The sequence below is a fragment of the Passer montanus genome, unplaced genomic scaffold (genome assembly GCF_014805655.1).
Source record: "Passer montanus isolate IOZ18808 unplaced genomic scaffold, ASM1480565v1 scaffold47, whole genome shotgun sequence".
Taxonomy (NCBI): domain Eukaryota; kingdom Metazoa; phylum Chordata; class Aves; order Passeriformes; family Passeridae; genus Passer; species Passer montanus.
In genome coordinates, this window is record NW_024369596.1 from 6,802,969 (window position 1) to 6,863,916 (window position 60,948).

The 60,948-nt window shown below is 43.1% G+C and overlaps 1 protein-coding gene across 1 annotated transcript; it reads left to right on the forward strand.

Moving 5' to 3' along the window:
• The first annotated feature begins 10,524 nt into the window (after positions 1 to 10,524).
• BARX2 (BARX homeobox 2) lies at positions 10,525 to 43,893 on the forward strand. The gene is made up of 4 exons (XM_039721945.1): positions 10,525 to 11,017; positions 39,061 to 39,358; positions 41,757 to 41,841; positions 42,606 to 43,893. The coding sequence occupies exons 1-4, from the start codon at positions 10,807 to 10,809 to the stop codon at positions 42,858 to 42,860; spliced, it is 849 nt and encodes a 282-aa protein (XP_039577879.1). The 5' UTR covers positions 10,525 to 10,806; the 3' UTR covers positions 42,861 to 43,893.
• Positions 43,894 to 60,948: the final 17,055 nt, after the last annotated feature.

A 60,948-nucleotide genomic window follows, 5' to 3' on the forward strand; every position in this document is an offset into this window, starting at 1 on the left:
CAATTGACAGTGGCCACCAGATAACAGGGTTTAATTAATAAATCTATGTGGCGTCACATACACCACAGGAAGGGATTACAGGGGTTAAAGTGTCTGTCTGGTGGACTTTTATGGAGGAGTTGTGTTGCCTGTCTTTTAACATGAATAACCCATGTCTGTGACCTAACACTTGCAAAGGGAGGGTCAGTTTGTTCTGAGAACACAGCAGCCCCGTCTGAATGCTTGAACATGGCATCTGAAGCACACCAAAGGCACATTTGTTTTCTTGCCTCTCCAGCCAGCATCTGGATTCCTATGCTGCTGTCTATTCTACTGCACACATGGCCCTGAGTTGGACAAACAGGCTTCTTAAACTCAGCAGTTAACGACCGGGTCATTAGTGCCTCAGACAGGCTGTCAGCAGCCACTCCCCTATGGGAGCACGCTCCCAAAATGGGGACTCGATAACTGTATTGATAAGCTAATGAAGCTCTGCTGACCTTCCCCTACTAATACAGGGACTCCTTACCCAGTGGGGAACAAGGCTCTGGAGATCCCACTGCAGTCTGTTAGGGACTATGGATTACTGTCACTCTGACCTGCAAGCTGTTCTCCACGTTTGCTGTGTAATGTGAAAAGGTCACAGGGAGTCTAGGACTCCTGGTCAGTCTGGTTTTTGGTAACACTGGCAGGTTCCATGCCAATGGCAGGGGCTGGAACAAGGTGAGCTTTAAGGTCCCTTCCAACCCAAGCTATTCTGTGAGTCTGTGATTGTCATCGTCTTCTATTTGCATGCTCATTTTAGAGTTGAAAGTGTTTGTTTATGACACACATTCACAACCACCACCAGCCCAGGAACACTCACCTTTACCCACTATGCTCCTGCTTGGATGCACATCACCCCAAGAAATCCCTGCGGAGGGGTCAGAAAGCAGCAGCTGCCCATGTGAACCTTTGCCCAGGAGAGCTGTACCTCCCAATATCGGCTGGCCAAGCCCTGTGGAACCAAACCAGCCCCACTTATCCCAGCCCATGGGCCAGGCAGCACATCTCCTGTTACTCGTGTGTGCAGAATAACAACTGGGCAAGAGGGGAACAAAGGCTCTCTGCCTGAAGTGGTGTCTCAGACCCAGAGAGCCCTTTGGGACATGGCAGAGTTGTTTGTTCTCCTACACACAGGAGCATCTTGGAGAATGTGGCCATACCTGTTCTGCTGAGAACAAATAGGCACAGAAAACTTTTTAACCTGCTCTTTGCCTTCCCAGCAATCAGTTGTGGCTTACCAGTACAACCCCAGTCACCACCCTTTGCCTGAATGAAGACGTCATTGTCATGCCTTTAGTATAGATATATTAAAAATAAATTAAAATCCACACTAGTGGAGCAAAAGTTGAAAGGAGCAACTTTTCTCAAGGATGCAGGTCTTTATTGTTAACCAGTTACTTTTTCAACCAAGAAAACAGTTGGCCCATGGAGACCTAATTAGCTGGTAATTATTCTCAAACTTTGCCTTATCTGGGTCACAAGACAGATCTTTATCCTCTATCAGTAAGATCCCATTGCAGGCAATGGAACAGGAATCATCTGTAAAACTGGATCCTGTTCACAATCCCAATATTCTGGAACAATGGGGGTTTTCACACTCAGGTCTGCAGAAACATCTCACTGCAATTACTTTATTACTATTAATCACTATCAGGCTATGAAGGAGTAGCAATAAGTTGAAAAGAAACATGGCTTACTATGAAAAATTGTGTATTTTGATTTATTCTCTAGCTGCAGCTGAATCATTTCTTTCTGCTCTCTTAGTAGGAGACTTTCCATAAGCCTTGACCTTTGTTCCATGTGTTAATATACATACCTACTGAAATGCTTCTATATTAATATTCTTCTAGACGTAGAGCTACAGCTGTGGTAAACTATGATTTTCTTTAATACACAAAGTACAGAATAGGACACAGAGATGGATTAAGACTAAGGAGTCTCCAAGTGCTCCCCGACCCCTGTAGCTTATAAGGAGATTTCCTGCCTACACCAGGGATCATAGCTGATGAATATAAAATTTTGTGTGAGCTAGAAAGACTTCAGAAACTGTTAGAACATTCTTTTTTCTTTCAGTGCTAAAAATACATTAATGGGAAATTTAGAATTGAGAAAAAAGAGCTCTGTATAATAAAGAATGATCTATAGTAATATGCCCTCACTATAAGAGTTCAGACCTTTTTTTCTTCATGGCATCCATCTAGGCCAACATTGTGCAACTATAACCTATATAAACTTGTTTTACATTAGCCTTGCCTATTTTAACAGTTGAAACACTTTGTTTTCAAGTGCTGAGATTAACATTGAGCTATTAACACAATAAAAGCAGCAACCATAACTATTACAGCTCTCTTAGACTGTCCTGTCCCCTTCTTACAGTGCAGAAGGCACTTAGCACAATGACCCCTTGTTATTGCTTGCAGGTGGAAGTGCAAGGACTTGGACATCTTATGAAAAGGGGAAGATGAACTTTCCTTCTGTTTATTTATCTTTTTTTTTCTTCTCTTCCATATAGCTGGAAGACTTTCACGGCAGAACATGAAGTCCTGACTGGGGAAGGAAGGTGTTACCCCAAAATGAGAGCATAAAATGTAGCTAAGCCATGAAAAATTTAAATGTAAATTATTAGTGCACTTAAGTAGGAGCATCTCTGGAATATGGAGAAATGTTAATGGCAGATTGGTGGCAGACAGGGAGCAGGAACAAGCTTTCAGGCTGAGTCTAGGGACTTTTCTGTCTTAAGGATACTCTGCAGTTGCTGCTGTTTTTTCCTCTAGCAGGAAAGTGGAACTTTATCTACCCTGGGAAATCTTTGAAATGGGTGGAAGGCAAATGAGAACAATTCTGCCTTGCAAGCAGACACGATGAGGATCTGTGCAGTCTGTGTTAAGCCCTGAGTGAAAGACACTGCTCAGTTATCAGCTGAGACAGCCCCGAGGCTCCCAGCAGCTGTAAGATCCATGGCAGTAAGGATTAAAGTCTTTCAGAATGCCATTGGAAAAGGACTGGTGAGAGCAGGCAAGGAAATAGGTAATGGTGAGAAGAAAAACAGCTCAGGATCAAGCATAAAGCTGAGACTATGGGCAGAAAGATGGGACAACTGTGTTAAGGGACTAGGGGGTGCTCCTTAAATAAGGGGATTGGACACACTGGGCACATATACCAGTTGTTTGATGTGCTACTCCCCCCTTGCACTGATAACACATTGAAAGCTCTGGGGCTTAACTATTGGCACCAGGGTCTTAACAGCTACGTGTATTTGAACATCCCAATTACAGGGAATGGCAATGGAATTAGAGCTGATTCCTCCCTGTTCTTCACTGGCTGGTTTGTCTGATCTGGAGGCTGAGGTCAGGGCCTGTCTCTGCATGGAGCTGGGATTACTCAAAAATCTCTGTCTGCGTTGCAGGGAAAGGAAGTGAGGCACAGCCTGGAGCTGAGCAGTGGCAAAACCTGATGGATTGCAGATTCCTGCAGGTGCCTCAGTGCTGTTAAGCAATCTAGAGTGTGACAGATTTGCTTCCAGAGTAGCACTGGTACAGCCAGGTCGTTCTTCAGGCTCAAACCTTTTAGTCCAGGGTTGCTCTGAAGGTTTCAGTGTTCTGAGCTCTTCTGACTGAGGTGGGCCTGAAGAAGCTGAGTGCTCTGCAGGCAGCCCCACTGTCAATGCAGAATGTCCTCTGCAGCATTCCCTAACCCCTGGAGCTGGGTGCTGCCTCCCAGCTGATGTTGAAATACCCAACTGCAGCAACACAGGCAGCAAATCCTTCTGGGAATGGCACAGTTCTCCAGCTCTGGTGATGAAATTGATTCCTGAGCTCTTACACAGCTAAGGATTCTATGACTTTGTGGAAGGTTGAGGAATGACACAGAGCATCACAGGGAGCCAAACTAGGCACTTTAAATAGGAGAGAGACTTCTCCGTGTTTCAAGCCCCAAACCCTGCCTTGGCTGACTTCCACACACACAGTCGGTCTTCTGCCTCCTCCTCAGGAGGGTAAATTTGTTTAGAAGGAATTAATCTATTTATAGGCTCTTCATCTCTGTCCTTCCCTTAGCATTAGGCAATGAAAATCCTGGCCTTACCTGTGGATGCAGGAATGCTACAGTTAATTTTGGTATACTCTGTTATTTATTGAGTCCCAGAGCCCCTGTTTCTCCTTGTTTGTCCTTGTATTAATTAAACACAAGTTTATCTGCAGCAGCACAACACCTGGTAAGTGAAGAGCAAGTCCTGGACTGCTCCAGCATACTGGGATAACTGGGCTTCTGGCTGGCAGCTCCTGGCTCTCTGCAGCCTGTCAGGAGGGGAAACTTGAGCAATTCCTGTAGGACACTCAGCCACTGGGCTCTCTGGAAATGGGGGTCCTGGTTTCTTTTGGATGACTGTACAAAGATCTATCTGCAGGTTTGGATTGGGGAGCCCAAAATGATGAAGGCTGTCTAGAAACCATTAATAAAGATCAGAATGTGATGGCATCAATAACTCCCTTTGGGCTTCCTGCAGTCTGAGATAGTGGCAGATTGTCAAAATTACTTAACGTCCTGGAACACCACCCATTCCAGTATGAATAGGTTTCTTGTGTACAACTCACATGATCCTGTGTTTTCCTGGTGTCTCTATGGAGACTGGAGACATTCTTCTGATCTATTGGTTGGGGATCTTTGCTGCTTTCAGGTAAATTGTGTTTAGAAAAAAAAGAAAGCAGAGATAGTCCTGAATAATGAATAAAGCATCAGTCACAGAACACCAAAACATCGTGGCTGTTTTGTAGAAGGAGTTGCAAATATTTTGATTTTTTCCCTTTTTAACACACTACCAGCTTGGCAGAAATTTAGCAAGACTTGTGCAAAAATAATTGGCCTTAGGCAAAGCTGGATGAAGCATTCACATGTGGATCCTCATCCAAATGAGGCTGGAGCATGGATTAAAGAGTGAAGTAGTGTTAGATTTGGGAAGCCTTCCCTGCCAAAAATTAGGGGTGTTTTTTGAAAGATGTTCCAATTCCAAACACTCTCATTCTCATGAGATTAGATACTTCCCTTCACAATTGGCTCCAGTCCCTCTAGGAAAATGAGTTAAATGAGATTGTTGTTACCTTGGCCATATTAAAATAGTTGTCTCTGTTTTCACTGGCATCTCGGAGAGGACAGCAATGTGGGTAGGAGGAGGATGATGGTTGGGCACTTCCTTGCCTTTAAGGGTAGATTGTCACAGCAGTGTGGAATTCATTGCAGAAAGGGGAAGAACACAGTTTATTGTCCCAGGAATATTTGGGATGACAAGTAGGGGACCAGGTGCTTCTGTCTTGCCCAAACTGGACTCTCACATGGCACAGAATGTTCCTTTGCATTCCTGGTTGCCACTCCTAAGCTTCTTAGCCCTAGTTTATAAGTCCAGAATCTAGCCTCTTAGCTATAGCCTGGAAAAACAAATCCCACTTGCTGAAAGATGGGCTCTGTTCCTTGGCATAGCCTCTGGTGTACGTGGTGTCTGTGCAACTCCCAGAAAATCAGAGCCACCCCATAAATATCTCTCTAGATGCCTTCAGTTCTGCCAGTGGTTCTGTCTCAGGATTCATAGTGACTTATTCCTTCTGGTTTAGTTCCTTGGTGCCCGGTGTAGTGGCACAGCAATGCCCTGGGAGCTCCTGGAAATACTCCAACTCTAGTGCCAGAGTCTGGTTGCAGGGTTTTGGAAGCAACAGGTAGGAAGGGGACGTGGCTCAGGTGTTGTGTGTCCTGTAAAGAAGTAACTTGGAAAAAAATTAACACACTGTCTCACAGCCCCCGGTGTGCTGTAGGGAAAAAATGAGGTCACAGAGGAAAATTCTGGGATTTCAATTCTGCTCTGCCTGGAAAGGACGTGATGGTGAGTGAGATCTGGCTTCTGTCCCAAGCACTACCAGAGGGGAAACTTTGCCTCAGTTTCTCTGCATGTAAATCTGAGGCTATATCTAGGTCTCCTTTTTAAGAGGTTTTGTGAATGTGTAATGAACTTTATGGTTTGTAAGTTCTGAGCCTGCTATCAGCACTGATAAAAATGGTTATTAGCTGTACTATTACTTTAAATCAGAGCATCTTAACTAATTTGGGGACTGGCCAGTGGCTCCAGTCACATGATGAGTACCCTTATACTCTATTTCTAGATGATTCAAAGTTGGCTCTAGGCAAGGGAGATTAGGTTTAAGGCTTGAGGCAGAGCAGGAAATAAAACAAAAGTGTCCCAATTGATAGTTCAGCTTTCAGTATAATTTTATTGAAGAAAGTAACTCAAGCTTTGGTTTATTCTGAGCATGTCAGGGACACCTTTGCAGTGCTGCTGCCCTAAGCCCAGGGCTGTCCATTAATGGACAAAACTGGAGCCAGGAATGGTTTGTAACCACACAAATGCTGCAGCATCACAGTGGGGGGATAGGGACTCGGAGGGGAATCAGCTGGACTCAGAGTGAGGTCTGGTGACACACAAAGAGGTTGCAGACAGATTGAAGGTGACAGGGGAAATAATGTAATTGAGGATTTGAGACAAGCTCCATAGCTTTGGGGACTGAAAAAAGAATTCTAATGAAACTGCTGGACTTGGAGCAGTCATATTCCATAGTCACTTAGGCCAGGAGTGAAATTTGGTTGTAAAGATAAGCTGGGAGCAAAGAGCCCCCCTAAATGTGATGGGAGTGTGTGAGCTTGTACAGTTGCTGCTCTTCAATTTCTGTTTCCTTGGCCACTCAGAGGTATCATCTCATAATCTGCAAAAGGGCCACGGTAAAGTTAGGGTCAACAAAGACTTTAGTTTCTTTTCCATCCTCTGTCTTTACAAGGCTCTCCAGGAGGGCGGGAAGAGACCTTGCTCAGAGGTGTCTTTCTCTCAATGAGCTTTTCTGTCAGGGGAATGCACAGGACTGAGTGGCTCACTTAGCCACCCATCAGGTGGGTTTTCCTTCTATGTGCATGTGTTGGATGTTTTACACTCTCCCTGGCTTAAAAAAAATCTTCCTGGGCAATGCCCTTTACTCTGGCATGGGGCAGATACTAGAAACTCACTTTATTTATGTGAGGCAGATGCTGAGATCTTTTACTCAAAGGGATTTTTATGCACTGAGACCTTTCATGCTGAGAGGACAAAGTGTCTGGATTCCCTGGAGCAAAGCATTGGCCCAAATTGTGCCTTCCTCTTTCTAGCCACACATTTGATTTTTCTATACTGGATCAAGTATCAAGCCCAATATAATGCTGAAAAAGGCATACAGTTGAGATCAGAGTGTTGGTGTTTAGCAGGATTGATTATGTCTGTACAGATCTGTTTTCAAAGGTGGTTGCATTTCACTGGAAAAGGGACTTTTCTAGTGATTAAAAATGGTAATGTCAGGGGCTTGTGAAAGGTATCTTTGCCCTTTCAATATAGAAACAGGAATTCAGACTAAGAGCCAAGGCACTTTCAGACTTTGGCACTTTAATTCATCCTGCCCATTCTGTCAAAATAGGTTTGCATTTTAAATTACTGTGGAAACTGGAAGCTGAAAACCCAACAGACAGAATTCTTCTCTTCAGGCAAACAATTCCAGTGTGCTCGGCAGTGTACAAATGCAGCAGCAAAGTGATCACAACCAGCTGACTCTGTCCTAAGCAGAGCTACTTGGGTTCTACCTAAATCACAAATTTAGTAATACAGCAGCCACTTAATTCCTCTTCCCTTAATCACTGTCTCTCATGGTAATGTTTGTGCTGGGACTAAACAAGTCAACTCGAAGGTTTTTCATTTTCCCAAGGTGTACTGCACATGTGGGGCTCTGGAACTGCACACAAAAGGCCCGGCAGCACAAACTGACTCCAAATTAAAACTAGTTGTCTCCAGAAACCCAAGTTTAGAGAGTGTGCTGCCATATCTCTTCTGATTGAACAGAACTGCCCACCTGGACAATCTATTTCCAGCTCTCTGGTGCTGGGCTGACCTCCTTGCTTTTCCTTAGAAATTACTTGTTACTGACTGACAGACTCACAGCAGTTCTATTTTCCTCAATTCTGATTGCAAAAATGCTTTAGTCAGTAAAAAGGAGGATCGTGTCCCTTGGATTAATTTGCTCTTGGAATAGGGCAGAAATCCTGGTCCCTGGCTGCCTGGCTGCCATTTGTGGCATGCAGGTGCCAGACTGTGTCAAATCTCCTGCCCTCCAAACCTTCCCAAATGCTCCTTTCCCTTCCCAGCCTCCCGGCCGGTCCCAGCTTTCAACCACAAGAGAAACCTCAGGGAGAAGCACTTACCAGCAAGGCTGTCCTACATGGGAAGAGTCCTGGGGCTCCAACAGCTGCTCGGGATTTGAGTCCCCTTGGCAGATGTTCGCTATTCCAGCCACTTCATTAATTTTGGAAACAAAACCCCTGATTATTCCTGACCAAAGCACCCCCTTTTTGATTGACAGCCAGTGTGTGTTTCATCCGACATAACCCACCATATTGCTCTGGCCACTTACTTTAAAAAAACGATTAATAAAAAAGTAAAGTTTCTAGAGCTGTGTTAGTGTGGGCTAATCCCACCTGCCAGTTCATCTGCTTGGGCTCAGGTGAGGGCATCACATTTCTAGAGTGTGGGCAGAAGTGCCAGCCACACACCTCTGGATATTCAGCCCTTCAGATGTGAGAAAGAAACATTTAAAGACAAGCAGAGTCTCTTGTCCCGCGAGTTTGAAAAGTCCACAGTTTGCTTCCCCTCTTGATTTCTGGGCTGTATCTAGTCAAGCTCCTGGAATACTCTTCAGGAAACATTCCTCTGCTGTGTTGTGTCAGGTTTTTCAAAGGCAAGAAAAGCAGGATAAATTTGAAGTGGGGGTAGGGTGGGCTGCGGCTCCTGGCCGGACTCCGAGGAAACATAAGCAGTAAAATGCCATTTGCTGCTGCTTTGGGGCTTAAATCAGTGCCTTGCTCACTGTTGCTTCCAAAATATCCTTTGCAATAATTATCAGCAACTACTAATTGCTGAAGTTAATGTTGCTTTGGTAATTACTTTGTTTCCTAAAAAAAAGAAAAAGATGTGTCTGAAAAAGATGAAGAAAATGTGGTCCTGAAATGGTTTATGTCTGAATGAAGAGGTGAGTACTAATAAAACTACAGTCATAACAAAACAGTCCGTCTGCTTAAATAGCCGTAGTTTGTTTAGGAATTAAAGCAGCAGTTTAAGTAATTTAGAAAGAGTTATCATGTCGTGGAGGTGAGGAGTTCTTGAACTCCTTAGTTGTTATCATTCTAAATTCCTCATAGTAAGATTACTTTAGTTTCTCAAAATAAAAAGAAATAAAACAATTTCTAAACGATTTATTTTATATGAGAATGTCATCCCAATGGCTTAAAATTAGCAAAACACTTTGCTTTACATTTGTTTCATTATAATTTGCTGTGCCATATTTAAAAAAAAAAGTAACGAGGTTTTAAGAAAAAAATTTCGATAGATATATCGAAAGTCTGATATATTCTTGCATCTGCCTTCCAGTTTTGACAGTGTGTGAACAATGCAAGCGTCTCATTTTGATTTTGAGTCTCTATAAATGAACAACTGAATTGCTGAAGTTAAATGAAACTTTGAATTGAAAAAAGAAGTAGTGCTTTTACAAAAGAGGTTAAAAGAGGTTCAAGTGTTTTGAAGGATTTTTAAAAAAAACAGTAGAAAAAATAAAAGTGGTTCAAATCGTTGATGAGAGTTTGAAATGGTTGTTGCCTTTTGCAAAAACAAATTGAATTTTCTGTTATTAAAATAAGTGTTTGCTGTCATTTGGATTGCCAAAGCATGAGAACTGAAGGATGTCTGATAACTTTTTGTAGATTGTATTTAAATCCTTATGTGAAACCTGCAAGTAATATTTTTTGGAGGGTGGTAAATCTCCATAATGAGCCTCTCTTTACCCATTTAAAGTTAGCTGGCTGTGGGTTCTGGAAAACCTGCAGCAACCAGTTAATCCAGAGGATTCCTTCTGATACACCTTTCCATGAGTAGGGTGTCCTGGTGATTCTTGTCGGAGGCCACGGAGATGAGAAATAAAATTCAGCCCACAGCCTGGTAGGAAAACTTCCAGTGAGGAAGCCTCAGCAGAAGGGGCTGAAAACTCAGCTTTGCAAAAATCCAGCTGAACTAAGCAGGGATCCGCCAGAAAATAATCTCAGACGTGGGGTCCAGGAACGTCGCTCCAGAGAAAAATAACTGCTACACAATGTTCCTAGGCAAGGCACCTACAAATATTTTTTTCCCCTCTGCCACTCTCCAGCCCTTTGCGGCTCGGGAATAGGTTTGACGCCGGTCGGGGAAAGCTGTCGGGGCCGGGGAGGCGGCACTCTCCTCCGGCAGCCCGCATTTTAACTTTTTTAGATAATTACAATCTAGAGAAGAGGAGGAAGGGGACAAGAAGGGGGAAAAAAAAAAAAAAAAAAAAAAAAAAAAAGGGGGAAAAAAAAAAAAAAAAAAAAAAGGAAAAAAAAAAAAGCCACACACCCCAGTATCTTAAAATAGCGAGCAGGGAGGGGAGAGGAGCGGCGGATCCTCCCAGCGCGGCGCAGGGTAACAATGGTGCTGGCGGGGAGCAGCGGGCGCCCTGATTGACAGCCCGAGCCTCCTAAAAAGGCCGCGGAGCGATGGGAGAGATGCTTATCGGCGGCTTTATATAGCGGGGAGCCGGCGCCGCGCAGCGCGGCCAGGCTCGGGGACAGCGCGGACACAGCGCGGCCAGGCTCGGGGACAGGCTCGGCGAGCCGGGCGCCCATGCGAGCCGGGCGCGGCTCTGGCCGCCCCGCAGGGGTCCCGCCATGCACGGCCAGCCCCAGCAGCAGCCCGGCCCGCAGCCCCCGGCGCGGCTGCCCGCGCCCGGCCGGCCCAAGGCAGGCAGGAGGCGCTACAAGACCTTCATGATCGACGAGATCCTCTCCAAGGAGACCTGCGACTACTTCGAGAAACTTTCCCTGTACTCCGTGTGCCCGTCGCTCCTGGTCCGGCCCAAGCCGCTGCACTCCTGCGCCGGTAAGCCTGAGCCCAGCCGTGCCCGCGGCGGGGATGCGGCGGGCGCGGGGCCGGGGGTGTCGGGCAGCGCCTCCTGCATCTCCCACTCCCAAACCCGCCTGAACGAAGCCCGGCTTTCGCACTCCATCCCCACTGCCTGGGTTTGCCAGCGCTGGGATCGTTGTTAGTTACTATCAGCACCTAGCAGCTATCAGTTAGTTACTATCACTTTTTAGTTACTATCAGTGTGTAGTGGTGGGGTTCAGTCCAATCCGGGGTGTGCCTTGGAGCCAATATATCAGTGCTAATGATAACGAGTTAAGGAGATCTACAGGAGTCCAGCTCCTGCAGAAATTGTCCTTCATCTTATGCTTTTTGAAACCTTCAGTGTTTTTTTCATATATCTGTGTGACATATGAAAGTGAGTACAAAGAAATTAATAGAAATATTGTGAAAAGGGAAAAAAAAATATCTATAGAGGCACAGCTTTTCTACCCTAAATTCTCTTTTTCTTTGAAAGAACGTAGGTTATTTCTAACAGCAAAGATGGGGAAATACTTGTAAAGATTTTGCAGACACCGCACATAAATGCGCACAAACGGCTCTGCCCTGCACAGGCAACACAATGAGCAATCGGGTCTTGACCATGGGCATTATAAAATTTCACAAGCAGACTGGTCTAATGTGGGCATTTAAAAATCCACATTAAAAGTAAAAATGGTATTCTTAGAATACATTCCAGATTTTAAAAAATATTTTTTAAAATCCCCTTTTCTGGTGAAGCAAACAGTTTTCCAGATTTCTGTTCTTCCCATAAGGCCATACCTCCAATGGTAACACATAATGTGTCAAGAGAAATGAGGTGATGAAACTGCAACTTAAAAATGGATTCTTCAAAAAATCTTATCTATTGAAAAATATTTGTAAAGGACTAATTACCAATAAAAATAATACCTATTTCAAGGTCATAGAATTATATTTTTCCTCTTTCTCTTTGCTGGAAATGTTCATTTTGCCCTTATATTAGGTTGTGTTTAAAACCCCAATGCCTGTCCTTTGGCTTAGGTTTGCTGGTTTAGTTTGAGGTTTTTTATTGCTGCATATAAATAAGAAAGATCTTTTCAGCTCTTAGCAGAGCTGTGCTGATAGAAAACTTGCTGTTAGCGTACCCAAGAGTTTGACAAGTAGAATAAATCCTTGCTCCAAGCATAAATCTTCCTTCAACCTCAATATTTATTTTGTAAATACTAGTTATTAAAGATCCAGGAGGGATTAGGAGGCTGGATCAGAATTAAGACCCATGATGACCAGCTTTTGGGAAGAAGTTGCATGGACAATTTGATCCTCCATCAACATTTATTTCTTCCAGCCGATTTGTGCGTGACGTCCCTTGCCTTCCCTAACTAATTGCTGACATATTTTATATAAGAACTAGTTGTTAATCAAGATACTGCTGACAAGGGAATTTTTGAGAGCTGATCTCTCACTACTGCATAGTGAAATTCAGTGCTTGGGCCAAAACGTCCTGAAGGGGTTTGGTGTGTGGCAGTGACGCACGGAGCGCCTGATTCTGCCTGCAGACCGCAATCCACCAGGGTAAGGATACCAAGCCTCTTGGCTTTTCTCTCTTTCTGTACAGAAAGAGGAAGAATTGAAAAAGCAAGTCCCTTTAGCCTGCGAAAGGAATATTAACCTCGATATCATCAGTGTCCAGAAGCATGTACATCTACCTCAGCATAAAAATTACGGTCTGATAGATCCTCAGGACTTTGGATGGATGAGGTGCTTCCTAGTAGCTGGTTTGATTCCCACCACCCTCCATGAAAAAAAAAGAGGAAATTTTTAAAAATACATAGTTCTGGGTCAAGTATAGCAAGCATTGTCTTTGCAAGAATGATGTATATTCAGTAAATAATCATTAATAATCCTCATATGATTCAGCAGTGGATTGAGAGTGATGCTAGTGAGTCTCTTGTGGTTGCTCTTCAATTAAAGCCTTATTTCTCTTTGTGCCTGGGATCTTTAATGAATTTGCCCTCAAGGTTGTGTTTCTAGCCAAGCTCTGGCCTGTCCCTATGTGAGTCCGCGTTGTGAATATCTGCTTCTAATGGACTAAGCTGTATGGAATTGCAGCATTTGTGAAGTGAAGTACAGAGATTTGCTTGTGGAATTAAAATCACAAGGGAAATTACTATCAATTCCACACTTCCAAATGGTCAGATTCTAAGGTATATAGGCATAATTCAAGTCTTATGTGTATTAGGCAATGGGAATTTTTTTTTTAATGAAAGGAAACTATTGGCTAAGAAATGGACAATACCGCAAGAGGTATCTAAATGTGAAAGAATTTGGAAAATACCCCGTATAAATCTGTAACTGAACTAAAATGAAGTAAAAAACCAAACCCACAAAGACACACACACACACAGTGAAAATAATCTAAACGAAACTCCTCCCAAACTTCTTGGGGGCTAAAGGCTACAGAAATATAGCACTATAGAAATACTATATGGCATTTAATTTACTGCCTGAGTTTCATTTGCCTGCGGAGTTCATCAGGAAGGGAGTGAGCACTTCGTCTCTTCATGATCTAAGAAAACGCGTCTTAACCTAAACCACAGAGATTTGTTACTGTACTATCATAGCTTGGACTTGGGAGCGTTTGAAACAGTGATGAGTAATGAGTTACTCCAGCTGAACATCTCCTCAGTGGCTTTTTCTCAAGGCAGGAATCAGGGTTTGAGACATTTTCATGGGCTAAAGAGTTAATATTTCTTTCATCTTGGGTGAAGTCAGAGAAGGCTGATATGCCTTTATAATTTATTTGGAGCTGAAAGACATAAGATGTTGTACTTGTGCAGCGTGTGTGTTCAACAGCAACCCTGGTTAAGTGAAGAGAGATCAGAAAACTTTGCTAGCCCAGTAGAAAAGAGTTTTTCTTTTGGCTCTGATGAATATTTAACTGAGTGCATCTGAATTGGAACAAAACAGATTTGTCAAGTAGAAGCAGAAGGAGGTGGAAGAAGCATTTGGGACTTTTCTGGTGAATCTTGAGGTCGAAGACTGACATTTTAATTGTGAGGAGCATTTGTCAGGTCTAATGCAGAGCTCACCAATGTTGCCAGGGAGATTCCCATTGAAGAGAGCTTGGAATAAGCCCTAACCCATTTTTTAAAAGTTTTTTTAAAGAAAACTGCAGTTCCCTGTGAAACTGTTCCATCATTATTTTAAAGTTCAGTATATGAACATGTATTTATGTTTATCAAGCCAAAAAAACACGGCTAAAACAGTAACAAATCTATAACAAAATGCTATCTGGGTTCAGAGCCATTATGATTAAAATTTTAAAGACTAGAAATATTTTCAGATGGTGATTAATGCCACTTTGATTTATGAATTTTTGAGCTGTGATGGCTGAGTGAAAATAATATTTATCTTGTTTCATTACAGTTGTATTTTTATTGGCTTTTCATACTATGTTACCATTAATTAATTTGTATAAGTAATGATACACTGTTCATATGCTTGGATTGTTGCAGTGATTGCTGACAGTTGCTTTTCCACTGAGCAGAGTCCTATAGAAATCAATTTTCAAATTGCAATTTAAAATTTAATATTTCAATTAAAAATATTTGTAGGCAAGCCTACTCCAATTCTAATTTGTTTCCTCTATTTTTATTATGTTTGTTTAGTGATAGATTTAGAACCCAGTTGCCTTATTGGTAGTTTTAGGCATGGTAAAAAATCAAAGGACACTGACAGCATGCAGTGTTAAGAGGTTGAATTAGAAAAGTTACTTATTTGTCAAAGGAACTAAAATAGTTTGAAAATTAAAACTAGGCTGAGGTGCGGAGGGGAACAGTGTATGATCCTTGGTCTTACTGGAATTTGTGACATTGTGGGTTGGTAATAAGTAATATTGGTCTTGGATGGCCTTTTTAAGCTCTCCAAATGAATTGAGATGGCTGGATTAGAAAGAATCGCATTGCCTTCAATGGCAGAGTTCAGTTATTTCAGCAAAGTTGGTAATACAAATTGTTAATTGTCTGTGATGTGTATTCATTTGTACCAGGCCCTATTCCAGCTCATTAAAAAACCCTCAAATTTGAATGTATCTTAGTGGTTTACAATTTAAATCCTAATGAGCAGCAGAGTAATTTATGTCTATGCCAAGGTTTTTTACTAGTCCATATCTCAGGTGGGGCTGTGCTGATTTCTCTTTAATTGCTATACCAGAACAACACCTCACAAGGCAAAAATATGCTTTGGATCAGTGTGGCCTTGTTTGTTTTATGAGAAAATTGTCTGCTAAGATATAAAATATGTATCCATATGTTTTAGGGGAGTTGTGCTGAAGAGGATTCTACTGCTACATGTACATTTGAAAGCGCCGTAACTTCAGGAAGTGAATGCAATCTTAAGTTTCTCCGCTTCTTTTTTTGCTTTTTTGAAAATTTACTACTCTTCTTGCTGGTCTGTGCAAAAAGTTTCCTTTAAAGAACATTTATTATTATTATTATTATTATTATTATTATTATTATTATTATTATTTGCTCTCTTGAAATAATTTTTGGGATTTTTAGTTTGGTGATTGGATTTTTTGGTTTGCTTGGGTTTGTTGGGTTTTTTTTTAATTTAAAGCGTTCAGGATTTGTGCGGTTGGGATTTTAATGTAGGCAGGTGTCTAATATAGTTCACATCTTGAATTCTTTTCTTCCAGTTCCATGTCAGTCTTCTGTTGTTTTATCTTAGGATGAACTTGGGAGCTGGTTTTTCCAAAGGGCTCTTTTGAACCATCATTTTCTTTGTATAAATTATATTTTCTGGATTAAACTCAGTGGTACTTCCAGCCACTGGGAAGTGGGGAATTTGGGGAATCATTGCTTGGGAGAAAAACAAGGTTTGGTTCTTCTGGCCCTCACCCAGTCTCCTCAGCCTTTTTAGGAAACCATAGTTAGAAAGTAGATTTATTGTGAAAATAACTCCATTTTTATGTGCAACCTCACAACAAAAGATTCCTTCTGATTATCTTCTAAAAGGCCTTGATATGGGCAAGGATTGATTTTGCTGTGGGACGTTACTTAAAATTGGGGTGGAAGCTATTTCTGTGGCTTAAATACCTGCTGAATCTTTTCCTTTACATTGAACAGATTTTGTTATGGAATTCCCGAGGGAAGGCAAAACACTTGGGAAAGAAAAAGGGATTCCGTGTAGTGTGTGTGTTCCAGCACGGGGAAAAACGAAATGCCATCCATTCATCATGCTTCCAGTCTGGAACATGACAGCTGGTTAAATCCTGTTGAATAAAGCTGATGTGGAGTGGTGGGGGCACCTTCTGCCAGGCTCACTTGGACTCGAGTGCGTCCCGCCTTCCCCGAGCCTGGCATCTGCAGCTGGGGTTGGACTGTCATCCCCCAGGACACTGCCGGCAAGGTTACGGCAACCCAGGCAATAGTGCAAGGTCTCCTGTACTGTGTGAAGTGAGTACTCAGGAGACCTCATGGCTCCTGAGTCCATGAAAAACCTGTGTCCCAAAACACTGAGGGAAGCAGGCCAAAATGAATCTGTGTTTATACAAGAGGTGCCAACCTAAATTGCAAAGATGAAAATGTGTCCGTGTGGAAATCTGCATTGCTGCCAAGGCTGTTTGGGATTTTTGCTGATTATTTGTAAAAACATATGAAGAAAAAAAAAAAAAAAAAGATACTTTGATAACTGCCTGTATTTATTTGGTTTAACTTAAAAAGATCAGTAGAATTCTATAGCTGAGTAGCAAAAAGTAAAGGCAAATTAGAAAGGAGTGCTATTAATCCTGAGAAATACAAAGTGCTTCCTCTGGAGATGTCTTTGATCCAGTATTTCTGAAGCTATTGAGTATTTTTAATTGACATAAGATAGTTCAGAGATGACATTTCTGCCTAGAAATGGCAGAAGGTGCAGTCACAGTTACCCTGCTGTCTCTGAGCATTCCTCTGAAAACCCAGAAAAGTCAGGATTTCCTGTCAGAACTGTGTCCCTGCTCCTGTAGTAGGATTTATTCAGCTGCAACATTGGGAAAATCTGAGTTTTCTCAAACTCTCCAAAATTCCCTGTCTATTTTAGCCCTACAAGGGAAAGCCTGTCTGTGGATGAGGAGCACTTCATCAACTGAGGTAAACAAAACAAACTTATGAACTGAAAGTAGATTCCTCTCTCAGTGCTGTAGACTGGGCACAACAGTTAATTTTAAGAAGCCTAGTGCTTTTCAGGGTGGCCATCTTGAGTTTTAAGTGTTTGATGTCTTTAGCAGAAAATTTAGTTCAGAAATGCCCAAAAGTGGCATATGGGGCAAAATAATAATGGGCTGGGTGATGATAAATGGATACTTGGAGAAATGCCTGTTAATTTTTTTCTGTTGGATAATATACAGTACTAGATGTGGCATTTCAGAAGGAAACCCAGATTCAAATCTGGATTTGAAAGCAGATCTCAGGACTGAGCAGAGAAATCTGTATCTAAAGAAATTCCAGAGCTAGATATTAAAATATCTGTAACAAAGACTGACTTTGCTGTCTTATCTCAGTACTGTTAATAGCAAATGAAAGGATTTAATGAATGGCAAAACTACGGTGAACAAACCAGAAGATCACACCCCAGTGATTGCAATAAAACCTATTGTGGCAAGTAATCAGCATTGTGGTTGTGGTTGGGCATGAATAAGCATTTGTGGAGGAATGCTATAATAGGAGGCATTAATGAATCTGGGATTCCACTGGGAAAATTACACCTACGCCTCATTTTCTAAAGCCTCATAGCTGGCACTGAAGCACAATTTAAATTCATCTGCACAGTGAGTTGAGTTTAAACGTAGCACTTGCGTTAAGTGTCCTCAATTTGGCCACTGCTCATGGAGACTGTGCACTGCAGACTGAATGCCATTATTATTTTGAGGACTTTTGTTTAACTTTCCTCTGTAGAATGCAGGAAAAGACCGTCTCATCCTGTAGAATCAATGACGCTCAGCATTGGTGCCTTCAGGACAAGCTGGGCATGAACAGGGGCAAAAATCCCTGCTGGGGAAGGTGAGGAAAGGAATCGAGACTGTTTGGAGCTGATGTGTTGTGTGGAGCTCCTGTCTCTCCACCAGGCTTGGGGAGCAGAGCAGGGCAGTAACTAAGGAGACTTTGCATTTTCTTCTGTTGTGTTGAGGAGTACATTTCTTTGCCATCTGGGTGCGGTGACAGATAGCTCCCTGGATCACAGCTCTGGCAATGTATGGATCAGGGCGTTGATCCATGTCCAGGATGGATTTTCTGCTGATAGGAGTGTTGTGAGCAGGTTTGAGTAATGGAACAAAATCTGTGCCTTTCCAGCTCAAAGTCACTTCCATGCCCTCGGTGCAGGCCTGTGGGGAAGGCACATTTGCATGGAATGCACACAACGGATAGCAGAGCTGGAACTGATCGTCAGGTCGGGAACTGAGCTCTGGAGGCACTTTCTCAATGCAGTGGCTTAACTTTTTTCTTTAAAAAATGTTGGGCTGGAGAAAGGTTCTGCTGTGGTTGCTCAGAGGATTTAATTGCTTGATTCTGTTGATCTGTTTCTTCTGCTCAGCCCTTGATAAGTTGTCCAGTGTCAGAAGTGACTGCAGCCCTGCTTGGAGCCACTGGAAACCTGGCTTTGCATTTGCAGGCCATGTACAAAATCTCATCATGTACAAGTGAAAATAGAAGTCAGAAAAATTGATCTTTTGGATTGTTGGTAGATTGAAGAAATAATCATTATGTGTCCTTTTCAATTCAGAGCAAAGAAAATGCTATAAATTTATCTTGACAATGGAGAGGTTTTAAAAGTGTGTGTATGTGTAAAATCAGATAAAATACGCCATCAGGAATAAAATACTGAAAACTTATCTTCTAATAGCTGAAGCAAAACTTTATAGCACTTTCGTTTTTATGAGACATTCGGCAAAGCAATGGAGTTACTTTCAGTATTGCAAAATTTTATTTATTTTCTTTTTCAAGGAGAGAAAGTTACAACCAAACATTTTCAGTCTTTCCTATTTAAGAATTGCTCCAGCTAGATTGCAGAATCCAGAATATGTTCAAGAGCTTCACTTGCTAGGAAGTAACAGTTCCTTGGAAAATTTGGGACCTATTTTGTGATCTCACTTGTATTTGTGTAAAGTTTGTAATAGAATAGGATCACAAGGACAATCTAATGGGAGCTGAGCAGTAGAAGTCTGGTGTTATCCATTATTTCTTGGGTTCCCAGGATTGTGGGAGAATTTAGCTGAGAGATTTCTAGCCTAGAATTCCCAAAGCTACATTTTAATGGCATCTTAAAAAATATAGAGATTTGGTATTAGGACCTGGATAAGAAAGTAATATATAATATTTTCCATTTTCCAGTATTTTCCCTTTTCCTCTCATGCACCTTTACGTTTTCACCCATTTTTGGCCAGAACACAGCTCAGAACAACACCCAGATAACAGCTGCAGGTATTTCAGGTATTTGGGAACAGCTGAGATCCATTTAAGTAAGTAAAGAGATGGGTGAAGAACAGTCTTAAAAAAAAAAACAAACATCTTCCTGAATATGGACCACTGTACTCATATCCAAAATCTTTGGACTGCAGGTAGCACATCCAGAATATTTAAGCTCTGTCTAAAACACAGAACCTGAAAGAACCTTAAGAGATAAAGCTGCTTTGTTTTTCATTAAAAAAAAAACAAAAACAAAAACAAAAAAAAAACCACAGTTTTTTTTTTCCTTTTTATTAATTTTTTAATTTTTTTTAATGAAAGGGAAAAAAACAGTTTTCCAGAACTTCCCATGCAACACAATTGCAATTCCCTTTGGAGATATGATAATAGAAAATTTGCAAATATATGGTCTTTTTCTCCTAGCAGCAACCTTTCAGTGACCTTAATGTGTTTGGATGTGTATGTTCAGGTCTTGTAAATTTTTTGACATGCCAGTGGTTTCTACTCCTGTAGTTCATTGTCTGTCTCCAACAGGACTACTTGCAGAGAAGAGGTTGAATTGGAAGTATTTATATTTGTCTTGTTTTTTGGATTTTCATCAGAATAAGAGAATTTTCCATGTAATCACTTAGTCATCTTTAAATATTTGGCGACCATTTGCCTTTGGATATTTCTTTTAATGATTATTTTGCAAGTCACAGAACAGTTAATGGCTATGTTTCCTGCCACTGAGTTGTTTGGTTTTTTTTCCAAACTGGGATTTATTTCAGCTCACAGGGATTGGATTTCATCTGAATTTAATTTTAATAGACATCTTGAGAATTAATGTTGAAGCAACAAGTTCCTATACCTTTGAGTGTGCAGGTGACTATTGCCACATCCAACGTGGAGCTGCCTACGTTGATCCCTTAAAAAACAGAGCTCTGTTGTGTAAGCACAGAAGGGTTGAAGCCTTAATAAAAACATGTCCTTTTCTTTTAGAAGATAGAGAAATGTGCATGATATGTTTCTGGTTACTTAAACAGGGTATTCTATGACAGATTAACCTGTCATCTTTGAAATGAGATTAGCAGTAGTGGTACTTTATTATGCATGTTGCACATAACATGATATGCCTTATGGAAGGCCTAGTGCTCTGGATGGTGTTTCATCCTGTGACTCAAAGAGGAAAAATATGAAAAGAAATAGAAAACAATAATGTAATCATGGATAGAATAAAATGGTGTGAAGACTGAAGCAAATGGGATTTTTTTGGCCAAAAAAAAATTGTGAGTGCTTGTGAACGCATTTTGCTTCACCCTTCTGCCTGTTTTGTTCCAAGCCTCCTCTTGACAGCTTTGCTAACAGTTCATTTTGTTCCTGTGGTGACTAAGCGATGGAGGAGCTGATATATGGAGATTTCTGTGGATAGTACCAGGAGGTTTGGGGCTCAGCTGTATTGTGCTCTTTTGGCTTTCCTCGAACAGGTCTGGTTTAGGTGGCTGCATATGGTGAAATTCTTCACCGAGGGTCAGGAAGCTGTGCCAGAAGTTAAAAGGGTTGGTTTCACCTTGTTGCAATAAATTACGGAGCAATCATAAATGATAGGAAGGAGTTTGATGAAGTGGGTGAGGAACAATTGATGGATTACTTTAGTTAAAATTACTTAGAGCCCAGTCCAACTCCCACTGAAGTCAATTAAATCGTAGCTGGATCAGGGCCAGAATGAGTCAAATTCAATTATGCCTTAACTGTAAACATTTTAAAGCACATTACTGTAAGGTAGTTCAGCACTTAAATTGCATTAAAACAAAAGCATTTATGAAATCCCGACTGATTTTATTTTATTTGTACAGCACTATTAAAAGCCTTTTTCTTGTGGCTGCGACAGAGACCTCTTTGGCTGGTGCCCAATCCCCAGAGCACCTGTCTGTTGTGAAGAGATGCCACAGCCATTGGAACTGTAGATGAATTTGTCCATCACGGACGTGCTGCTGAAGTGATTGCAGCAGAAGAGGCAGCAAAGATGACTGAAAGGAGATTGAAGAAATCCCACTGCTGTTTCATCTAATTGTCAAGATTTAGAGAGCTTACTTGTTTAAGTATCAGCTCATAAATTAATGAAACTTTTACATGAGCTAATCCCAAATTCCAAAGCTGGAATGGTTATGAGTGCTCATCTGTTTCTCAGCTGAACAAAGTACAGCATCCAATTATTATTTAAAAACAAATAATCTACATGGTAAAATGGTGGATTTAGAAATGAGTTCAAGTATGGCAGTGTTTTCACAAAATTGGGCAGATTATATTTTAAATAATTATTATTATTTAAATTGCAATTCACATGGTTCCTTTAAGACAATTTATGTATTTTTAATACATTCAGGATTAATTCTTTTCATTTATCATCAGAAATTTCCCTCCCTATCCATTTTCCAGCAGAGCCAGGGAGCAGCTCTGAGCTGCAGATGTAGGGTTTCCTGGCTTGCATTTGTCTGACTGTCTTGGGAAGCCAGAGCTCCACATCCCAAGTGCCATCCCATCAAAACCTTGGGTTATGGCAAGCTGTGCAGACAGCAGGGAATGTCTGTGCACTGGGATCATTCCCATCTCTGGGTGAGCTAAATTCATCTCTGCACAGACAATTTCCCAGCCCATGCCAAGTCTGCAGGTGTGGGATAGATCTGGCTTGGTCTCTGTCTTTGTCGCAGTTGTGCTAAAATGAAAGATAGGGCCTGATCCTGGTTTTCATGGCATGACATCACTTTGGGTCTGTGAGAGGTTCTTTGTGGAGGATGGAGGTGCTGGCCATGTGTGGAAATGGAAAAGATGGATTTGACTGCATGCCCAGCTGGCATGGGGGAGTGCTGGAGTGTCTTATTGCTGTGTACTTGGCTCCATGAATTGGGCTTTGGTCTGGAAATCTCAGTTTGGCAAATCATTTCCTTTTCTTTTGTGCTGTCACAGTTTTTGTAATTGTTTTGTCCTTTCTGTTTTCCTTGTTTTCTATTAATAGCAGGATCAATTAATAGCTTCCACTGTCACATTCTACTGAGTTGGCAACTATGAAATAGAAATTTGGCCTTCAGAGAAGGGGAAAAATACACATCCAGGAGCTTTTATCAGGAAAAAGGGACAGCACTGTGATAAACCTTAGCACAGGACTTCTGCGGCACATACTCAACCATGGGAAAATACTGTCCTTTTTCTTCCCTGTCACGGAGCAAAACCACTGCCAGGAGAGCAACAAGGCACCTTGATGGCAACTGGTGACTCTGTGGCTTTAATATGTTTGAAAAAGTTGATTTCTGTGATCCAGGCCTTATTTCTCCCTTTTCAGTATTAGCACAATTAATCATGATACAACTCGTAAAAATGCATTAAAATCAGTTGGCAGCTTTTTAAAACGCGAGCATTGCTGTTCCCTCCTCACAGACCGTGCTCAGCACAGCCTTGGCTCACCACCAAGCTCAGCTTTGGGGGTTCCTTTGGAAAAGCAAACCCCTCAATAAAGCTCTCACCTGCTTGTGGTTTTTATCTCTGACCTTCCACCCACAAAACAAAAGTGGTGCTTTCCTGTAGTAGATTACAGGATAGAAAATTCTTTTGGCAGTGAAGGATACTGAGAAGCTTTTCATTCATCACAGTGTCTTGGTGGTGACTTCAGTTGAAGAAAACAAAACCTTTCCTTTAGAAGAAATACCTTGGGAAAACTCCTGATAGTGCTTCTACTTCTAGGAAGTAGAGCTAATGCTGAATTTCTGAGTACTTCAGGTGTGATTTTGTCCTGTGCAGGGCTGGGAGTTGAACTTGATCCTTGTGAGTCTCTTTAACTCAAGATATTTTTTGATTTTAACTCCTTGCTGACGATTTGCTGGGACATATCCCACTCTACTCTGAACCAGTCATGCCTATGGAGCATTCACTGAGTATTTCTTATATATGGAGTAAATGATAATGGAATTACTGCCACCACCCATTGCTGCAATGTTAATTAATTGAGAAATCCACCCAGAAGAAAGTTGTGTTCATTTCCGGTACCTGGTGTGTAGCTTTAGTGTAATTTAAAATATGGGACTATTAATTTGTCTTCTCAAAATGTTTTTCCCCAAAGCCAATCATGAGTCATTTGCCTCCAGTAATTGATACCAACACTGGAAATATTTGTCCAGTTGATGACAACCTTAAGTGTTTGACAAATTATCAACTCTGGTTAACCTGGGGCCGGTTTACACCTCAGGAGAAAATTCAAATACACACCTCATCTAGTTTTTCTCCACAAGAATTTTCTTCATTGGGGTGTTTCACTTGTTACAACTATCAGTAAATAGTGGGACTTAGGTACTTTTGCATGCTGCATGAATGTCCAAATACTGCTTTTCTCAGGACCTCTGGATTTTCCTTGTGTCCCCACTTATTTTCTCCTTGAAGTCAATAGAAGTTTTTGGGTGTGTAGAAAAAGAAAAGGAATTGCATCAGACTGCAAATAAATGTGCATTTTCTGAGCATTCATTTATCTGGCAGCTTGGGACAGGCTGTGTTGGGAGCAGGGATAACTGAGTGGAGCTGGGTTTTGCAGAGCCAGAGAAGAGCTGAGAGCTTTGCAGGCAGCGCTTTGTGCTTGGGCCATCCGTGCTTGGCTTTGTCCTTGAATTCATATGTGACATGGAGCCAGATGAATTCTTCATCCTTCCCATTTTTTAAAGAAAAATGGTGGTTCTTTACACATTAGCATTTTAAATTCCTTTACTAGGAAATGTAAGAGAAGCCTAAAGTCATATGATCAGTGGGGACTGTGTATGTTTAAGTGCGTTCTTCATGAGTATTAATTAAGTACCAGTAAAATTCTGGGTTTTTTTCCCAGCAGAGGGAATTCTGTAGGAAGGAAGAGACTTCCCCACAAATCACTTTAAGATAGGTGTTAAGACAGAACCATATTTATTACTTTGCAAAAGTTTCAACTCTTTCATCACCATTTTTTATCCATTCTTTGTGTCATACTGGGTTTTTACATTCAGTCCATGCCCTGTAGGGTTCTTCAATTTGCTCTTTTGCTGTCTTCCTTCCCTTATCTCCCCTTGAGCTCTTTGTTCCCTCAGCACAAACTGCACCTGAGAATGTTCGAGTTCAAGTCGAACTTTTGAACCCATGATGTCAGGTTGGTTTGGAATTAGGCAAAACCAGTTTGCCTATCCCTCACTGCAAAAGGGTTAATCCTCTAAACTATTGAGAGACAAGGGCAGGGAATTGTGAAAGGAGCCCCTGTTTTATAAGCATTTGTATTGCCAGTGCTTGAATGCCCGTAATAAGCAGGTTGTGCTGTGATTAATGACTGTGTTTTACATGCTGACGATGGATGATGTGTCTCATTGGAAAAGCCATTTATTTTTATTCAGGCTCCTCACCCCAGCAGCACTGAAAATGAGATGTTAACATCCTGGTGGGAGTGTGTTGCATTCTCAGCAATTCAATGAAAGGTGACCCACCGAGAGGAAAAAATAATTTAAATTTGCCTTTCCCTTGCCTCCTTTTAATGTGTGAGAAGACAACTCATAAAATTATTTTTTCATACGGGATTTTTCTTTTTCTTTCAAGATTCTTCATTTGTTCCCTCCAAATTGGAAACAAGTAGGAATGTGTTGTCTTTTCTGAAACTTTATGTATTTGGAAGGGACAAGCTATTCAAATGCCTTAAACTTTGTTTTCTTAAATTTATTTTTAATAAAGGAGTAAACCAATTTGAAATCTTTAGGTATTTGAGCCAATTTTTGTATCAGATTATAAGTTTCTGATTTTGCTGCAGTTTCAATTGCACTTTTCCCTCTACTTTGTCATTTTGTATGTGTAAAGGATGTGGTGGTAGAGTGTTTGTGGTGGTTGGAATACACAGAGTATACACAGAACTCACCTTTTAATTAACCAACTATATATTTATATCCATATGGATTCACCATTGCATCCATCTAATGTCAAGTCTTTTAACTTCTGTAGAATGGCTTTAAGTAAGGAGGAAAAAGACTTTTAAAAGTACTTTTTCATTAATTGGAGAAAATCTGTTTCAAGGCGGTGAAATGGGATGCAGTGTCTGAGCAAATCTTTTGAAATCTCTACATAAAATTAAAGCCCTTGGATCGCCTTCCCATCAGATCTCCTGGAATGGAAACAGGGACAGCTGTGGGCAACGCATCAATACTTCAATAGACAGGAAAAATTAGTAGAATTAAAAAAAAAAAGATTAAAATTGAAACAGTTTTTCATATGAGGTTCACCAAATGTGAATTAAAGGCTCTTTTGTGTCTCAGAATTTAAAAGCTCCCTCAGAACTATCACGCCATTGCTGAGCAGAGCATACCAATTCCCATGATGGGTCAGCAGTGTTGGGTGTTTTCATCAGAGAGCAGTAAATGCCAATAATTGCCTAAATTCTCTGGACGGCTTAATAATATTCCAAATGGGATACAGCCCCTATTTCAGAGCTTAATGAAAACACTGTCAATGTAAAGATCTTGTCTGTTTGCATGTGGAAATGCCAGATCTAACATGTGTTTCATCCCAGCAGAGCCAAATCAGAGTCTGGTAGTGGTGAGATTTGGGAGATACATAAAATATTCCCTGCAGAATTATTTAGATCAGCATCATGTTAAAATTGGCAGGGATGGCTGATCCTGGGCAGAATGTCTTTCTTAGGTGAAGAGAACTTTTTAAAAATTGAGCTTAAAAAAGCTATTTTTGTTGGAAAAGCCACACGCTGTATCTGTGCCTGTTATTGGAGGAGTTCCCCTGGAAACATTACTGCTTGCACAAGAACAGGACACATGCATTGCTTCAAAATTAACATACATATTAATGGCACATTAAGGAATTTCATAATCGTGTGACACAAAAGAGAGTTCTCAACACAGCACTCATGCAATGTATTAATGGGCAATGTCTGCAGCGAGCTGAGAGATAGCAACTCCTCTGCCTCCTCTCATGGCTGCTTTTGAGTCCTTTCCAGACCATATCACTGGTGTGGTTGGTGTTATTGCCCTCGTTTTCCATGTGGGGAAAACTGAAGTCCAGTGGGATTCAGGGAACAGGCTGAGACTGACTGTTGAGGCAGTGCCAGGGATGGAAATGCGCCTGAGGTCCTCTTTCCCCAAAATCTACATCCAAGTGAACAGAACTTTGTTCATTTGGTTCTTTTATGGGACAGAGTAAAGTTGGTGGGAATGTGACAATATTTCCATTAGCATGGAGCTGTTTCTTATGCTAGTGGGAATTATACACCCACCTACACATGAAGGGAAGAAAGGGCTGTGTTGCTTTTTGCCTGTTTTATAACTGGCATTGGAGTGAGATTATGAAGCCCCAACATCCCAGTGGAACACACGGTGTGATGACAAGGGCTGTAGGAAAATCAGAGGAGAATCCACGAGTGATGAAACCAGAGGTGGGTGATAACCAAAGGTTTGATTTCAAATCTTAGATTGAAGGAGCGTTTTCCATTTGGATCCCTAAATTTCCCACCTCAATCCCGAAATCAGAGCATTTCCAGGGCATGTTTGTAGTTCTGGGTTGAAGCTGTTTGCAACAGTTGTCCTTCTAACATTTCTGCCCATAAGGTCATTAATTCACAAATAAGACTGAATTTGAGCACTGTAGAAACCTAATTCCATCCATTATGATTAATTAGGGCCTTATCTCCACTTGAAGTCTAATCTAAATTTGTCTGGAGACGTGAATACAGTGTTTCTTCCTATCAGAACAGAAAAAAATCACACAGATAAATGTTGGACATGAGTGAGGGCTTGCATTTGGAGATCATTGTATCATGGAATTCCAGAATGGTTTGGATTGGAATCTCATCCAGTTCCAGCCAGGGGCAGGGACACCTTCCTCTATCCCAGGTTGCTCCAAACCCCATCCAGCCTGGCTTGGGACACTTCCAGGGATGGGGCAGCCTCAGCTTCTCTGAGCAGGCAGAGGTCAGGACAATTGGAGCTCACCAGCAGGAATCTCTGGCTCATCCTTCTGTCAGGGCTGTGGTATGGATGCCAGGGAAAACCTTATCATCGCTTTTCTGGCACATACCTGCTTTCATCCCTCCAAAGTGCTTTGCAACTCTGAGGCTGACACTCTTCTCATGGAACTGCTTATTTTGTATGTGTCCATTTGGGGACTGCCCATCCTTGAGACATTTTCACCTTATTTTTTGAGATGAGATTAATTTCTGTAAGAGTGAAACTTGTTTTGTGTTTCAGCCGAAAAACCCCAATATGCCACTGACCCTGGAACGAACACGATGGGTCTTGGCTCCCATCAATCAGTTTGCTGTGAGAATGAGGTATTACTGGTGGGAGCATCCACCTCCCTGTGTCCATATGGGACACTCATGTCTGCAGGCAGAGGTGGAGATGGAACCATGACTGATAGTTCTTGCAACATCTTCAGCTCATGACTGACTTTATGTAATACAGAGAGTCCTGAAGTCAAGGAAGCTGCTTCAGGAATGAAGCTGCCAGGACTGATTTTTATACTGTAGAATCGTTGGCAGTGAAAAGTTTCTGTAACCTGGAAATCCAGCTGTGTGTTTTCCCCCATCCAAAACATGAAAGCTTAGTTGTCCTAAATTAATTATCTTCTGGTTAAGATTGGGTCTGTGAGGTGACATGGATGTGCTGTTATTTGATGTGAAGAGGATAAAAATAGCCATGCCCTGTGCTTATGGAAGCTGTGACATAATCAGCTTACTCAAACAAAAAGATCAGGTTTGGAGGAAATCCTCTTCCAGGGTGCTCTAGATTCTGTTTCAGCTTCCTTGAATGACGCTGGGATGTCCATTATGCTCAGCTTTGTTCCCCGTGCATGTCTCTCCTCTTTACCCCAGCCACCAGAGCTGGGTTAAGACCACTGATCTAATTGTCAACCACAAAGGAAAGGCAGGCTGTGAACAAAACCTGCTCATGTATCATTTGCATCCTTCTAAATTGCATTGTTTGTGCAGCTGTTCAGCCAAATCGTCCACGGAGTTTATTTTTGTCCATAGAGGAAACAGAGATGGGTTTTCTCTGTGCTAGGACAGATGCAAAATCAAAGAATCATATATGTAGCTCAGAGAGACCAAGCTCTCTGCTAAATGTGTCCTGATGGGGGCAAAATTATTAATAAAGCAACCCTTGAGATTATAAGCCACAGCTATAAGAGGGAGAAGCTTTGCCAAGATGTGACAGGTCCATTTCAGGTTAACACTGGCACTTGCTGAAGTCCCCCTTTCATTTCAGTGGGGAGGAAAAGAGTGGGATGTCTTTGTATTTTAAACACTGATCCACTATTCTCCTGAGAAAAAAAAAGTGTTTTCCAAAAGATCCATCAGGCAAAATTTACACAGTCTGGTGCTGAGAAACAATTGGACTCTCTTTCTTCCCATGTGTCACTCTCAGCAGTGTGTTTTAGAGCCTTGGGGCAGGAAGAGGTAGTGATATTTATGGCCAGCTTTCTGCTGGAGCTCACACAAGGGTGGGCTTGAGAAACTTGAAGAGTGCTTTTGTGTGCACAGCCAGTCAGCTGGCCAAGGCTGGTGTTTGCTTATGGATGCTGTGATAATAATTAACAGAGCAGGAAGTGAAGGACTGATTGATTTATGCGTCCATGGCATTGTGTCTTTGAACTTGGCCAGAAACTGTGAAATCCTCAGAGAGGGCAGAATCATTTGTCAGATGTGTGAGGATGTAAGAATGGCCATAATGTGTTGGCCCAAGGGCCATATAGACTCAAAGCTTGGGCAGTGGCCAGGGACAGGTGCCTGGGGAGCAGAACAGAGCACAGGACAGGACTTACCTTTCTGTCAAACTCCACCCTCTCAGCTAGGACGAGCTGTTCCACCATCAAAGTCCAAATCTGGCGCCTTGACCAGTGACACCACCTGGACAGAGGAATCAGTTGGGCCTTTCCCAGTGTCCCATGCTGTCTGGTCATGTCTGTCACTGGTAAATTGTTGCAACTTAAGCTGAGACACCCTGAGAGTTCTGGTGATGTGTTCCCCCTCTAATCCCAATAGCCAAGACCAGAAACTTCCTGTAAATCCACCCCTTAGAGCTGTTCCATTCTCTCATCCTTTGGCTGCTCCACATGTGAAGTCTGGGTCAGTGGGTGATGAGTTCTACTGCTGAGCCTTCTCCTCAGTGATGGAGGGAACCCTTGACTGAAGTATTTAACATGACTCAGTTCAAAAGAAAAGAGTTTCAAGCTGAAGTTGGCTTAGTGGACCCAAAGTGTCCCTTGGTGCAGATCTGGGCAGGGAGCTGGCAGATTGTGTCCCAGAACTTCCCTGCACTGCCTCAGTGTTGTTGTTTATGGAGATATGCTGGTGTTATTTCTTTGGGATTGATGTAGCCTGGGTTTACAACTCCCTCCGAGTCCAAGCAATAAGGGTCTGGAATGGAGGTTCATTTTCAAGCCTGACTTCCCCTGGGAGCTGTTTGAAGTCACTATGGGCATGGGCCTATGTATCCAATAAATATTAAGGCATATCTGCTTGTGTTCAGAGCACCTCCTTTTCCACTGAGTAGAATTTAAAGGGCTCATCAGCTAAAGATGAGGAATCCCAGACAGAGACCCTTTTGTGTAGCCTTAGACAATGAGCAGGACCTCTCTGAGCCATGCTCAGTTTGGCTGGAGGGAGCAGGTTTGAGTCAAGGGGGCCCCCATCCAAAAGGCATGCTGTCATTTGAGTACGTGAAGCAGAATAATTCAGAGTACAGAAGTGGTGTCTGTTCTGATTCATTCTCCGCTGATGAAGCCACAGTGCCATTACATTTGCCACAAAGGGTTTCTTGAGTGCTGGCCAAATAGATTCTTTAAATGCTTCTTTAAAACAAAATAAATCTTCTTTATATATAAATTTTCCTCTTCACTGAGGATCTGACAAGGTCCTGGCACGCTCCTCTGCTTGACTGACAGCCTGGAAGAAGGGCTGCTCTGTGCAGGGGCAGCAGTCTTTAGCACCAGGTGCTGCTGGCTTGTGCCTTTCCAGCATTTGGGAATAAACTCGGCAGCATTGTCATCCCAGGATATTCCAGTCATTGCCCCAGGACAGCACAGCCACTCCAGACTCAAAAGGTGCATTACCATCTCCTCCCTCTTGTATGGCCCTGAACAAAGCCAGTTTGTCAGAATGGTGATCCCAGCCCTGCCAGAAGATCCCTGGTGCAGTCCTTCAGGGATCTGGCATCCCTGGAGACACTGCTGCTCTAAGTGAGTTTTGGATTGTGTTTTTAATGTGGATAATTGCCCCACATCCAGCCCTCTCCAAGGCAAGGTGCCTGGGCATCAGGGAGTGAGACAAGTCTTGTTCAGAGAGGCTCTCAGGCTTCTCAGCTGTTCAAGGCTTACTGTGTGCAGGGCCTTAAACACACAAAAAAAGTACAATATGAATATCAAATGTCTAATGACAGTAAGGATTAGTTACTTTTCTGTTTTTTGTGGATGCCTGCAGCATGCACACGTTGCATCATTCAAACTTATTCATTGCTGTTATTATTGAGAAGAAATACAGCAATGAGTTGATAAATTGCTAATAGGGACAGATTTATAATGGAAAATCTGGATCCTGCAGCTCCAAGAGCTAAGAAAATTTCTCCTGTGGCTTTGAAATTGGGCTGAACTCAGCCACAGCTCCAAGTGTCCCAGACCACAGGGAGCAGAAGCTGGAGATGTGTCCAGTTCCAGTCATCCATGGGAAGTTGCACTGGAATTTGCAGAGTGGGAGATGCTTTGGGGAGGAGTGTCTTTTAAGTCAACCTCCACCAACATCAGTGGTTTTGTTTGCAACAGATTTAGCTAAAAACCTGCTCCCTCCAAAAAGAATGATTGAAGAGAAAAGGGACTGTTTTCTTAGGGAAGGTTAAACACGACTCCTGGTTGAGCCCAGGTTTTCTCCCACCTGAAAATCTGAGGTCAAAAATTAACATTTGATTAGATGCCCATTTTTTCTGCCATTCTCACTTGGCTCATACAGAGGTGTAGACTCCTGAAGAACTGGCTTTCAGTCAGAATGCCTAAAAAAAAGATCATTTTACCTGTGCTAAAATTAGCTGCACTGATTTTCTTTGTTTTGTTTTGTCTTCTGTTTTCTTTCTGTGGGCACATGCAGGTGAAATCCTGGATCCACTGAAGCTGATGGTATTTTGCCATGGACATCAATTAGGCCTGGATTTTTCCACAATGAAGAGAAGCCATTTGCTACACTTTTTGCTGTGTTGCTGAGTTGTATTTAATGTTTGCAAGACTCTTGGTCCTTGTCAGATTAATAGGGTTCATTGAAGTGGCAGAAGAATCTGGTGTTAATGTACCTGCAGTCTTTGGTTGAGGAGCAGTTAAAACTTTACTCCAAGGAACCTCACTGGTACTATTTTAGAGTATCAGCAGTGTCTGTTCATCATCAGTGTCTGTTCCAACTCTGCACTTAAGATTTTAGGGTTGATTGCTCTGCCTTCCTGTAGCTTCCGTGACACAATTCCTATGGAAACTTTGTCTCTGTGCATTTTGGCTGAGTCTTGAGACTATTTTTGGAAGCTCTGAAAATGTCCCAGAAGTGCCCTTCACCTCTGCTCTTGTGCAGAGACTTTAGGTCTAGCTTAGCTACCACCATTTTCCACACGTATCCAAAGACAGAGCAAGTAGAAAAAGAAACCAAACCACAGATGATTCTCCTCTCCCAAACAGGGCTAAGTCTTCTCACTGAACTTTGAGGTGCTGGAGAGGAAAAATGGCAGCAAAGAGCATTTTCAAACACTCCCAGTTCCAGGATTCCCATTTGATATGTAGTAGTCACAGAAAAATCTGCTTATAGAGCTGAGTTATGGCCCTTGTAAGGGCTCAGAGGATTATCTGCAGCTTCCAGTACAAAGAGAAGTATAGGAAATGTAAAAGAGTATCTGAGGGTTGTCTTTCAGAAAGACTGGGAAGGATGAGAAGAGAATCAGTGCCTGAACTGGTTGATAAAAGGGATTCTGATTCGTCTCCACCTTTCTGGCCAAGCTTTGTTTGAGAGGGGTGCTCAAAACATCTAATTCCATACCTAGTTACCACCTTTAGGCTCAATTGCCTTGCTCAGGGGCAGCTTAGGGAGGCTTTGTTGCCATGCCTGGAGTTCCAGCTCTGAAGGATCGTGTGTGCCAGTGTGTTCCAAGGGCTGCTCCATGCAAATACATGGACTCACAGCTGGGAAGTGCCAAGCTGTCAGCACTGTGATCGCAACCTCATTAGCCCACCTCTGCCCAGGCCATAATTGGCTCAGGAGCAGCCATGTCCTGGCACAGCTCTGCTGCTTCCCATTCTGGAGATAGCGGAGGGATCTGTTCCCACCATGCTGCATAGCAGAAACATCACCCAGGTCATTTTTTAAACTTGGGATTCAAGTGTTCATGACAGTGCTCAGTGGGCCAGGCACCTTGGAAATGGCTGGATCAAGGAAGTCTGAGAGACCTGGAAATTCCCCTCAACCCTCTCCTAAGCACTTGTTCCTGAGAGAAGTTCTGGTATATGCACAGCCTTTCACTGTTCTTTCCTTTCCTCTTGCCTTTATGTTTGTATCAGGGTGCTTGGTGGAGCACAGCATTGGTCTTGGGAAGAACCTGATGCCTTCTAATAGTTAATAAGAAAGAGTCTCCCATGTCTGGGAAACTTCTCAGTGCCTAAGCCTGGTATAGAGGGAGCAGAGAGGGTTTAAATTTGATGTTGTCAAAAACAGATGAAAAAAGGTCTAACCTGAAGGCAAGAATTGCTTTCCTGCCCCCAGTGGAGCTGCTAATGGACAAGAAAGGTGCTGCAGGTCCATGTGCTGCCTGAGGAAGCTCAGCAAGGAACAGAGCCCTTGTTCAAGGGTCAGGTTTTCTCTCTGGTCAGCTTTTGGCAGGTCTGGCAACCATAAGGGAAAGTCCCACTCTGACTGAGGGGGTGTCATGTGTCCTGCAGCACACACTGGGTACCTGGCTGCTGTCTTTAAGTACTTGTCTCCTGGGTCTCATTGAGTTTCTGGATTGTAGCAGGTTCCTGCTCAGCTCTGGATGAGGTGGTAAAGTCTAGCTGAGATCCACGGAATTGGTATTGTTGGAAAATCTTTGCTTTTTGAGATCTGTGGTGGAAAAAGTCGATGTAATGCTCTCCCCACTAAAGAAAATGTGTGTGGTTCAACTAATTCTCAACATTTCTGTGCTTTTCTTTTCCTTGCTTCACTCAGTGATCACTTACTCCTGTCAGGAGACTGCCTGCTCCTTCAGCAAAATCCAGTTCTTTCCTAAATGAACTCAACTCCTTCTTGGTTCCCTTTGTTTTGACACTCAGGAGATGAGAGATTTATAGACCTTCTTGAGTCGTAAATTCATTTTCTTTTATTATTTACCTTTTGCCGCAGCCCATTCTGAGTGAGATTCTTTCTGCCTCTGAGCAGGGCTGACATGCCAAGAGGAGCTGATCCATAAATCTTTCCTTCCTTTTTCTTTCTTGCTTTCCAAAACAACATTTGGAAACTGAGTTTGCCTGGGAGGAAAACTGTTCTTCCATTGCCGGCAGTCAAACTGTGCAACTAATTAGTGCTTTCCGTTTTCTCTTCCCTCTATTCTGTGTCTGCTGGAGTTGAAATTAAGCCAGGGAGCAGGGGTAAATAAGGGGAAAAGACTTGTTTCAAGTATTTATTTTTAATTACAACTTCTGCAAGGTGATCTGGTGCAGTGGTAATGTATCCACTGTGTCTTAGGTAGTGGTCAGAAGAAGTTTAAAAGAAGTTTATTAGAAACATCCCAGAAGGTGAGTGGAGATGACTTCAGGTTGGTCTTCTTGATGTAACATCTTCTTGTTGCTGCTGAAAAAAAAAAATCTTTGGATACATCAAACTATGATAGGTTTTTTTGCAGAAATATCTGACATATGATTAGTAAACAGGAGTCCAGGGTTATCCTGTGTGTGGCTTGAGTATGCCAATTCATGCCAAGGTGATGTGAGCAGTGCTTACTACAGATCTGTTATTCACTGTACAGTGGCTGCCAACGCAGATTTAAATAGTGAAGCAAAATGTTTTCAGATCATAAAAAATGCTCTGCAGATCCAATGTCTTTTTTATTTTTAGCCCTTGGTTAGTTTTAGCAAGAGAGGCCAGATATTTGCTTTGTGGGGTGGACAGAAATAAGAGCGTTCTTGCTGCTTGAAACTGAGATTTTTCAAATCCTTAAAAAAGAACTACAGGAAAAATCTGTTGTTTAGGCAGTGCTCCTTCAGTAGTGCATGGTATGAAGCATGGGATTATACTTTTTTTTCCCAAGTATTTGAGAAGTATTCAGCAGCAGAGTGTGCCCAAGAATACCTTAGGCTTTGGGGTGATTAAGATTATTGTACTAGATAAAACTGGGACTTTTCTACGAAAAACTACGTAGTAAGACACCATTGTCCCTGTGAAGAGCAGTGAGATCTCCTGAGTCCTAAACCACTGGTGGCTTTACCACTGGAGTGCGGGACCTCTTGACAGTTTTAGATGGAAATAGTAAAATGCCTTAGGTGTGTTTCTAGGCTAACAAATTTCTCGTTTTCTAGTTTATGTGGGCAACTTTTGGGTTTTCATGTACAAAAGAGCAGTGGGTCAGAAAAAGTGCTCACGCAACAGTGCAGGTGAGAACGTGTTCAGTGGAACCATTGTGAAAGGCAGGTATGGAAAGAAAGAGCTCTTCACTCCCATTCATCCCAGTTCGGGAGACAGAGCGTGTCACAACAGTGCTGAGCAGACAAGAGCTGCCTGCCAGCATTTAATTTGTTGAAGATTAGGAAATTATTCCATTCTTACAATACCGTGTCAGTCTAGAAGTACCTTTGAACTCTGGGGGATGTGAAGTTTAGATCTTGCCTCAGATTTCATGGCGTTTGGAAGGCAAGGCTTCATCAGGGTGAGAAGTATACAGATGGTTTAAGGGGAGTCATGTTAACAGTGTACCTAGAGACTGTGGGCTGGCTCGCCTTCAGCTGCTTTGAACTTTGGGATAGCTAGATCCAGAGCAGGACACTGAACTTGGGCTTTTTTTCTTTGGGAACTGAAAGCTGCCTCGTGCAATATAGAGGTCAGTTATTTCTGGTTTGCTCTACGTGCAAGAGGCTGCTAAAGCATTGCCCCTTTCTGACCTGTAGCTGTCTCCCAAAAAATATCTGCAGCCTTGAGGCCCATGTCTTTTCTAGATGCCATCCTTATTTCCTACTCTGCCACATCCATCCTGTGTCCTCACCAGGCTGAGGGCACAAAGCTGAGCAGCCTTGTAAAAGCTGGGCTGATCATGATGCTTTCATTATTTATGGTGGTTTCTAAAAGCACTGTCACAACTGTTGGTGTCAAACCATAAGCAAAGGTTACTCTTACAAGCACAAATGATAAACAAATACACGACATTTAGTGTCAGCAGCCTCACAAATCTGTTCAGCACCTGGAACTCGAATCAGCTTGGCAGTTGTAAGTCATGACTTGCGCAGAAGCAGCACCGCAGTTTCAGAAGGGCTGTAAATAAATTTGTGTCCTGACGTGGGCTCCAAAAATAAGCATGTGCTGAGCTTTTCTAACTGTTTGACCAGGGCACAGCTGCTGGCTGCTAAGAATTTTGGAAAACGTATCCCCTCATTCAGGTGCTCAGCACTTGAAAACCCAGACCCAAACAACTCCAGTGTCATCTGCTTCTCTAATAACCACTGTTGTACCCTGCAAAAATAGCCAAGGCGTTGCTGCTGATCTTGAAAAGCAGTTCTTGTAATCCTAATCTTACCTGAGTATTGGAAAAATAACCTGAAGAGACTTTTCTCTGTTTGATGAAGGCAGATCTTATGCTCTGGGACGATTGTAACCATCCTCCCCTCCTTCAAGCACTCCCACGTGCTGCTGCCATGCCATACAGAAAATAAAATATCTCTGGTTACTCTGATATCATATAACTTTGCTGACCTCCCTTGAAGAGAGTTTCTTGTAAAAATCCTTTAATCCAGAGGTGTCAGTCACTTGGAGCCTTGCAGGGGATTCTGAGCTCTGGTGATTTATTATTAATGAGTAATTTTGTGCTCTATGGAGAGCCCTGCTGGAAATGTATGGAGGTACAAAAGTATTGATTCATCAGTGATCTGCTGCCAAAAGCTACCTATCAGTGAGAACAGGAATGGGCTGTGGGATAAGGTTTGAAGGATGAACCTGTAGAGGAGCAGGAGCTCTGTGATGGGCAGGATAGAACTGGGATCCAAGAAGTCTTGTTGAAACCTGAGTGACCAAGAGCAATTGTGTCCTGGGGACTGCTGCAAATGAAGACATCAACACACAATGTCCTCATGAATCTCATGGCACACCCAGGAACACCTCTTATGGTGGAGGTGGCCTCAATGTTTCATAGGCTTCATAGTCAATGAAACATTGAGGCCACCTCCATGTCAATGGCTTCATAGGACTCTAGAAATTGAGAGACCCTTTGAGGGGACAAGAGGGGATGACTATTGGAAATTAGCCCAATTTTTGGGCAAATTTGGCTGAAAGAGAAGAAATCATCTGTTGTATAGGTGGGCCAGCAGGTTTTTTGTTATCCCACTGTCAGAAATGAACAGTGATGGGTTGACAAGGAGGACATAGGCTATGGGAGCAGCATCTGCTTTACCTTCTGTCTAGCTGGGTGGTGTCAGAGGGGGCATAAATACCAGCATAGATTTAGTGTGAAAAGCAAAGGACAGAGGTGTAAAGTAAAGTACAGTGGTGTAAAGGAAAGGACAGCACACTCTGTCCTAATTTATGATCTTTGAACAGCCACTGAAGTTGTAGATCAAGGCAACATTTCCAACAGGTTACTTAGTGGTGCTGTAGATCAGCACAGTCTTCAGCTGGAAAAAAATACCCAGAAAGAAAAGGTAGATAAGGCTTGACACAAGCTAAAGGTTGGCTTGGCAATTCTGATCTCATCTCTCAAATGCTTCCTTGGTGGTTTAAGCAGAAAGCTTTACATTTAATGGAAATACTTTGATTTTTAGTGTTGCAGATGTGTGGAGGAGAAAGCAAGACTGAAGCCCTAATCTGCCTAAACCCCAGTCTGTAGTCACAGCTATTTAGGGTTTTGACAATAGTTTCTCCAGCTTGCTTTGTAAGTGACTGGATTTTGCACAACTTGCTGTGGTTGAGGAGAGAAGCAATGATCAACAACCTATTCTTTGTTGATCATTCTTTGTGATCAAACTTTGTGAAGTTCTGATGTACCCAGCTCACCTAGGACGTGGTTCCTGTGATCACAACCTGGGGAGAGGGCTGAGGAATACAGGTCATCAGCAGGCCAGGCTGGGAACTCCTTTCTTCCATGGTGTGGAGTTACTCACCCCAACACAGTCATTGAGGTCTAGAGATTGTTATTTTCATTAGTGGTGATTCATGTGAAGGGTTTCACAATCAGGCCTGCTGGTGTAATATGTTCCTTTCCACAGTCCCATTTATCTAAAGATCTCCGAATATTTTGTGCACATTAAATTTTAATCCATGTTTTACCACCAGTGATGTAGGTAAGGAGGATTATTTCCATCTTGCAAATGAGGTAAAATGAGGTACAGAGCAAGAAAGTGAGTTGCCCAAGACTCTGCAGGCTGTATATCTTACAGTAAGTTTACGTTTCCCATATGTAACTCAATTTCCCTGCCCAAACTTTAAAGGAACAATCAGTTTCTTGGGGCTAAGGCTGAGCAGGAATTTGCTATAGCTGTAAATCAGAAAGCCTGATGTGGATGAGAACTTCCTCTAGTGTTTGGGAATGTTTGGATTTCTCATCCCAGAACAGCCTTGATCTGAAAAGATTGGAGCAGAACTGGTTTGTTTTTAGGGTTGGTATCAGCTGGGTGGTGTAAGATGCAGAGTTTAGTCAGTGAAGAACTCTTGGGATGTATTCATCCTCATCTTCCTGCATGGTCAGTGGGATCAGTGTGGGCAATGGAGGGTGAGAGTAGTTCTGATGCAGTTGCCTATTAGGGGATGGAATGTGCTGTGAACCGGACTTGGTTGTCTGTTACCTGCAAGGGGACGGGGACTCTCTCAGGTGAACCCTGTCCTAGTTTCCTCAGGGAAACAAAGTTGGGAACAGACTGGGGATATATTTCATCCTTTGCTTGGAGTTTAATCTCTTGCAGTAATTAGGCAGATGATTTCAGTTGTTATAATATCTCCCAAAAAAGGAGTGGAAAGGCAGTCCTTCCTTTCCCCAGTCCTATGGTTAGGGTTAGGGTTGGGGTTAGGGTTAGGGTTAGGGTTGGGGTTGGGGTTGGGGTTAGGGTTAGGGTTAGGGTTAGGGTTAGGGTTAGGGTTGGGTTAGGGTTAGGGTTAGGATTGGGTTAGGGTTAGGGTTAGGGTTAGGGTTAGGGTTAGGGCTATGGTTAGGGTTAGGGTTAGGTTTAGGGTTAGGGTTTCCCAGCCCAAGAAAAGCTGTGCAGTTTGTGAGAAGGAACAGGTCCAATGAGGGGAATATTCTTGCTTGTTTTTTAACAAGCAAATGGCAGAGCCAGGAGAGCCCTTCTTGCCTCCCTCCTCTCCCCTGCGCTCCCATTGCTCAGATCCATCAGCACTGATCTGACTTTCACCTGCCTGTGCTTCCTCCCTGCCAGGCTCCCCCTCTCTCCGGGCGTATCCCCTCATCTCCGTCCTCACGCGGCAGCCGCCCGTGCTGCCCCAGCTGCTCCCAGCCGCCGGCAGCTCCCGGGTGCTGCCAGCCCAGCCCTGTGCGGGGGCCGTGGGCACAGAGGTTCCCCCCAGCGAGGCCCAGGGCAGCAGCGAGTCGGAGGCAGAGCAGCCCCCACCACGCTCGAAGAAGCCGCGCCGAAGTAGGACCATCTTCACCGAGATCCAGCTCATGGGCCTGGAGAAGAAATTCCAGAAACAGAAGTACCTCTCCACCCCTGACAGGTAGGTTGGTTGCTCACACCAGGAATAGGGAGGAGCAAAAGGGATGATCCAGCCCTGCTCACCTCTTCCACACTGAACATTCTCTGGCTGAGGGTGCTGCTTCTGGCTCTACCGAGTTGCCTCTGCCATTGGTGTGGCCATGGCAGGTAACCTGATTAAAATTCCAGGCTACTTTTCCTGGGATCAAAGGTGACACAAATAGATCATATCAGTGGGAATTTCAGGTGATGATACACATGGTTGGGAGCAGTTCTCCAGTCTCAGAGATCTCCTCAGAGAAGAAGGATCTCTGCCTTTCCGACTCCTGCTGCACACTAGAAAAACAATGGAGCCTGTCTCTCCCTGGGATCGCTGGTTCATGGCTGTGTGTTCATGCTATCTTCAGCTGCTCCTGAGCTGGCTTTTATCCCGTACCTTGGGCAGCAATTCAGTGGGAAGGTGGTGGCCTGTTCATAAGCTTGGAGTTGAAAAGTGCCTTCCAAAGGCACAGGCAAGTTCTTAGGCACTGCTTGGTACCACATGGGCAAACCAAACTAAGAGAGATTTTAGCTCTTTTAAGGGCTTTGAATCCTTCTCTGGAAATTTAAATTATGGAAAAATTACCCATCAAATTCCTAGGAAGTTTGTAAACCTGGAGAAGGCTTGAAAGGTATCAGTCCCTTAACTCCACAGAGGGCAGTGTCCCAATATTTAAATTGATTCTGAAGATGGCATTTTCTGCTCCTACTCCCTGTCACCAAATTGCTGCAAGATGAAAATTCCTGGCTGTAGCCAACCTGCCTCATGGAGTTTCAGAGTTCCTGCTATGCCTGCACTGACTCCTCACAGCTTCACATCACCAGATGGTTGACACTTTGCTGAAGCACTCAAGGCTGATAATTAATGGTCTCATATGACTGTTCCTTGGCTTCATTGAGGCCGATGAGCAATTTCTGCCCATGTACCACTTCCCCTGTGTTTGTTTCCTTGGGTTTCCAGGCAGTGCTGGTTGCACTGAGGTATGTGGCAAGAGATGGCAGCTGGTTGCAAGAAATCCAGGTGTTACCAGACATGAGCACTAAGGCATGAAGGGTTGGCTAAGCCAAGCTTCTCTCTGTCAACTCATGGCTGGAACTGTGGCAAAGCAGTGAATTGTGATCTGTGCTCACTTCTGCAGCTTTTGGCCTGGATAGGAGATTGTAGCCCTGGGAGGACACCTGAAACCCCTGGTTTATCCGTAGTGAAGGAGGGCAGTACATCAGGGTAATGACTCTGACATGTGCTACTCTTAACTGTAATGGTGTTTTAGATCAATGGCTTCAGATGTGATGTAGTGGCAGAACAAGCCTGCAGGTCCAGAGTGAATCTGGAGTAGGGGAGAAGCATGAATCCTTGAATGTGAGGTGGAGCACAGAGAGCTGGTGTGGGGTATGTGGGTGTTTACAAATGTAAATCTGGTTGCCCAAGGAGCCCAGCTGTAACAAAGGTTGTATTATGAAAAACTTGGCCTTGACAAATGTGATTGCCCATCCAAAGGCAAGGAGATATTTGCCAAAAAGTCACAGAATGCAGAATACTGTGGAATGTGGCTCTGAGTTGGACCTGTTCCACCTGCAGGACTTGCATGACTCTGAGGGGCACTTTCCTGGTGTGGCTGAGGATTTCCAACTCCATCCCTTGTGCAGCTCCATTACAAAACCACCAGATGCATGGTGCTATCACCTGTGGGGAAGGATCAGGAGCTACTCTGAGCCACATTTCCTTCATATCCTGGGCTTTAATACAGAAATAATTAGTGGGTTCACACAAACTTGCATGGGTTGGAGATTTGTGAAGGATGAATCAGGATTATGGGCTGTCTGCCACATATACCCTGCAGCTAAACATACAAAAACCAAATTCACTTAGAAGCTTAAATTGCCTAAATAGTAGAATGTACATGAAATTGATAGATTTAGATGTACTACTACTCCATGAGAAATGGGCAAGTACCATGATCCCCATTCTGAAGGCAGTGAAGAAGAAATATGATACAAAGAGTTGCTGATGCTGTGTGTCAGTTCCAACCTGTTTGCTTCAGACACCAGTGACCTGTTTTTCAGGGATGTGATGTACCAGTAGCTCCTAATTCATGGACAAGCATGGAGCATCAGCAGCTGGAGTGCAGCAGGTTCATATCTCAAAGAGGGCAGACAAACCCTGCCATGTCTAGAAAAAAGAGCTTGCAAACATCTTCCATAGGACCACCTGTCTTTGTATCCTAAATCCATGGGTTTTACCACTTTTGTGTGACTATTCTCGAGACAACTGATGAGAGAGACACTGCAGAATGCTCTAACAGTGTTGCACTGCCTAGACCAGGCACCTGAGCTCCTCTTGGCTTCAGTAAACTCATTTTGTTGTCTGGTTTGTCTCCCAGGCTCGACTTAGCCCAGTCCTTGGGGCTGACTCAGCTCCAGGTGAAGACGTGGTACCAGAACCGTAGAATGAAGTGGAAGAAAATGGTGAGTGGGTGCTTGTCATTTCTCCATGGCTCTTAGAAACTGATTGCAAAGAACAGATTTGGAAGCTGAACATAGTGGAGTGACTTGTGTCTATTTATACCAAATTTTGTTTTATTCCTGATCATCTTTCACAGAGATGGTCCTTTTTTTTAAAGTGTTCATAGTGTGGCATATGTGGTGGGCTAGAGGGGACTATAGGCAGTAGGAGGAGGACAAAGCAAAGAGGTGTAAGAAATGAGAATAGAAGTGAGGGAAGAACCAAAATATCTCCTTCTGCATTTTTGGCATTCCTGTGATCTCAGTGCTTCTGGGATTGGTTTTGTGCATAGAAAAAAAAGACTTTCTCTATGGAAACAGAGCAGTTTTGAGAACTGGTATTAATTTTTGCTTCTCATATCTTCATTTCACCTTTCACTTTTTCTCATCTTCATGGTCCTTTTCCAGTTAAAATGTTATTTTATGAAGGACAGCCATTCAATAAATACTGGTGGGAATATGATGCTGTGACATTATCTAGTGCAGGTGTCTATGCTTTCTAATTTGGGAGATGAGGTGCAGTTCTAGGCTGTTCCTTTGGATGCATGTGGCACCTGCAGAAGTTACTGCCACTTCTAACAAATTTGGCATTACCTTGGATATAGATTCTTGGCTGGAGTGTCTTGTTGCTGCAGGAATGGTGTGAAGAGAGAGGGAGTTAGACACAGGAACAGGATGTCTGAGACCAGCAGAGTTCCGAATCCTGACGGTTCATCTCTTTGCTCCAGGTGTTGAAGGGTGGACAGGAAGCTCCAACGAAGCCCAAAGGCCGTCCAAAGAAAAACTCCATTCCCACCTCAGAGGAGATTGAAGCAGAGGAGAAAATGAACAGTCAGGCTCAGAGTCAGCTGCAGGAGGGATGTCAAGCCTCTGAGGAGCCAAAACTAACAGAGGAGAACCCACAAGAAGTCTTGTTGGAGACAGAGAAGTCTCCAGAACATATACCAGAGCCTTCCTCAGAGGAGACTACACCATTAAGTTAAAAGGGAAAGAAAGGAGGGGAAGAGAAAAAAAAATCACAGAGAAAAATCAACCCCAAATATATATATGTATATATATATTTAAATATGTATGTAGTGGTGTGTGTGTACATATATATATAAATATATATATATATATATATATATGTATGTAGACCTTGTGTATAAGTCTAAAGATTGGTCACGTTGTGCCTTTGCAGATCAGCCATCAAGGGCCAGGTGGAACAAAGATATCCCATGGGAGTGGTGCCAGCCTGTTCCCCTGGCAGGGGCCAGAGCTTTCCTGCAGAGAGGGCTGGGGCTGGGACATTTCCAGGGAAAACCACACCAAGACAGCTCCTTGAGAAGCCTGGGGCTCTCCCAGGCAGTGGGAGGCAGGTGTGTGGCTGTGTTGGAGGGTCAGTGTGTTCCCTTGGCTCTATCCTTGCCTTGTGTGGTGCCAGTGGACAAAGAGCTTGGCCTGAGCTCAGATCAGGGGTAGGCAAGGAATGGGACCTCTGACAGCACCATTTCCTCGTGTAACCAGCACTTAATTCTGTTAGGTATATGGGCCTGACTTAAACGATTTTAGGAAACGGTTCAGACCCCCAGGTTTGCTTTGGCCCAGTTAAGATCAAAGCTTCCGAAGGGAGATCTGTACCTGGGTCAGCTCCAATTGCCTCTCCTTGGGTGGTTTGGGTGCTGTGTCTGTGAATTTGCAGTGATGTGGGGTAAAACTTGGAATGAAATGAGCATTTGGATATAAGTCTGCTCCAAAAGCTTTTGGGTGCTTGGATTGGGGACTTTTGCTTTGGGCCCACTTCTAATTTTTGTAGGGATTTTTTAAATGAACTGTTAAATGTTTTCAGGGTTTGGGGAAAATGGTGGATTTCCAAAGTTGCTGCAGGAAGATGGCATTTGTTTAAGATGTGTGCCAAGAAAAGATGTGCACCATGTTTCATAGAGTCTTGTTAAGAGTGCATTTTGCCCAAAGGCTGCAAGAGATGTATTAAGATAACCTTTATTTTTTAATTAAAAATAAAATATATAAATCAAACAGTTGCTGCTGTTGTTTCTCTTCCAGAGGTTCTAATTTCAGAATATCAGGCAGAGGCTTTTCTGGAACAAGTTTTTCTATTCCAGCAAAATCTGGAGGAAATGGAAATCATCAGATTTTCCTTAACATCACTGCACAACAAGCTCTGTGTATACTATTTGTAGTACTTGATAAAGGAGGTGAGGGTGTTGTAAATGCCACCTTGTCACTGGGTGAATGTGTCAGAACAAGGGCACTATTTTCTGTCACCTCCTCCAGTTTTGGACACATATTTAGTGGCTCTTTGTGGCCCTGTGAAGATGATTTCTGAATATCCCTTTTTTGGCATGGCAAGGATTCACACACAGATCTCAAATGGTTTATCCAAGCAGTGCTGAGTGGGGAGAAAGGGATTCTTTTCTCCCCAGTTTCTTGCTCAGTGGTGTTTGGAAGTGTCTGATTCCAGCTCTGAAATAGCTCTGTGTTCCATCAGCTAACATAAAACAGGTATTTGGTAAAGGATTTGTGCAGTTTGTATTCATGGTGGAGTGTCCCAGCTTGGCACGGCTTTTCTACAGCTGCCATGCATCCAACCCTTCCTATTGTTTGTTCTCCATCCAGTCAGTGACTGAAGATGTGCTTTAGAACTTGAAAACAGCTTTCAGAAAGGTAAAAATAAATAAGTCATACAAGGAACAGTGATGTTTGTGGGATATCCTGTCCTAGAACAGTGCTAATGTTATAAAATATGGGTTTCTTCTTTCCTTGAAGAAATGAATCTGCCTGGGGACTGATTTTTGAAATGGCTTAATAGATAAATACTTCCAAGGTAATCCTCTTTGTGCTGCTCACTGTGTGTATTTACAGTGTGTGAGACAGAAATTACAGTTTCATGTGGTGAAACTCCAGCTTTAGCCAAGCCAGGGAGGGACATGCTCCATTCCCTATGTGTCCAGTACACAATAATCAGCTTGGAAAAGGCAGCCGCTGGTGTAAGTGCATTGACAGGTTTGCACCTAAACCTGAGCCAAATTTACCAGAACTGGGCAACACTCATTTGCATGGAGCTTAGAAAATACCTGGTATTTGTTACCTTTTAGCTCCTTTTTTTCTGTGTCACAGTGAACTAGAAATGGGTTGAAACATTTGCCTGTTGCCTGTTCTGTTGCAAACACAGGCTGTGAACTGCAAAATGTTTCCTCTGCCATTAAATGCATCAAAATTTAGTTGTCTTTGAACATTTTTCTTTCACAGAGCCCAGACATGCTCATGACAGCCCCTGTGAGAGGCAAAGGTGTCAAGGCAGGATTTTGCTGGAGCTATGATACAATGTCTGAGTTGTTGCACATTCTTTATCTCTGGATGTCTTTTTTTCCTCTTCTTTCCAGAATTGTGCTGTAGTTCAACTGTATCTATTGGACTAGAAATAACATTTAATTTTAAAAAGCCTATGGCCTGTTTATACAGGAATTAGATTACATGGTCTATGAAATCTGTAATCAGCCTCTATTGTTCTTGGATAGTGGCATCAGTGCTCCTATCTCCACAGAAAATGTTTCCACAAGTCTCAAATGCCGCAGTACTCAGGGAGAATGAAGAGAGCAACTGAGTGGAAATCATTTGTCTAGTAATGAGTTTCACCATCAAGTTGCAAAAAAACCCTGCAAGAGTTTCTACTCAGTTGATTTGTAAGCCTGAACAGCTGATTAAATTGAATATTGTGTGCAGATGATTCTAGAAACAAAAAGCTGACTGTCAAGCCATCAAAGATATTTCAGCTTGCCTGAGTGAAATATTTCGTAATGAATCTGTTCTCTTCCAGTCCACATTGGACAGGGCTTGGAGCAACCTGGAATTGTGGAAGATGTCCTTTCTCATGGCAGGGGGTGGGACTAGATGAGGTCTAGGGCCCCTTCCAACTCAAACCTTCCTGGGACTTTTTTAACTTAAAAAAAACCAAACAAACAAAACAATCAGAGATGTACTGTAAACACAGCATTTGGAAACGTCAGTATTTTCTTCAACCCAAAGGTTTTTCATAAAATGGATAATGCAGATGCATTTGCTGAGTTTTTTGTAGTTGGTACCCACTGGATTTGTCCAATTTGAATTCCAACAGATTTACTTAACAAGGTGGGGAAATAAATGTAGAAACAGGAAAAAATATTACTTTCTTCCCCTGGGATAGGAAGTGGTGTGTGGGGTGTCTTTGCTGTTCAATGAAACTATGAGAATACAAAATTTACAAAAAGTTTAATGATAGGTTTCCAAGTCCCAAGGAAAGCAAAGTTGGCCATTTTCCAACAAAGGGTAAAGTAAGTTTTACAAAATAGCATTTCCCACTTCCCAGATGAAAATAATTGTTTCTGACTCAGCCCCACTTTACAGTGGGAACAGTTCCAGTGATTTTTTAATTATTTTTTTCCCTCGTTAATCCCATTCTATTCATTTATGAGTCAGTCTGGGTAAAAATGCAATTATCTTGCTGTCTGGGCTAGTTTTTCATGAGTCCACAAGACATTGATGATGTTTTTGTTCCTCTATTGGCTGAGGAGCAATCTTAACATCTTATTTTTCAACATGATTATTTAAGTCCAGAATTAGCTCTTGAAACACTCTCTGCTGCTGCTCACACTGAATTACTTTCACTGATAATCCCTTGAGTGATCATGGAAAGCACATTCAGAATGTGTTTGGATGGAGGGAAAACAGCATGAAGAAAAAGTGGGGAAACCCATTTACATCTGCAACTGAAGTAAAATTACAAATTTTAGTAGAACTAAACATAGGGATCCCAGCTGCTGTTGGGAGGCAAGTGCTCCTTTTCCTCTTGCTTTAAGGTTTTTCTACTTTGGGCTTATTTTTGGTCTGGTCACTGAAATGCCAAGAATTGAGTGACTCTTCCACTGGCTTTGAGCTGAGCTGAGTTGGGTTTGAAGGCTGGGCTGGGATTTAGCCATTAACAGGGGCTGTGGGCTGAGAGTTGTGTTTGCTTCTGCTCCTAAGACCCAGGAAAAAACAGCAGAAGTCTGATTTTAGGCACCTGAGGAGAAACACAGGGAGCTGCTCCCTGAGGCAATCTGCACAGTCTCATCCCCGAGGGCTGCCTGGGGGCCTTTGGGCCAGCCCTGGAGATGGTTTCATTCCTTTAAAAGCCTCCTGACTCTCAGGATCTGCCGTCCTGGTGCTGCTGGTTTCTCATCCCAGAAATCTGACCCGAGACAGGAGCCCTTGTGATTGAGCCCTGATGATGTTCAGGGGTATTTGGCTTCCAGTCCTGAGAGAAAGGAACAAGCCCTGATGTCAAAATCCCAACTCTCCTACAGGGATGGGATGTGCTCATAGCTGGAGTTCTGGCTGGGACCCACCTTTTATTGTACCCACTCCTGAGATAATATTGCAAAGCACTGAGCTCATCCTGCAGGATGGTTTCTCCAGGTCCCAGCAAGGATAAATAAGGAGAGAAAAAAATCTTTATTCATTTAACTTCAGGCCAGTACAGAGAAATTTGGTGTTTGAGAGGGTTTTCAGTTTCCCCCCTCTCAATCACCTTTCCTCAGCAGCAAAATGGAAAAGGACAGTACACAAGAATGGACTGGTAAAAAGAGAGAACAGTAGTTGAAAGAAAAAACAAAAGGGAACAGCTTAACTGTATCAACCTACATGAAAATAAAACTAGAAAGAAAAATAATCATGGTAAAAAAGTCAACCTCTATTTTTTGGAGAGATGAAGCACTAGTTCTGTAGAGAGATATTTTTCTGTGGTTTAGCTAAATGTGCAAGGATGATGAATGTTTTTCATGTTTTGTGTTTCCTTTTACGCACTATGAATTAAAATGTAGCTGGATAAAGAACAGTTCTTGTAATAGACTTAAGCTACAATACAGGACTTGGGCCCACATCTCAAAAAAAGCAGAGGTTTGGTGAAGTCTAGATCCTGTAGAATTTTAGATGTTGGCATGAATATCCTTTAAGAACCCCACTCCTCTTTCTTCTCGAGGTCTGGTACTGCCAGGTAGGATTTATCAGGTTTTATTGTAAACTGAAGTGGTTTGGGGGCATCAATCTTTGGAGCACAGTAGTTTTCCATTATTATATTGTAGCTGCAATTTAAATCTCTTAAATTAGTGATATTTGGTTTAAATTACTATCCAAAAACTGGCAAAAAAACCCCTCAACTTGTCCCTTGTCTTGTGCCTAGGAATCCACAACTGGATACAAGCTTTACACCTTGAAGTCATGGAGTTAAAGTCCATGAGGGTGATTTTCAATGCAGGGATTTGAACCCTAAAATCTAAATATATTTTTCTCTGGCAGAAATAGATTGTCTGGTTGTTGTTTTTGTTTAAACCAGACACCCTGTTGTTTCTAGGCTTTCCCTATTAATTCCAGTCTCCTCCTGTATTATAAACCTCCTTGAACATAGTGTCCCAGAGCAGTGGAATTATAGCCACTGCTCAAAGGGAAGCCTCTGGATCTGCTGGGATTCATGGGTAAAATAATCCTCTCCTAGAGGGAGAAGTGTGGGCAGCTGCCAATGGACAGGGAACCCCTCCAGGCTGCTCTGACAGGTCCCTTCACTGCTGGAAACACTGGAGCTCTTGTTTCATCAGACAACTGAGGGTAATAGAAAGTGTTACTCACTAGGAGAAGTTCCTGAAATCATTGACAGCCTGCCTTCCTGCATGCAGGTGGGAGTGGGAATTTTCCCTCCAGAGATTACTGAGGAACAAATTTATCAAGGTAAAATTTCAGGAGCCAAAATTTTCTGGGGAAGAAGGTGGCGAAGGCTGTCGAGCATTAACAAAAGCGGAAGTGATGGTACCCCTTGGGCAAATGCTTCTAATGTTTGCATAAACCAAAGGAACCAAACCCTTCTAGAGAAAACAATAGTGAAATACTTCAGGTCTTCTTTGCTTCCCACACGGACCATTAATGCCCTTCCCAAGCAGGAGCCAGCCTTGTCAGGTGGAGAAGGTTCTGATTTCCTGGACACTGCAGACTTCACCCTTCTCACCACACCCAAAGCCAGCTCTCACTTAAGCTGAAGTAAAACCTTCATTAGCTGTATCAGAGCTGCAATACCCAATTATGATGCTGATCCTTGCAGACCATGATGAGTTCAGGCAGATTTGGTGAGGATAAAGCGTACAAGGGATCCTGAAGCCCTGAAAAGTGTCACAGAGGCTGTCGCAGAAAGGGGAATTAAGTTAAAGCAGGTCTGAGAACTGTCTGAAATCAGCCAGGCCCTGCTATTTCTGCTAGAAGGAGCTCACTGTGAGAAAGCTTTCAGCAGCATCCCTTCCTGTCCCAGCTTGGGGGGCTGTCCCAGCAGCATCACCTTGTAATTACAGTGCTAAAGTAGTGCTCTTACTTACTCTTATAAAAGAAATGGGAAAAAAGAGGAGTAAACTGCCATGAAAACAGCAGGGCTCCATCCTTGAGGCTGCTGGGTACAAACCCTGCAGATTTTTGTGGCTTTCAAGAACTTTTTAGCAAGCCAACATGAAGGAAGGGGGGTTATTTGTAAAGCTAGGTCACACAGCTCCCTGAGGCGCTTCCCTGGTGCCTCTGGAAAATTCACATTATCCTGTAGGACTGGTAGCTCAATGAGGAGCAAACAAGCTGAAAGAGGTGGATTAAAAGTGATAAATGCACAAGTAGGTCACAGGCTGGGCGTTCTTGCTCACAGTGATTCTGCTGAGAGATGGTGGCACCAGATCAGTGTGGGGACACTTCTCCATCATCCACCCCTGCCCTTGGCATGTCAGTGTGCATACAAGCCTTGGTGCTTTGGGCTCAAGGTCCTGCCAGGAGGGATGGGAATTTCCATCTTCTTACGGACCTTTGCATTGCCCATAATTCCGTCTCTCTTCCCAGCCTTCCTACCTTGGACACTTCCTGATCAATGTTGCTCCCACAGGAGATCCTTTGGGCTTTGGCAGCTGGGGAATTGCACCTCCTAGGACTCCCAGAGCTGTAGTCCACCAGTGCTGCCGGAATTTTTAGCAGACACCCAAGTGTGTTGTATTTTATTATCCTTGTTTGTTGCGTTGTGTTTTATTATCCTTGTTCTCAGTTTGCAATGGTTTCACTGATGTAGCCCCGCGTCTTTCCCAAACATGGTTTGCCCCAGGTCACTCCCTCCTCCCCCATGTCCATCCTCCCTGTGGCTGCAGAGCCATTCCCCACTCTCCTCCCTCGGCCTCCCTTCCCCTCTTTCCAGAATCTTCCCCCAGGGGCGTGGAGTGATTGGGCAGAGGTCAGGGCCCTCCCCTAAGGTGCTTCCTCATTTGTGCTCCTTCATGTCCATCTGCCCGGTTTGCACAGCCCCGTTTCCCCCATTGGTTGTTGGATGTATCTTTGCCTTGTTTGCGCCCCCCTTTCCAAGCTGGTGCAGGGCTGAGTGTGTGCTGTATGCAGCAGGTTGCCCTGAGGGTCAGAGCTGGCCTGAGCCCTGAAATAAACCTTGGCTTTACCCTGCCCAGAGTGGGCCCTTTCTTCCTCCAGCTGCTCCTGTGGTTTGGGGCTGGCAGCCCCGGCCGCTCTCCTGTAGCCCGGGCACAGGGGAGTGTCCCCCGTAGTCAGCCGTGTGGGGCTGTTTTCCACATCCAGAGCAATCGTTCTCTTTCTCCTGTGCTCTGCCCATCCCTGGATTGGTGTGGGAGGATCGGAGGAACGTGCCTGCAGTCTCAGAGGATTCATAATTACCAAACAAGGGATGCAGAGCATCAGCTCTCTGCAAATCTCGAAGAGAACAATGCTCTAGAGTCTGGGCCACCTAAGGAGGGAGAGCAACTTTCCGTGCTGGGATTTGCCCAAAGAAGATGTTTCATGATGAAAATTAACAGGAGCTAATCCATAACATCACCTGCTCCTCCACACTGAGATATTTCTATATTTGGGTGGGGACCATGACTCAGAGAAACTATTTCCTCTCCTGTCCATGCTTTTCATTACTGGAAAGACAATGGCATTTTCCCCCCTGTGTTTCATTTTGTGGTATGTAGGATAATGATGCTGATAATAATTCCTGATAATGAGATTAAAAGCCCAGACTGGGAGTTACCTGCCTTATTCTCCATGTGCCTCAGTGAATATTTACCCCTGAGGTAATAATTAGATCTGTTCCTGCAGTGAGAAGTCACCATCTTGCACAGTGAGATGAAGATGTCAGAAAGCAGAGGATGGCTTGGCATTTGTTCCAAGCTCTTCCCAGGAGAGAGGGAACAGCTCATTTCTGAAGCATCAGCCAGCCCTTTACCTGTTAAATCTGAGGTTCATTGTTCCCCTTCCCCAGGTCCTGCCCCTCTCCGTATGCCATGTTACCACCCTGGGATGAGCAAAAGCCCTGAACTTGATCCTGCCTTTGACAGGAACTGACTGGAAGCTGTGGAACATTCTCCCTACACCCTTTCCCAAGGAATGCTCAGCTCCCTGGCGCCCAGCCCTGCTGACCTTTTGGGTGCAGCACAGAGCCCATCTGCTCCGGCAGCAGTCTGGGAGCCTGGGGCAGCAAAATGAGATTTTCATTATTTACTCAGCACCCAGGGTGCTGAGTAAATGGGACATGGGCCTGGAACAAGGGCCAAGATAAGGAATTAAAGTGTGGATTGGAGAAATTTTGGGAGAAACACTGATTTTGAAGCAGCAGATAATGCTCCCTCTGAAGGTACTGAGCTCCTTGGAGGGTGTCACACACATCTTGCAGCCCTGGTCTCCCAAAATCAGGAGTTACTGCACATCCAGCCTGTGGCCTGCAAAGGCATAATGCTTTTCTTTCTTTCAGAAACCCGGAGCTTTCTACATTTTAGCTCTTTTTCAAGATCTGCTCTTAGCAAAGAAACAGTTCTAGTTGTGCACAATAAATTTGGAGCAGGTGAACAGGGGATTATTGCCAAACCACTGATGCTCCCCAACTGCTTCCCAGAGCCAGGTGTCCTCTTTGGAGGATCCTGTTTTGATCAGTTGCATTTCCTGCCTGTTCTTCCTAACAGCTTACCTTGATTAAACTCAGTGTAGTTACAATAACAACAGAGCAGGAAGTGGATGCTCGTGAAATAGAACACAAATATTCCCCTTTTACCTGTGCAGGTTCTGTGCAGATAGCACTGGGGGTGCCTTCTCAAGCTGGTATCATGGCAGGAAATAAAAGTCAGGATTAGCAGGGTTGTTCGGGTTACAAGTCCAGGTTGTTGCAATTCCATGTTGTTCATACTTTCATAAATATTTCTGTCTCTGTTTAAAAACAAATGGAGTGGGTTTTAGTTTTCTACTATTCTTGGAAAGCTGTTGCAGAGGCCAGTTCCTGTGGGCAGCCCTTCATTAAATTTTCTGTCTAGGCCTCTATGTGTCCCATTCTATGGCCTTCTGTTTTTCCCTGTTATTGTCCACAAGCAGATCTCCCTCTCCACTGCTCTTCTCCTCGGATATTTAAAGCTGGGGATCAGATCTCCGTGCAATCTTCATCCTGTCAGGCTCTTGGAGGCTTGTCCCATGAGATAATCTCCTTCCCAGGATCACTCCCATATCCTTTTGCTGTTTCTGTTCCAGGCTGGATTTATCTTTCTTGAACACAGGTGATGAAAACCGTACAGACTGCTGTAGTGAAGGTCTTAGAGCAGCACCTCCTCTACCCATTTGACGTGTTTAGCTATACCTCATCTGGCTCATTTTGGAGTTAAAATGGTGGGGTTTTTTAAGGTGGGCCACCTGATTTTGGTAGTCAGAGACCTCATTTAATTATTCAGTGATTACTACATGGTTTGCTTCTGCCATATGTCATTTCTCAATCTCCTGTTTCCGTGCAGGTTGTACAATTCCTTTGGTAATGGCAATCTGACTCAGCTTTTTGTCATTAGCCAACTTTGATGGCTCAACTCTGCTTTTCTGCACAGGGTTTTAATTAAAGACTTGCATAAAATTAATCTCAATTGGAATCCTGAACAACTATGTTAATAAACTTCCTTGAGCCCACTTGCCTCTCTGTCTTTTCCTTTTATCTCCAACCACCTCTGGACCCTCTCCTACCAGCCCTGCTTTTGTTAGTGAAGATACAACTTATCTTTGCAGAAGCGAAGAATTTATACAAATTGCTGGTGGATGACATTTCCCTTGTCTAGAAAATCCATTATCTTATTGAAAAGAAATTAGTCACAGCAAAATCTATTCACATTATCCCATTTCCCTGTATCTCTTCTGCTTTATTTTCCTAAGCTGTTAAAATCTATTTTATCAAATAGATAAAAGAAATAGATTTCTTCCCAATTCTTAAATATAGGTGACAATTCTTCATGATAAGTTGATTTATTATAACCTTTGCTCTGGGGTTTCTGTGATAAATTATCTTGTTTGTGACATGGGATTAATTTCTTACAGAATTGTTGTTTTTCCAAATTTTCTGCCCGGATTTCCCTCCCTGAGTCCTGCTTTCAACAATTTGAGGATTTGCATTCATTTTTCCTATATGGAATCATTAATTTCATAAATGCAAATCTTGCTTTCCATGAGCATGGAGATGTCCTTTGTCTTACCCGGGAGATGCCAGTGGATGGGGACACCTGCATGGATGGAGAGATGGATCTGCACTGTTCACAGCAAGTTGGTCTTACCAAATACAGAGTACCCAGACATCAGCCCAGCCCTGTTTCTTGTGAGAATTCAGAGGTCAGGCAAACAGAGGAGGGCAGTGGGAGCAACGCTGTTCAATACCATTCCAAACAGTTTTAATGACATTGGCCTTTCATACCTGCCAGTGGGTTGTTTTGGTTTTTTTTTTTTTCTTTTTAGCTCTCTGCCTTTGTTAGTCTTTTTTCCCCCTCTCATCCTCTCTGTTTATTTTTGTTGCAGATTTATTAGGTACACAGTTAAGTGCCATTTAGCTTTGCAGAACTGTCATCGCCAGCACTTTATGAATGGGATCTTTCACTGACAAATTATTTAAACACTAAAAGGGGGGAAAATTTACTGCTCCAGGTCAATGAAGAAGCCAAGATCAACTGAAATTCAGCTGTGTTTCTTCTTGAATACAGGAATATGACGAAGGTGCTCAGAATTTTCTTTAATGTATTCTCATCCTTAATTTATCCTCACACGTCAAATGGACTGTCACTCTGTTTTGCAGTGCTACTTTTCCTAAAATAATGCCTTTTTCATTCTGACAGCTTGCAAGAGCTCAGAGATCTAAAAATATAGCTAAACAGGCAGTCACACACCTGCTAATTTAGGCTATGGATAAGCTGTGACCAGTCATGCAGGCACTGACAACCAATTCCAGTCAGGGAAGTTTTTTTCAATAGAAAGTGAGGAGAGTTCTGCAGATCAAATGCAATCCTGGATGTGGGCCCCTAGGAGTAGGTCTCCCTTTATAATCTTGAAAAAAATTCTTACTATATTTTAATATTTCTGATCCAGAACTGCCACAAGTGCAGAGTGGTGTGTTCTTTCTTCAGCCAGTAGATTCCCAAGAATTCCTCTCTGCCAGGGTGGGCAGGCCCTGGCACAGGGTGCCCAGAGCAGCTGTGGCTGCCCCTGGATCTCTGGCAGTGCCCAAGGCCAGGCTGGACAGGGCTCGAAGCCACCTGGTCTAGTGTCCCTGCCCAGAACAGGGGGGTGAAATGAGCTTTAATTCCCTTCCAAGATAAACCATTCTTGGATTCTGTATCAGAGCTGGACTTTTCCCTTGGTCTCCTGTTCCACCCATGGAGCCTGGTATTAATTCTGTGTGTCAGAATCGTTGTTACTAGTGGTTATCTCTGCCCTCCTTCAGTCTCCTAGCCCAGGGAAGTCCTGCAGGAAGCTGTACTTGCTGTATTTTCCTCGTTCCTCTTGCAAGGCAATTGTCTCCCTTTTTTTTAGCCTTGTACTATATATAACCTTCAAGCAATGGTGCAAGGTTGTTTGTTTGCTGATGTGGTTTCATGTGTTTATTATGTCCTTCACATCCTAATCTTCCGTAGTTGTCTTTAACTACTTGGAGTGTGTGTGTATATATATATATATATATATATATATATATTTGTGTGTGCATGTGTCTGCATGTGTGTGACTATAGGATGGCAGAGGGGCTGGCCAAGCTCCAGGAGTGCAGCCGGGGAGGACTGTAGGGTGTTGATTGAGGGACCAAGGTGGCCTCAGGTCTCCTGACCCTCTGAATTCCACTGCTTTGTTCCCATGTGAAATTTTCCTCTCCACCTGATCCCAGGATATTGCCAGGCTTACAGGTCATTATACATGGGGGGATCAAGTTGTATTGTAAAGCTGACAAAAGTGATAATTTTATATATTTTTCTCTAGCAGTTCCACATTGCTGTGGAAGCTTTTTGACTAATCCACTTAGATTTGGATTAATCCTTCTGGACTAGGAATATTTGCATGTACGTATTTGAGAGATTTAAATGGACACCTCTAACCCCTATGGGGTTTTGTTTCTTAACATACCTTATAAACTCTGTCTGTGAAGGAAGATGAGACACAAAGGTTTCTTTTTTTGTAGCAATCTGCTTTGATTTTATTCTCTTTACAGGGTAAAATAAAGAAAACAAGAACTCCATGGCTATGATTTTAATGCTCTGACAACTTTAGTTAATGCAGAACTTCTGTATTAAGGGGAAGTGCCCATTTTACAGATATGGAAACTAAAGGTACAAAGAGATGAAACACAGTTCTCAATATAATAAAGGTGAAAATGGCAGGAGTGCAAACCCCAGGGGTCCTCTCTGAGAGCAGTAAGAGTATGGACATGAGTTCAGCTGCTCATAAGAAATGTATTTTATTTCCTTTGAGAGGCTAAGACTGGAGTTTCTCTTAAATTCTCCCAAATTTATGTGCTGTTGGTGCACTGGGAAATATTTTAACAGCCTTTATTTTTACCACCTGTAATTCAGCAGGTGCAGGATGGGAGCAAACTGAAGAACTCAGATCTGGAGCTGGATCATGACACCCCACAGCAGAGTTTGCTGTCAGGGGTGAGCTGGGGAAGGCACCCAAAGGTGAGTGTTAATAAAGTCACCCAAGTGCTCCTGTGGGGCTGTTCTTCAGTGCTGGAGAGGTTCAGGTTGAAGCCACCAGCTCTTAATGTTGGATCTCCACCTGTGGTGAAGCCTTGATTGGCTTTGCTGTCTAGTTTGGGTCTGAGCCACTTCAGACACCGCAGGTGCCACCATTCTGTTGCTGTAACTGCCTCCAGATCACCTTGTCAGTCATGTTCTTGAGCCCAATGAGCCAATACCAGTGGATTTCACCAGGATTTAGTGGATTTAATATCATAATTTCTTGATGGAAGTTGCTAATGATTTACACAATTTTGTTTCTCCTCCAGTTTTGGTTGGTAGTTGGTTCACTTTGTCAAATTTTTGTTGCTTTTGTGGTATGCAAAAAATGAGCCCTTTCAGGACTGACAAATCAAAGGTGAGGAAATGCACTTTTTTTTCTCTACTTTTATTTTTTTCAAATTAGACCAGATATTTTTCTTATCATGTTGATAGTCTGTTGGGCAACGCTACACAACAGCAGCTTGAAACATTTCTTCCTTTGAATGGGCTTCATCCCACCTGACTTTGACCATCTTAAAGTTTGCTGTTAAGTCTGAGCTGACCATCTCCTTCCATCTGTGGCCAGTGTGAAAAATCAGACAATTTATGCTGTCTCCTGCAGAGGGGAGTCATTCTCTGGAGACACCACTAACTGCACACAGAGAGATCCTTTCCCTAATCTCCTTCATGTTTCTAGTTAACAGCTGAAGACACTGGCTTTGATTTGCATGGAAATTGATGATCACCGGACATTTTTAGTAAAAGCAGATGTCTTAGAGTTTGTTTTTAGCTTTAGACTAACACAGAATGGTCATGGGGAAGGTGTCCCTGCCCATGGCAGGGGATTCAATGAGAGGGTTTTAAGGTCCCTCCCAACCCAGACCATTCTGTGGAAATGGAGAATATGGAGTAATATGGGAATAGTTTAGAATCTAAAGTGGCTGACTCCTATGTGTCCAGCCTGTGTCACACTGGCTGCCAAGGGGAATACGAGGAGCAGTTCAGACAGATGGAGAGCAATCTCCTGCTTTTCCTGACCTCCAGCAGCTGGCTTAACCCCAGTACGTGACACTGTATCTGCCTTCCAAATGCTCCTTACTCCTGACTGGTATCATTATTCACAGAAATTACTTTGGTTCTTGGGTTTCAGAAGCATCGTGTGGCAGGGAGTCCTGCAGCCTCATTAGGCTCTCAGTGCACCCTCCCTCCTCCCTCCTGAGCTGATCATCTTCTTCTTCTTCTTCTTCTTCTTCTTCTTCTTCTTCTTCTTCTTCTTCTTCTTCTTCTGCTTCTGCTTCTTCCTCATCGAGGATGGGGTCAAGGACGTGCCCTGGGCAACTCCTCATGTGCCTCTGGATCACAGTCCTGCCCTCCTTCCCTCACCTGGCACTGTGTCCTTGTGCTGTCAGTGGGGGAGAGGAGAATTGAACCCATCATCTCTGTAATTGCTAGGGTTTATAATTAATAAAAATCAATTTTTTCCTTTTTTTTCAGGAACTCTTCGTTATTAATAATGCTTTATTGTATGGACAGATGTCACAGTAAAATGGGTGATCTCACTGAGCAGGTTGTGAGTGGTGATGTGCTCAGCCTTTGTTTTTAACTTGGGGAAAGAGCAGAGAAGTGGGGGTTGCTTACTGAGGTAATAATCACCTGCTGTTAAAGCCATTCCATTTAGAAATACTCTCCCATGCTCAGGCTCAGGGATGTGAATGGAGGCATCATGAACATGGTTAGAGCTGTACAAACCTTATATCACAGGGCTGGGCTGTGCCAATCCCCCTCCAAGAAGGGCACTTGTTCTGTCAGGGAGTTTGTCAGCTCTTGGGCTCCAGTCAGAAAAAGAGAGCTGCAGTTGCAGTCTCTGGAGAATTGTGTCTTTGAGCACTGGGTTTTCCTAATGACCATTACACTTTTCTTCTTCTTTTTGCATTAAAATCTGAAATTACATGCATCTAATTTTTAAATCTACTGGATTTTCCCTAATGGAAGGGAGGGGTAATAGAGACATCAGGGGAGATGTTTTAACAGCGTGGCTAATTGAGCATGGAGAGTGTGCCCAGGGTATGGTGGAGTTTCCATTACTGGAAATATTGATATCCAGGGTAAACTTCTCTTCTTAAGAGACTTCTTTTAGTTAAAATTAATTCTGTGTTTGTATTCTAAGGAAGACGAAGAGAGGGAATCACACTGGTTCCCCCTCATGGTGTTGCATTGCCTCCCAGCCTGGCACTGCTGGGATAAGAACAACTCTTTAGGAAAAGGACGGGATAATTCCCAGGAGCTGATGGATGTTCTCAGCTGGGTCTGTTGCCAGTCCCAAGCCCCCAGCTGTCTGTGGTAGGGGATGCACAATTCCTTTTTCCTGCAGAATAGCCTGGATTTGCTGCAATGAGAGAGGCTTAGTCCTGTCTTGGCATTGTGTTGCTGCAGGCATGCCTCCCTGGCCATCTTGCTTTACATATAGAGGCAGCAGGACTGCCAAAATCACAGGCAAAGAGTGTTTTGGGCCTGTGACATGGTGCCACCATATGTGAATCCACCAAGGATGAGGAATGGATGGCTCAGAGCTCCTCTCATTTTCAGCCTCCAGCATGGCACATTTCCATCAGGTTTTCAGGATCAACAGCAGGAGGAAAAGAGGGAATGGACAGACATCTGTAGGCAGACTGGAATGATGGAAAATGCAGAGAAGGCAGCATCTATTATTAATGGGGTTTGTATCTCGCCCCATATTGATGTTTCCAGAAAAAAAAAACAAAAAAACAACAGATTAATTTATCATTTCATTATCTTGCAACACCCAGTTTCTAGCATTGCCAGCACCCAAGGCCTGGAATTTACAAGTTTACAAACTGACAGGTTTATGAAATTCATTAGCCTAGCTGGTCAGAGCATGGTGCCAAGGATGCAGGTTCAATCCCAGTACGGGCTTTTTGCTTAAGAGTTGGATTTGATGATCCTTGTGCGCCCCCTCCCAACTCAGAATATTCTGTGGTTCAAATTTCTTCAGGAACCAGGAATACTTATCCAAGTGTAGGTCTGATAGGGAATGTATATCTGGGAGCGGAGTTGTTGCTTTCTGGTTTGTTTGGGTTTTTTTAAACTAAGTTTAAAAGTAATCTGCATTCCATTGGGGTAGAGGAAGGGAACAGCCCCTCATTGTTTTCACCTGTTGTAGTAACTTGCAATTTTTGCTTAGCTAGAATTCTTGGGTTGAAGAGCAGCACAGTGCAGGACTGTACAGGAACAAAGAGATGTGGTCAAGTTGTAATTTCAGTTGATATAAATCAGTGGGGAGACATTTATATCTTTTGAGCCAGATTATGTGTCACCTTCTGTCCTTCCTGCAAGAAGCTCATCCCATGAACAAGGAATTGGCTTGACCTGGAGATGTTCCCAAGAAAGGTCAGGGTCACACACAGCAGCTCCTGAAGAACCACTGAGGGTCCGAATTTGCAGCTCTTGATGCCATATCCATGGGAAGTTTTTTGTCTTTCTGTGTTGGAGAGGGAGGGGAAGAACAGAGTGCTCCAGCAGTGGAGACAGTGATGCTGTGGGTTTCCCAGGCTGAGGGACAGGGCTGGAAATCATTGTGTGGAGAATATACCTTCAAGAAAGTCTGGTGCTGGGGAACAATGGGACCTGTAATTGCAGATAAACACTGGGAAAACCCCATGAATCACGAGCCTGTGAATTGAATAGTTACAAATATTTTGGAGTGGAAAAAGAAGAGTCTTAACTGGTGAAGCATGGCCTTGGCAGAATAAGCTGTTCCCGTCCATTATCTTTTGAGGCAGCTAAAGGGTGAAAGAAAAAGAGAACAGAAGATAGAAACCACATATAAACATTAATTAATGCTCTCCAGGCTTCTTCTTCTTCTTGGTCATGTTAAACCTTTAATCTCTGGGATTTAATAATACTGTGGCTTTTTATTCATCTCCAGATAATAAGTGTGTAAAGGGAGTGCTGGGGAAAGCCTTTGCATCCAGCTCCTCCAGTGTGACAGCCTTCATCCCCCTGGAATGTTGGTTCCTCAGAGTCCCTCCACTTAAGCTCACCTTCCTTGTGCTTTAACCTCTTTTTTTTTCCCTTTTGCAGAAGGTTAAGGGAGTGCCCACAGTCCATCACATCACCTCCATGGAAAGATACTAACTTTGGGGAACGTATGATATCCCCTTCATACACACATAGAGAATCTGGGAATCATTAAGGTTGGAAAAGCTCATGGAGACCAACCATCCTGACACTCTTCTAACATCAGTGGTACTGCAGAGGTAGCACAGCTACCCAAGGCAGGTGGCACAGGAGCCCCAGATGTGTCCCTGACACGTGGGTGAGGCACCCAGTGGCTGACAGGGAGAGCTGGAATGGATTTCTTCTCCAGCGATTACTGTGCTCCTTGGCAAAGGGAAATGCTCCCTCTCTTGAACCCTTGAGGTTAAGCCACATCATTCCTGAGTGTCATCCAGCGCTTAAAGGTGCTGTCAAGAAGATGACATAAGAATTTGTTAAGAAACTAATGTTTCCCCTCATCCCCTGCTGTCCCTCAGGGCTTGTAGGCACCCAGGCTCAGGAAGTGGTAATGAGAAGGGAGGAATTAAATCACATTCCAGTTGCCCCAGAGCCAGCACTGGGGACTGACTCCCACCTCTACCTGGGCTTTGTCTTCCATGGGGCAGAGGAGGAAAGCAAAAGCTCTGGGCTCTTTTTCTGACTGTATCAAATTTTTAAACCCCAATTATTGTAATTGATGGGACCCCAAGAATCTCCAATGTTTACTCCTTAAGTCCATTTTGCAGATGAATGGCTGAGACTTGACTGTCCAGTGTTTCCCAAACTGACTCACTGTTGCAAGCAACAGATAATATCAAGATAATAACAGTTTTAAGAGATAGAAAATAGCACATTTCCACAGATATTTCTAAGACCTGAGCATGCAAGAAGTGTTCATCCTCACCAACAAGTAGGAAAGTGCCCAGGGAGAACACTCAGCCTGAAAGAGTGTCTCCTCTTTCAGAAGCCTTGCTCTTTTTTTCATGTG

Bases quoted from the DNA above. Each gene is read 5' to 3' on its own strand.
- BARX2 (XM_039721945.1), top strand. From the start codon at position 10,807: ATGCACGGCCAGCCCCAGCAGCAGCCCGGCCCGCAGCCCCCGGCGCGG. The intron at 39,359-41,756 runs GTAGGTTGGTTG...TTTGTCTCCCAG, and splicing joins TACCTCTCCACCCCTGACAG to GCTCGACTTAGCCCAGTCCT. The intron at 41,842-42,605 runs GTGAGTGGGTGC...TCTTTGCTCCAG, and splicing joins GAATGAAGTGGAAGAAAATG to GTGTTGAAGGGTGGACAGGA.